General features: G+C 35.0%; 2 protein-coding genes across 2 annotated transcripts; both read left to right on the top strand.

Annotated features, from left to right (window-relative positions):
* Positions 1-17821: 17821 nt before the first annotated feature.
* LOC137630665 (uncharacterized) lies at positions 17822-18966 on the top strand. Its single transcript, XM_068362283.1, has 2 exons — positions 17822-18422; positions 18542-18966. The coding sequence occupies exons 1-2, from the start codon at positions 17822-17824 to the stop codon at positions 18964-18966; spliced, it is 1026 nt and encodes a 341-aa protein (XP_068218384.1).
* Positions 18967-19133: 167 nt separating this feature from the next.
* On the top strand, positions 19134-21188 carry LOC137630659 (uncharacterized). The gene has a single exon (XM_068362271.1). It carries the CDS (start codon positions 19134-19136, stop codon positions 21186-21188), a length of 2055 nt encoding a protein of 684 aa, XP_068218372.1.
* Positions 21189-72089: the final 50901 nt, after the last annotated feature.

The following is a 72089-nucleotide window of genomic DNA, read 5'->3' as shown; positions in this document are numbered from 1 at the left end:
TCAGTAGAACTTCAAAAGTTCAAAGTTGGAGCAAATGCTTTTTTGTTGACCAGACGGACATGAGTCTTTTTATAGTTTATATATGACATTTTTGTTGTTGACGTTGTTCATAGTTTATATATGATATATCTCTTTTGACATTACTTTTTTTTTTCTTTAGAATGATTTATTGTTAATTTGTTCTCTTCAGTTATTTATTTCCTTATTTCCTTTCCTTACTGGGCTATTTTTCCCTATTGGAGCCCCTGGGCTTATAGCATCTTGCTTTTTCAATTAGGGTTGTAGCTTGGATAGTAATAATAATAATAATAATACCAACATGCAATATGCCAACATCGTACACGAACGATGTTTACTGTTTCGGCCGCCTCGTTCAGGAGTATTTATTAAAGAAATTTGGTGAGTTTTTAGAAGACTGAGGTATTTGAATTCGTGGCCGATATAAATGCAAGACCTTCAATGATGGACTTCCATTTTCATTTTGATCAATTAGCGAACAAGTTGCAGTGGCTAAACAGAAATCAGTAAGTGCTCAAAACAAGCAATGCTTGGATAAGGAGAGAGAGAGAGAGAGAGAGAGAGAGAGAGAGAGAGAGAGAGAGAGAGAGAGAGAGAGAGAGAGAGAATCTTTTCTAACAAATAAAAGTTCAAATTTAATCGTGCACACTAAACTAAAGTCCATCTGATTAGCCTCCCTGTTCACACCATGATTGGTCTACATACTGGCGAAAGGTAGCTTCCCCCGTCGGCCTCTGTTCTAAATCGAAAATATTAATGGGAGATCCTCACTTATATGTCTCAGTACTCAGTAATGATTAAAATTTCCGTCTACAAAACGAAATAAAATGAGAAAATCTATTCAACACAAAACGCCAAATTTGACTCAAATGTTTCCCAGAAAGTTTCGTTCAAAATTCTATTCGTTTGATCACTTAACTCTGAGATGATACTCTCGGAAATCATTAGTGGAGAGAGAGAGAGAGAGAGAGAGAGAGAGAGAGAGAGAGAGAGAGAAATTCTCGAAGCAACTGCCTTTGTACATTTGAGAAATCAGATGTAGTTCACAGGAACAATAAGCGTAAAAAACTTCACAAATTATCTAAATGTTGCAAGTAAGAAAGTCTCAGAGATTTTACGGTTTCCGTTGCCTGAAGAGGATGGATTGGAAAGCAATAATTATTTGGTCCTGTTGGCGAAAGAATTTTCGTATCGAATTTTAACTTGTTTCTCCCACCGTCTCGTCCGGTTACACATAATATCCATGATAATATTATGCGTTGTGGCAACCAATTGCATTATAGACTTCTCTCTCTCTCTCTCTCTCTCTCTCTCTCTCTCTCTATTAGCAACACTAAACTAAAGAGAGAGAGAGAGAGAGAGAGAGAGAGACCTTTTATCTCTTATACGAAGTGTGCATTTCCTTCCATGCAAGAAGGGCGTATGTGACATTGGGAGGATTTCCTTCTCTATTCCCTTGTATTTAAGGTCGATGATAATTCATGAGTGGCTGAGATTTACTGCATATCAATAGGTCTATTTTTATTTTAGAACCGATTTGAAAATTGGCATTTTGTAATAAATGGGAAAATGTTATCAATATTATTATGAAAATTATCAATAAATGACACATTATGAACAAAATAAAAATGCTTATTTCTCAGACAACGAAAAATTCGAGTGACAGATGAGCAGCGTTGCCAAATTTCCTCCTGACACCATCATTTCCCTTACTAATATTGAGACTGGATTTGAAATTTACATTTGGCACAATTTAGGCTAATAAAAATCTACTCTTTAGCATTACAGAGAATAATGAAATATAATTATCTCTCTCTCTCTCTCTCTCTCTCTCTCTCTCTCTCTCTCTCTCTCTCTCTCTCTCTCGTATCAATATATATATATATATATATATATATACATATATATATATATATATATATATATATATATATATCGTATCAACAGCTGATATCTATTCAAATAAGAGTTACACATAATTCATTGTATAATACTGTTTCTCCCCCCAACGTCATTGAGAGCATCGAGGCCTATACACACAGAAAACAATATATTCAGATATTGGGTCCAGAAATTTTTTGCATAACATAAGATACACATTCTCAGTTAGAATTTATTATATATAATAATAAACAAAATCCCCCATAATTTATACAACATTTTAGTGTTAATCCAGTTACCTTAAACGTTGCTTATTGTATTGATATATATCTTTTTAACGGAAGAATTTTCGCAGAGAGAGAGAGAGAGAGAGAGAGAGAGAGAGAGAGAGAGAGAGAGAGAGAGAGAGAGAGAGATTTAAAACCAAAGAAGCACATGAACAAACCATTATTATTATTATTATTATTATTATTATTATTTCCTAAGCTGTAACTCTAGTTCAAAAAGCAGGATGCTATAAGCCCAAGGGCTCCAACGGGGAAAATAACTCAGTGAGGAAAGGAAACAAGGAAAAATAGAAAACTTTGAGAACAATAACATTAAAATAAATATTTCCAAAATAAAGTATAAAAACTGTAACATAACAAGAGGAAGAGAAACAAGATAGAATAGTGTGCCCTAGTGTACCCTCAAGCAAGAAAACCCTGACTCAAGACAGTGGAAGACCATGGTACAGAGGCTATGGCACTACCCAAGACTAGAGAACAATAAAATGGGAAACAGTGTGTTTCATCAGAGCCATTTTGTATCAGTAATTCTGTTGATCTCAGTTTCATTAGACCTACGTCCATCTTTCTCCAACAATCTTCAACATACTTAGACCTAAAATTTTTCCTCCAGCAAATTTCTCCAACATTCTATCAGTTCTCTCACAATCTGCCTCCAACAGTCAATCTCCACCAATCTTTCGTCAGTCTCGCCCAGTCCTCCTCCAACACTACCACAATTTACATCACAATTTCAAAACTAGATCTGCCACAGTCTTCCTCCAACGCATATTCTTCAATTCTCTCTCTCTCTCTCTCTCTCTCTCTCTCTCTCTCTCTCTCTCACACACACACACACACACACACACACAGGTGGTCTGGCAAATTCAAACTTCATATTGCAAACAGTTAACTTGACCACAAAAACGAGAAGTTTTGATTATCACAATATGAGAAACAAAAACTGACATTAGATGTTCCCCTCTGTCTAAATATGCACGACATCCCCACATTCTGTTTATGCACGATGCCCAACAGTTTTTATATGCACGATTTCCCCACAGATTGTGTGTGCACGACAACCATACATTCGGTTCATGCACGACATCCCCACGGATTATGTGTGCACGACACCCCTACATTCGGTTCATGCACGACACCCCCACGGATTATGTGTGCACGACACCCCTACATTCGGTTCATGCACGACACCCCCACGGATTGTGTGAGCACGACATTCTATTCATGTTAAAGAGTTCGTTCCTCAACTTGGTAACAGCTGGAATAAAACTCCTTGAGTGCTATGTGATAGTTTGTGGATGAGAGAGAGAGAGAGAGAGAGAGAGAGAGAGAGAGAGAGAGAGAGAGAGAGAGAGAGCTGGCAGGCAACTGGGCTAACCACTTGATCAAGTTCAGACGAAGAATATTTAGATAAAAGAGGTAGTGAACAGAGGCGTAACTTAACGGGAGGGGGGGGGGGGAGAGGGGGGCACGCTTCTTGGGCGCCGACTTCAAGAGGTGCCAAAATGGTTGATGATGATGTGCATATATGATCAGTCTCTGGGTATTGTCCTGTTGCTTGCCTCTGCCATTCATGAGTGCCCTTTAAACCATAGGTCACTCAGTTTACGAGTTGAGTGCGCTTACCACTACGTCACGAGGTCTAAAAAGAGAAACAGATGTTGATTAAACAAATTTGATAAAGAGAGAGAGAGAGAGAGAGAGAGAGAGAGAGAGAGAGAGAGAGAGAGAGAGAGACCGGAAGCAACTTGTATGCATATCACATTGTTAAGATCACGCGAACGATGGTCTTCAGTAAACCAAAAGTAGTTTTTAAGCTTAAACCTTTTATCATTCTATTTTCGAACTTCAAATGCAGAATAAACGAACAATAATAACGAGGAATAATTAAATAAATGTAAGAAAAACTTTGCAAATCATTTAAATGGCGTAGAGTGTTAAGCGGGGTTTACACGGCCGAGCAGCTCGTCGAGCCCGGTTGTCGAACCTACTTGTAGAACGGCTCGAAGAGCTTTCAGACAGTACATCGAGCCTCAGTGTGCCTCGTGCTAAAACAACGTCAACATGTCTCTCGACCAGGACGATTTGATAGCCATTGCTTTAGCAGTGGCACTAAGAAGGAAAACAAAAAAAGATCAAAAGAGAGAAATTTTCATACACCAACTTGCTTGTTTCTTTAAAATTAGAGCCTGATGACTGGCGCAATTATTTGCGTATGGATGAAGACACGTACATTGATCTACCGAATCGTGTCAGCCCTTTCATTACTATGAGGAAGGCCATAACTCCACATGAAAGACTGAGTTTTCGCTATTTCTTTGTTTCTGGCTACTTTATTGGAATAGTCTTTTGATTTAACTTTCCATAAAGCTGGATGAGCTCGATATGCATGTATGAAATCAAGTACGACTTCCTTCTCATTCTTGCTTTCATTAAAGGCAGCAATTATTCATTTCTTTGATGATGTTTCCTCTAGCAGGTTTGAATAACAACTGAGGTTCGATGCTCGACACCCGTTCACACGTTCACACCGTTCGTCAAACAATGTAGCTCCGCCCACAAAAGTCAAGATGAGCCTGACTTTCATCGAGCCGTTCGACGAGCGCGCTCGACAACCAAATAGCCCGTTTACACGCTCGAACATCAATTCAAACACAGGGTTGTCGAGCCAGGCTCGACGAGCTGCTCGCCCGTGTAAACCCCGCTTTACAGGTTGCATGAGAACATAGGCCTAGTTAGTGGTGTTTGAGTGAACAATAACTTATTTTGTTCCTCCAGTTTCACTGTTCCATTTAATTTGACGGAAAAGTCAAATTGAAATATAATATCGATGATAATAAATGAAAGTAGCAAAAGTGTAAAAAATGACAAAACATTTTATTGTGTATCCAGTTACCTGGTGTAAGCTGTTCTCACCCTTACGATGTCAAAAATAAAGATGATTTCAGTGTTCTTTTACAATGGTATACGTCCTTTTAACGGAAGAATTTTCGTATTGTTTTAATCACATGTACTGTATATATGAAGAGAGAGAGAGAGAGAGAGAGAGAGAGAGAGAGAGAGAGAGAGAGAGAGAGAGAGAGAGAGATTTAACACAGAAACACATGGCGAAAACGTCAAAAGAAGTTCTCGTCTCCGAGTCCAATCGTTCAATTTGATTTGACTTTGGCTTCGTTTTTAAAATTTATATTTAAATCTGTAAATCATAATTGTATTTTAGTAACTTGTGCTTTATTTGAGTTTATGACTAAGTGACTTGATTTGCACAGGCCTATTACATGCCTATAACAGTAAAAGGTTTACAATGATAACTACTTCTCGATTGGGATAAAGTGAATGAATTTTGATACACAAAACTAGGCCTACGAAATTGTCTTTTCATGTAAATTTCCTCTATTAATTGAATACTTTGGGATAATTACCCGAGAAGATAGTTATTTCTCTTGCAGTACGTCTAGTGAAGTGACAGGATGGCTGTTGGGAGGGAAGGGATACAACCGACTGGCTGGGACATAGGTTTTTTGCTCGACCTTGACCTTGACCTTTGACCTTAACATGTATTAAATGGCGTGGATGTTCATACACTGAAATATGAACTAAGTTTGAATTCTCTTTGACAATCTGTTCAAACTTATAGCCGATTGCGTGAATCGGACATTTCGCTTGACCTTGACCTTCCAAAATTTAATCATTTCCATCTTTTTACATGAAGGTCAATCCCTGTAAGTTTCATTACTCTACGATTACAATTGCGGCCAGGAAACTGTTCACAAACAAACCAACAAAAAACATGCAAATTACAAACATAAACAGGGGGTAAAACATAAACAGGGGGTTAGACATAAACTCCTTCCAACTTCGTTGGCGGAGGCAACTAACAATGCTTTCAAATTAATTGTCTTTCCTGAAGCGTTTTTAATCGTGATATTCCCAAAGTTATGATGTGGAATGGACAGGTGAGAAAAGGCTAGGTAGTAATTGGGCCTCTGTGAGTGTGCACGAGTCAGGAGGTGAGGCTAGATACTTATTCTCTATCCCAGCCCCCAGGGCGAGGATAGTTAGTTTGGAACATGTACATGCAAGAGAGAGAGAGAGAGAGAGAGAGAGAAAGATTCCTTTACTAACAAATAAAAGTTCAAGTTTAGTCGTCCACACTAAACTGAAGTCCATCTGATTAGCCTCCCTGCTCACACTATGATTGGTCTACATACTGAAGAAAGGTAGCTTCCCCCGTCGGCCTCCGCTCTAAATAGAAAATATTAGTAATGAAATAGGGAGATCCTCACTCATATGTCTCAGTAAGGATTAAAACTTGTCTACAAAACGAAATAATATGAGAAAATCTAATCACATCGAAACACCCAATTTAAACAAAGTATTTCCCAGAACATTTCGTTCAAAATTCTATTCGTTTGATCATGAAACTTTGAAGACACTGAAATCAATTGTGGAGAGAGAGAGAGAGAGAGAGAGAGAGAGAGAGAGAGAGAGGAGTAGCGTCTCTCTATGGGAACTTGCTCGTTTCCTTCAATGCCAAATGGGCGTATGTGACAGTGGAAGGATTTCCTCCTCTATTCCCTTGTCTTTAAGGAGTGACAGTGGAAGGATTTCCTCCTCTATTCCCTTGTCTTTAAGGTCGACGATAACTCTTGAGTAGCTTCGATTCACTGCATATCGAAAGGTGGTTTCTCTTCTAATCAGGAATATATTTGAAACTATCATTTTGTTTAGAGAAAATAATATCTGTAATGAAACTAAAAAACAAAAAATACATTTTGAACAAAAATTAAATTTAATATTTCAAACGTCGGATGATTATGATGAGCGGCGTTGCCACTTTTCCTCCTGACAATATAATTTCCCTCTCTAACACTGATACTGCTCTTGGCCTTCCACTTACATTTGACAGCAAGCGAGGCTCTTCCAAGAATATGGTTTCCCATTATAGGGAATATAGTATATATAGAATCGAACACATTCTCTCTCTCTCTCTCTCTCTCTCTCTCTCTCTCTCTCTCTCTCTCTCTCTCTCTCTTTTAAATCAAATAAATACAGTTATATGTAAAATGACATCGTGTAACTCTCATTATAAATATCTTTCCCTTTCTTAAATCAAAATGAAATAAGCCTATATATAACATGTGTTAACATTTCTTTATTGTAATCATATGATATCATAGTGGCAAAGTCGTCTTCTTTACATTTGGAGAAGAATTTTGCTATCCAATCAGCAGAAGCTGTTTCTTCTGTGTATAAGACATGATCAGCAAGGCTCATGGTCACCCATACTAGACTAAAGTCTAGTACTAAAGTCTCCCACCATCACTAATCCACACAGGCCAGCGGGTGATGAAAACTGGCCAAACCCAAGATATGAATAAGGACATGTCTGAGGTCTTTGTCCTGTACTGGATTAGAAACGGCTGCATTTGATGTTGTTATTATTATTATTATTATTATTATTATTATTATTATTATTATTATTAGCCAGATTACAGCCATAGTTTGAAAATCAAGATGCTATAAGCCCAAGGGTTCCAACTGGGAAAAATAGCCAAGTGAAGAAAGAAAATAAGGAGATAAATAAATGACATAAGAAATAATTATTATTATTTTTATTATTATTATTATTAAATGCTAAGCTACAACCCTAGTTGGAAAAGCAGGCTGCTATAAGGCCAGTAGCCCCAACAGGGAAAAATAGCCCAGTGAGGAAAGGAAATAAGGAGATAAATAAATGACATAAGAAATAATTATTATTATTTTTATTATTATTATTAAATGCTAAGCTACAACCCTAGTTGGAAAAGCAGGCTGCTATAAGGCCAGTAGCCCCAACAGGGAAAAATAGCCCAGTGAGGAAAGTAAATAAGGAGATAAATAAATGACATAAGTAATTATTATTTTTATTATTATTATTAAATGCTGAGCTACAACCCTAGTTGGAAAAGCAGGCTGCTATAAGGCCAGTAGCCCCAACAGGGAAAATAGCCCGGTGAGGAAAGGAAACAACGAAAAATAAAATATTTTAAGGATAGTAACAAAATTAGAATAAATATTTCCTATATAAACAATAAAAACTTTAAAAAATCAAGAGGAAGAGAAACTAGATAAAATAGTGTGCCCAAGTGTATCCCCAAGCAAGAGAACTCTAACCCAAGACAGTGGAAGACCATGGTACAGAGGCTATGACACTACCCAACAGTAGAGAACAATTGTTTGATTTTTGGAGTGTTCTTTAAAAAAAAAAAAAAAGGAAAAAAAAAAACAGTAACAACCACCAAGCAGATATTTCATAAATCAACTTTTAAAAGAATTATGTTCATCAGAGAAACATTTTCTACCAAATTTCTCCCCCAAAAATAGACAAATTTTTTACAATGAAAATTGGCAAAACACCAGATGTGACTCAAGTTATGTCCGAGGCCTTAGTCCTGCAGTGGACTGAATTTGTTGTTGTTGCTGTAGCCATTATATATATATATATATATATATATATATATATATATATATATATATATATATATATATATATATATATCCACTAATGGACAATTATCATATCTTGCAACTTAGCGCCAAAACCTCTAATTCATTCCAAAGGGCGAAGCAATATGAAACTATCGCTCAATTCAGAGGAAAATCACTCATTTCATTGACCGAAATAGTGGGGAAATATCGCTCAACTCCGAGGAAGACCATAGAGGCCCCAGATCGATTTGATTTGAGAGAAAATCAAACCGAAATCACTTGGGATTTTTCATTCATAATAATAATAATAATAATAATAATAATAATAATAATAATAATAATAATAACTAGTTACTTGATTATAATGTCACTCCAAGGACTGCACATTTCTTAGTTAAGAGGAATAATGAGTCACATATGAATGGAAGGTGTTCAACACCCTGTTTGAACCTGAAATTGTGTGTGTATGTGTGTGTTTGTACACATGGGTCTAACCTACATATTCATTAGGTTTCCCTTTCCTGTTCAAATAATTTCGTTCAGTTGAGCGTAATAAACAGGACCACGCAGATAAAAGTTCTCAATCAATACATCGAAGTTGAACAAATAAAACTGACATTTTAAAAACTTAAAGAAGATTTTCCGGACAGCATTAGAAATTCGAAATGGCCTACACACACAAACACACACACACACACACACACAAACACACACACCAAAAACGTTGGCCTACACTTAATATCTACATAATGAATCCAAGATTATGCAATATGTGTAATGTATCATAATTGGTATCACAATAAAACAGGACATTCACACGTTCAAAAAATAAGTACAAATTGAACGCTGAAATTGAAACGCCATCAACCGTCATCGGTTCAAGGCACTCTCGTCCAACTCCGATCCCCGTCCCACTCCACTCCCTACCGAAGAATGACACACCACAACCCCTACAGAGACACCCCCTCACCCCCCCACCACCTCAACGATACACGCTTGGCCATGCAACTTCCCGCCAACTTCCTAAACTATATTTGGTCCCTCCAACTTTTTCTCTATTGTTAATCTATGTTTATTAGTATTTGCTTCATATATATATATATATATATATATATATATATATATATATATATATATATATATATATATATATATATATATATATATATAGACTCCCTAGAGGTAATCATCGAAACGTACCTGGTTGGAATGTTTTAGTTAAAGACCTCTATACGCACTCTCGGGAAATGTTCCTTCTTTGGAGGAACGATGGTAGCCAGAGAGAAGGTCCCCTTGCTCTACATAGTCCCAGAGCTCGGGGGGTTTTATTTATGTTTTTGAGTGCAAAAGGTCTGTTAGTTGTTTATATAGTAGAATTTTCTCAGGAATTCAAAATATATATTTCTTACAAACACAGCGGTAGCCGTTTTTTCAGAAATGCACATTGAATATGGGTACCCCTTCTGAAAATTAACTTTCTCTATGATGCCTCCCAGTGTCATACATTTCACATTAAATGTTCATTTCCCAAATGTTAATGTATAAAGTGCCTCCAAATGATTATATTTTGGTAACGATACCTCTCTATGATTCATTTGATGTGACTAATGTAGGATTATTTTGGTGTTTTTTTAAATTTCAGATTATCAAAGATGTCACGGAAATTTATTGTGAATAAGTGGCGTTTTGTAATTTTCTCTTTTTCGGATTTTCTAGCAATGAAAAGCCAATATATTGTTGTACATGCAATTGAAATAACTTATTCTTTCTAATGTCTCAAAGTATGTTTATTTTGAACAATAACATATCATAGCTTTCAATTGTTTGTAATGCAAACTAGATGTGTACACAAACAAATAATTGCGTTTTGAATTATACCAAGAAGTGGATGATAATTTAAACTACAACATAGCATTACTTTTGGTGTTGCAATGAAATTGTTAAATATGCAAAGGTCATGGCCCATGGGCATAGAAGTATCTAAATATTTTAATGCTATCATGCTGGCAGCAAACTGTTCTCTATGTATCCTAATCAAATCATTCATTTCATAAAGACACAAAGTTTACTGTCCATCATCAAAGTCAGATTCATCACTAGTCAAACTGAGTTTGATTATCAGTCACATCTATGTTGATGTCATCTTCTGTATCATGACTAAGAAGACATACCACACTGTGGAAGGTGGTTTCCATTAAACCAGTCAATAACAAATGAGTTGCCGACCAGTTTCTATCCGTGTCCCTCGGCTCGAGTTGTGCACGGTTGAGGACGTTTGGCATTTTTCCACATGGCAGCAACATAGTTGGTTCTGTGGATTTTATTGAGCAGGGCTTTCTGACATAGTGGCATTCTGCTAGGATTAATTCCTTGATTTTTTTTCTAAAGAATTTTCATTCCTCTTTGGTGCATATTTCTGTTAGACAAGAGCAAATCTAGCATCATTGATGCTGTTGAGTTTGGGCAAACCATACAATGCACAAGTGAACATTTCAATAGCAGCCAAACCTTCAGGAGTGACTACAGCATTAACCCCAAGGTTTGCAAAAGCTTCCTTAAAACTTCCATGCTTCATAATCAACTTCAAGGCTTCCAACTTTCCTTTGCTCATAAATGATGATGTGTAGTCTGAACCAGTGAAGGCATGCAATGCTGGTAAAGCATTAATCAGGGCTCGATCCATATGATCCACCAGCTGTGAGATGTTAATGTGTCTCTTTGTGTTGTTACTGCTAAGGCCAGCGTCCATCCAAATAGTGAAACTGCTGTCATTCGTATGATTTGCAATGTGATACAGGAGCAAAATAAACACATCTGTGTCTGAACTTCTGATGACTACTGAAGAACATCTGTTCTTTTCGAGGATGTGATGTAGATGGTACATAATCCGTGTATCAGCTTCTTCAAGGAGACATCTAAGCTGTGGGATCTCTTCTCTGTGGACTTTTCTGTCCCTGGCATTGAAGGAGTAGCAGGATTTGTCAGGAGTGAGATAGACTATGTAACCAGCCAAGATATCTATATCTGTGTGTTCAGTCCAATCTGACAGGAGGAACTGAAAAAATACTGTCTTGAAAGCTGATGACCGCAAAGCCTTCTGCCAGTCTTTTGGACACTTCTGCTTTGGCCCTGCTATGGTGTATGTTGCATCATCATTTCCACGTCTTGAGTGTTCCACATCTTTAATAAAAGGAGTGATGTAGGTGTCACAAACCAAATCTATTCGATGAGACGGCATCTGGCACAACCGACAGATGATTAGCTGAGCCAATTCCCCAAATGTTGGTGGTAAATCCTGCAATATTTACAACGAGAACATGGCGTCGATGATGATAATGTCCGTTTCATTAGCTGGGGTTTGCTGTCTACCATGCCTTCAATCTTGTGAAGGAGCTTGGCCTTATCTGTTTGGTTGATGCTTCCGTCAACATGTGCCAATGATAGGGGTACGGGTGTGAGAGGGTAGGTAAAAACTAGCTCTAGGTCAACATCCTGTGTGGTACTAAGATAGAGAAGACGTCCAAACAAATCTATGGTGCCCTTCAATTCAATAATCTTCATATCATTACTGATTTTACTCTTTAGAGCTGTGGATGCAAAGTTTTTGATTTTGCGTCATGGTGTTTGTTGTTCAAATCTTGTAGGATCCCCATAGCAGCCATTTGCAAACTCGTCACACCAAGCTTGACCAGTCTTAGTGCAATTTACCAAGTCATTCTTGATGTCCTCTGGTACACTTTTCCCAGTTGTCAGGCAATATATATTTGGGTCATTAGCAAGGTTGAATGGGTTAACACGGGCCTCTATGTTGTTCACAAGAGCCTGCAAATCATCATTGTCCCTTTTAACCCGATAAGACTTAAGTTCCTTTGCTGTGTCATCGGTGGACTTTAAACCTGCTTTCAAGAACAATGCTCCTACAATGGCACTCCTTGCTGCGCGGGTGATCATTTGTCGTTTTCTTGCTCCCTCTGCTGTGGTGAATGCAGTAATACCAGTCTGACGAGATGTTTTGTCAATGTATTGTTTTACTCAATGAAAGCAGTCTTGTGGGCTTGTGATTTTTCGGATGCATGATTGAATGTCACCAGTTCTCTCTGGGCAGGTTGCAGGTAAGATTTTCTGCAGGAGTGGTGATATTTGACCTCTTTAGAGATGAGGTCAATACCAGCAATTTTTGCTAAAAGCTGTCCATCACACAGTGTCTGTGCTGCATCTTGGATACTTTGGGCATTCACAACGGTTTCACAGTTGCCTAGTCTTTCTTTTGGCTTTTTTTTTCCCAGCTGACTTTTCACTGCAGTTAGAGAATAAGCATAGTTTTGGGAAAATCCCTGTGCTAGATGCTGGGTTATGTTCAATGCTGGATCATAAGGTTTTTTCAGATGTATTTGCCTTTGCATGTAAATTGTCTGGTATGGTCTGACGAACAGCAGTGAAACTTTTATAACATTGAGAGTGATACCCATCTGTATCACCATAATAGTCAGGAAGCTTAACTGAAAAGTATTTTGAATCTTTGAATAATTTTCGCCGTGCACCATCAGCATGTTTGACTTTCTCCCATGAATCTGGATCAAATGTCTTTCCATCCATGCATTTTCCAGTGATATGGAGAATACAAGAGATCTTATTTGCCATTTTTTACACTACACTAATAACCTGAAAGCACAAATAATATTTATGCGACACCACCGTAACTACCTACGATTAACTTACTTAACTACCATTAATAAAGCCATCCAACAGCTCCAGATTCAGGTAAACCTAGTAAAGCAGATTTGAAATATACATTACAAGAAAATAGGATGAATTTGCAGATAAACCCAGATAGAAATCAAGGATTGAGGAAAAGAAACTGTGGTTTATAAGAAATGTGTAAAGTTATCCAAATATCAACATAATTAACAATGCGATTGTATGCCCATTCATTAATGCATTGTTCATCTTAACTACATCATGATAAATCTCAAAATGTTTTTAAAAAACATGGTGGATGAGAAATATAGGCTACAACAGTACCCAAAACATATTGAGCATTTCTTTTGTATATAATCTGAAAAAAGAGAGAAAATTACAGAATTCACTTGTTAGCGACAACTTTTGGTGACATCAAGGCTTATCTGAAAGAACAAAAATCAAAACAATCTAACATTATTCACCCCAAATGAAGCATAATAAGGTATTCTTAACATAAAATAACTATTTGGAGACATTATATACATTTAAATTAGGGAAATGCGCATTTAAATTAATATGTATGGAATTGCAAGGCGCCTTGGAGATTGCTCTTTTTCACAAGGGGTACCCATCTTTAACGTCAGTTTCTAAAAAAACGGCTACCACTGTGTTTGTAAGAAATAGATTTTTTAATTCCTGAGAGAATTCTACTATATAAACAACTAACAGACCTTTTGCACTCAAAAACATAAATAAAACCCTCCGAGCTCTGGGACTAACAGATGAGGCAAGCGAGAGCACAGTTCAAACTGGCTTTTCGTCAATGTCGTAGCAATGAAAATCAGCTACGACCCGACGAATTATCCAGAAAATTGACCACCCATGACTTCTCCCATCTCTGGAAAGATATTAATTCACTAAACCCAAAGTCAAACAAATTATCCCAAAGAGTAGGGGATGCAGTTGGTGAAGAATCCATTACAAGAATATGGGGGGATCACTTTAGTACCATCCTAAATTGTCTTAATGACCAAGATACCCGAAATGAAGTGGATACTCTCATCAATGTCAATAGGGATTTTCAATATAGTGACTGTATCTCCCCGAGTGACGTGTGCGAGGCTATCAAGAAATTACCTGGTAACAAGGCACCCGGCTGCGATGGCCGTCCTGCCGGGGCTTTCAAATTCTGCTACCCTATAATTTATATCCTATTTTCTGCACTATTTAATGCCTGTAAAATACACCAATTTCTCCCCGATACCCTTCTACTTGTCCACTTAATACCTCTCATAAAACCAAACTGAAGGATGCCAGTGACCCAGGAAACTACCGCCCCATCGCCATCACAACAATTTCATCGAAAATATTTGAATCTCTTCTATTCTGTCGCCGTGCACCCTTTCTCCACACCGTAGACAATCAATTTGGTTTTAAGACTAACCACTCGACTGACACCTGTATATATATTTTAAAGGAGATATTGAATTTCTATATATCCTCGGCCTCCCCCGTCTACTTAGGTTTTGTAGACGTACGGAAGGCATTTGACAGAGTAAACTATCTGAAACTCTTTTTGAAACTACGCAAAAGGCGAACTCCTCTATATCTCATCGGCATATTATACTGTTGGTTCTCAACACAACAGTTCTGTGTCAAATGGGGCAATGTCCTTTCACCTGCCATTCGGTTCATCTAACGGTCTCAGGCAAGGAGGCATCCTCTCACAATATTTATTTAATGTTTACACAGACGATTTGAATATCAGACTGAATTCACTTCCCATTGGTTGTACGGTTAATGGCTTTACCATAAATAACCTTTGCTACGCTGACGATATGGTCCTCATCTCCCCCTCTGCCCAAGGCCTACAACGTCTTATTGACACCTGCAACACATACGCTAGTGGACATGACATAATCTATAACGAATCGAAGACACAGTGCATGTCTGTCCTTCCTAGAGCGCTCCGTTTCGTAGAAGATCCACATATTTTCCTCCAAACCCATCAGCTAGCATTTGTCAATGATTTTCCTTACCTAGGTCACATCATTACGAAAGATTTAAAGGACACATCTGACATTGAAAACAGGCGACGTAAATTGTGTTGCCTAGGGAACATGGTAAGAGAAGATTTGCCTTCTGCCGCCAAGATATTAAAAAACCGTTTCAAACCTACTGCTATAACGTGTACGGCTGCTCGCTATGAGCAAACGATACGTGTGAAAGGATGACACGTATCACAGTCATTCACAATGATATCCTGAGAGTACTATCATTATCCAAGCAATTTTTGTTCCAACATAATTATCATAGTGATCTCTCTCTCTCTCTCTCTCTCTCTCTCTCTCTCTCTCTCTCTCTCTCTATTTGCTGATATGCATGTTATCATCATTATTAAGCGTTAATTCTATTGTGATTTTATTACCCAGACCTTAGAACTCTGTGGTCAACCTGCTAATTGATGTTTGTAATATATCACTGATATTATTGCATATCTCATCTTTTTTTTTACCGATGTCAAAAGTGTAAGATCACTGTACCCATATTGTAACTCTGTATATGGCTTTTGCTGAAATATAGATTATTATTATTATTATTATTATTATTATTATTATTATTATCCAGTTCCCTGGAGCAAACTGTTCTCGCCCTTACGATGTCAGACAGTAAGGGTGATTATTTCCGTTGCCTTTTTACAATTGTATACGTCTTTTTACGGATGAATCTCTCTCTCTCTCTCTCTCTCTCTCTCTCTCTCTCTCTCTCTCTCTCTCTCTCTCTCTCTCTCTCTCTCTCAAATATTAATATTATGTTGTGCAATATTAGTCATTCATTTTAGTCATGCCTTTAGTAATTTTCTGTTAACCGTTTTCTTTTAGTAGTTTTCTAAGTTGGCGTTCCAAAATTATTTCGCTCACAGTCTCTTGTATTTATTTCTATATATTTTGATGATTTGATCCTTAATTAATTGCTAAATAATATACAGAAATTATAAGACATTATTCTTAGTTTATTTGAGATCAGTGAACGTTATTTTCTCTGATGATTTTAAATGTTATTGTTTGTAAAGTTTGTGGTTTTCGGAGAGGAAATTAAAGAGAAGAAGGAGCCGCGTCTGATTCAACCCTTGAAAGTTACTGACTATACCTTTAGTGATTCTAGTAATGTCCCCATAGTGGTCATTTGGTGCCCAGACCCGGGATTAGAACAATTAGTACCCGGTAAGAACTATCAGTAACTCTTTAGAAACTACACCCAGTGATATAGTTAGAATGGAGCAGTTACATAGGGCAAAGGCAGCGGCTGAGGGCTGGGTGACTAGAGTTAGTAATAGAATAGAGGACCTACTAGTCCAAGACCCACCTCCTACCTCAAGCGATTTAGTAGAAGCTCTAGAAGAGATGGATAAAAGACTCTTTAAACTAGAAGAAGTGCAGGATAAATTAGAAATATTACTCGAACCCGAGGAATTAGAAAATTACTAGGAACAAGCAGATCGTGCACGGCTTAAGGCTAGGCAGACTAGGCTGAGATGTGCAAATAGGCTTAAAGATATTTCGGCAGCAGGTATCAGTGATGACGACCGTGGAAGTTCTGCAAGTACAGCATCCATTCATGCAAGGCTGCCAAAACTAGAATTACCAAGATTTGATGGCGAAATAACCCAATGGCAGAGTTTCTGGGACCAGTTTTCGTCCCACATAGACAACACAGAGTTACCAGTCATTAGTAAGTTGACCTACTTGCTATCCCTGTTAGACGGTCCTGCCAAGGATGTGGTGCAAGGCGTGCCACACACCAGTGCCAGCTATAGAACAGTTGTCGACTTACTCAAGGAAAGATTTGGCAAGTCTGTGTGCATTATTCATGCTCATGTCCAAGCTCTTCTTTCCCTTCAAGTACCTGTCAACCAAGGTAAGAGCTACTCAAAACAACTTTGGAGACTTCGGGATGAAGTCATAAAGCGTACAAGAAGCTTAGATACCCTTGGAGTAACAGGCAAGAAGTGTGAGGTTCTCCTAACCCTTATAATTGTGTCTCGGCTTCCAATGGAGTTGAGGCTACAATGGTCAAGAGAGTGTAGTGGCCATGAAAGTGATCTTGAATGGTTGTTAGAGTAGCTTAAACGGGAAATAGAAGTACTAGAAAGAAGTGAGATGTACAGAAAAAATATCACAGCTTCTGGGCCTCATGGTAGAAATGAGGAAAGAAAGAATATTAATAGTAAAGATGGCAGAGATAATTTGTATACAACCTCTGCCTTACATGCGGTTTCTCAAAGTGAAGGTTCAAATTGTGTTTTTTGTACGTAGCTAAACCATAAATCTGAAAGGTGTCACAAGTTTTTAGCATTGGATGGGCAGCGGAGGTATGACAAGAAAAGAGAATTAGGTGTTTGTTTTAAATGTTTGAATAAGGGCCATATTTCTAAAAATTGTAAAGTAAGGGGTACTAAGTGTCAAGGTGGCCATAATGTAGTAATGTGTGGCATTAAGGTGAATATGGCCCCCCAAACAAATGTAGAAAATGGTGATCACGTGGCACCTCCCTCAGCTAGTATGTTGTCAGGCCACTATAGTAATAAGACTATATTACAAACGGCTAAGGTAAAGGTAATGAATAATAAGGGAGGTTTTGTCACCGCTAAATTGTTGTTCGATAGTGGTTGTGATCGCTCTTATGTTAGTAGCAAGTTTACAGAAATTTGTAAACCTGAATGGGTTACTAGGAATGAAGCCCCTTACAGTAGCTTTGGTGGGCATAGCTCTGGTAAGGATATAGAAAGTAATGTTTACAAGTTAAATGTCTTGGATAATAAAGGTAAAATTATTCCCATTTTTGCTGAAGGTATTCCAAAGATATGTAACCCCTTAGTTAGACCAGTAGTTCCAACCCACATCTTAGATGCTTTTAGTCATTTAGATTTAGCAGATGACTTTGATGATAGTTCTCTTTTAGAAATAGATATTCTTATAGGTCTGGATTACTACTGGAGCCTCATGAATCCTAAAGATGCTGTACAGGTGGGGAAAACTGTTGCCATGAGTTCAGTGTTTGGTTGGGTTTTATCGGGAAATGTTGGCAAGGGGTGCCATTTTACTAAGGTTGTAAGTACATCTTCATTATCAGACTTTGTGTCCTCATCTCCCCAGCTCTTAAGTATATCAGGGGTATCCGATGCTGATGTCATATTTTTTTAGAAACTATTGGTATTACTAGTAAGGAATGTAAAGAAGATATCAAGGAAAGTGTAGTTCAAGAGTTTGAAGATAAAATAGATTTTGTAAATGGCAGGTATGAAGTTCAGTTACCTTGGAAAAATAACAGCATTAAGGATTCACTGATGAGTAATGTAAATCAAGCAATGAAGAGATTAAATAAGCTTTTGGTTAGATTTGAGAAAGATGGAGAATTAAAGGATGCGTATATGAAGGTTTTTGATGAATATGAGTCCTTGGGGATAATTGAGGAAATTCCCTCCGAGGGCTTGGTGTCACAGGGACCCATTTATTACATGCCTCATATACCTGTCGTTAAATTAAATAGCAGCACTACAAAGATACGTCCAGTTTTTGATGCTTCTGCTAAGGGGCTAATGGAATCTCGCTTAATGATTGCATGTTGACAGGTCCTTCTCTAAACCCAGATTTAGTAGAGATATTGATTAGATTTAGACGTTGGCCGTACGTGATCTCTGCTGATGTTGTTAAGGCCTTTTTACAAATTAATGTTCACAGTCAGGACAAAAATGTCCATAGATTTTTGATGCCAGGTAAAGATGGAGTAAGGCATATGAGATTCAATAGAGTTGTTTTTGGCAACACCTCAAGCCCCTTTCTACTAAATGTTGTTGTTAAACACCATTTAAGCAATTACTCAGAATGTGAAGCTGTTCAAGATTTAAAAAGAGATATGTACGTAGATAATTGGTTTAGCGGAGCTGATAATGTAGAAGAAGTAGCAACTAAATTTAAGACTGCATATGATATTATGGCTGATGCTAATATGTCCCTTGAAAAGGTTTCTTCCAATAGTGTAGTAATTGCTTCTAAATTTAAGGACAAAATGCAAATCTTGAGTGATGATGAAATTAATATGGTGCTAGGTCTTAAATGGTCAAATTATGATGATAAATTTTCTTATTTTGGTCTTCATCTGGGTCCTGATTTTGAAATTTCATATACAAAGAGAACTGTCTTGAGTTTGATAGCTAAGGTGTTTGATCCTTGTGGGTTTATCAGCCCCTTTATAATGTATGCAAAGATAATATTCCAGGATATATGGAAGTTGGGTATTTCTTGGGATGACAAGTTGCCAGATGAATTAGAGAGAAAACTCAAGAAATGGAGTGATAGTACTAGATACTTTAGTTCCCTAGCTATAAGGAGATGTTATTTTACAAATGTACCTTGGAAGAGTATTGAACACATTGAAATACATGGATTTGGAGATGCCTCTGAGAAGGGATTTGGTGCATGTGTATACTTAAGGGTTTGTCTTGGAAATGATTGTCAATCTTCACTTGTCATGTTCAAAGCCAGAGTAGCACCACTTAAGAAACTTACCCTTCCTACATTGGAATTAATGGGAGCCTTATTGTGTGCTAGATTGGTAAGATTTGTCGAAAGGGCTCTGGATTTTAAGATCAAACCTGGGATTGTATGTTGGACAGATTCCACTATAACTTTAGGATGGATAAGGAGTGATTCAGTGACAAGGGATGTGTTTGTTAACAACAGAGTTAGAGAAATTCAGCACTTGACACCTCCCAGTCACTGGCATCACTATAGTGGATCAAATAATCCCGCTGACTTGATGACTAGAGGGTTATTAGCAGAAAAGCTTATTGGAAATAACCTTTGGTTTAGGGGTCCTTCTAATCTGTCGGATCCTACATTTAGTATTCAGGACGGTGATAACTCCATTATTGTTAATGAGACTGTAAATTATGAATCTGAAGACCATCTAGTATGCTTAAGTGTCCAGACTGCAACTCCCATGTTTGATGTTGAAAAATACAATAATCTTAATAAGTCAATAAGAATTGTTGGGTATGTTCAAAGGTTTATGAGCAATTGTAAAGCAAAAGGTTCAGGGGTTGCTGTGAATACTGGTGGTTTTACTACTGAAGAATTAGATAAGGCTAAAGCAAGGTTGATTTATGTAGTGCAAAGAGAAGCTTTCCCCAGTGAAATCCAAGCTTTGTCTGATAAAAGGTTGATTCCTAAAAATTCTAAATTAAGAAAACTGGATCCATTTATTGATGATAAAGGTATTGTGAGGATAAAGGGTAGACTTCAGTTTTCTGACTTGAGTTATGAGTCAAAACACCCAATCATTCTTCCTAAAGGACATATCTCCAAGCTTTTAGTACAGTTCCAACATAAGTTTCTAAAATATGCTGGTGTAAACAGCATTGTTTCATCATTAAGATCTAGTTTTCATGTAAATGGTGTAAGAAGAATGGCTAAGACTGTTGTACGGGAGTGTCTAGATTGTTGCCGGCACGATAGCCGTCCTTGTAGTCAACCTGCTGCCCCATTGCCTGATTTAAGGGTTACTCCAGCAACCCCCTTTGCAGTTACAGGTATAGATTTTGCAGGGCCAGTATTTAGTGCTGATTATCCAGGAAAGAAATTATATATGTTGCTTTTTACTTGTGCTATAGTTAGAGCAGTGCATCTGGAACTCACGGAGTCCCTGTCATTGTTTGATTTTATGCAGGTTTTACGGAAATTTGCTGCTCGTCGAGGTATTACGAGCGTAATTTATTCCGATAATGCCAATACCTTTGTCGCAGCCTCCTCGGAAGTGCAGAAGGTATTTGGACACTTAGCACCTAAATAGAGGTTTAACGTACCAAGATCACCATGGTGGGGAGGTTGGTTTGAAAGACTTGTGGGGTCACTTAAAGTAGCCTTGAAAAAGACTTTGGGAATTAGATATGTAAGTAAGAATGAGTTAGAGACTACTCTTGTAGAAATTGAGGCAGGCATAAACTCTCGACCTCTGACCTTTGTGAGTGATGAGCCAGACTTTGAACATTATATTACCCCTTCTCATTTTATTCTTGGTAGGAATATAACTTCTAAACCCCCTGTTGACATTGAACCATATGTTGTAACTCCAGATGATCTACGTGATAGAGAAGAAATTGTAAATAAAAGGTTGGAACAGTTTTGGAGTGTGTGGAGGAAAGATTACATAGCAAATCTACCCCCTGTAGTTAAGGGGTTTAACCAAAAATGTAGATTGAATGTTGGTAGCACTGTGCTTGTTAAAGAAGATTATATGCCCAGATTACAGTGGCCTATTGGAGTTATTGTAAATGTATACCCTGGAAGGGATGGGCTGATTCGCAATGTTGATGTAAAAACTAGGAAGGGTATTGTTAACAGATCAATACAAAGACTTCATGATTTGGAGATCAATGCTCACTTGAACCCTGGTTTAAAGAATCTTTCTGTGGAAGTCCCTGAACATGTAAATGATAATTCTGAAATGAATATTGATGTAATAGATGATAAGACAGCTGAACAGAATCCTAATGGAAATACTGTTGTTGATGGTAACATGTATTCTAAGAAGGGTCGCCAAATTAAAAGACCTCACAAATTAGATTTGTAAAAGACTTGTTTGAAGAATTTGAGTTGTATTGTGACTTCAGTTGATGGTACAGTATGTTATAACTTACAGGCTTGTTATTGTTCCTATGTTAGGATGGGTTGTCCAAATAAATATCCAGACACCCACTCATGTCCTTAGTGTGAAACTTGTTAAGATAAGTGCCTTCGCCCTTATGGTGGGGAGAATGTCAAATATTAATATCATGTTGTGCAAAATTAGTCATCATTTTAGTCATGCCTTTAGTAATTTTCTGTTAACCGTTTTCTTTTAGTAGTTTTCTAAGTTGGCGTTCCAAAATTATTTCGCTCACAGTCTCTTGTATTTATTTCTATATATTTTGATGATTTGATCCTTAATTAATTGCTAAATAATATACAGAAATTATAAGACATTATTCTTAGTTTATTTGAGATCAGTGAACGTTATTTTCTCTGATGATTTTAAATGTTATTGTTTGTAAAGTTTGTGGTTTTCGGAGAGGAAATTAAAGAGAAGAAGAAGGAGCGCGTCTGATTCAACCCTTGAAAGTTACTGTCTATACCTTTAGTGATTCTAGTAATGTTTCCATAGTGGTCACTCTCTCTCATAGATATATATAAGAGAGAGAGAGAGAGAGAGGACATACGAAACGTCATAAGAGAGAGAGAGAGAGAGAGAGAGAGAGAGAGAGAGAGAGAGAGACGTCATTAGCCTTCTCTCCTCAAAGTCCAAATGTTCAATTTGACTTATAAACATCGGCTTCGTTTTCTAGATTTGGATTTAAAGTTGTTAATCTTAACTTTATATTAGAAATTTCTTGTTTAATTTGGTGGTTTACAAAGTAACTTGATTTACATATGCCTTTTGTATTCTTAAAACCGTAAGAACTTTCTTAGCATTATTATTGATTTTTTAAGTAATAGATCTCAAAGAGCTGTTGTTGATGGGCACCATAGTGATTATAGGAATGTGATATCCGGTGTTCCACAGGGTAGTGTTCTTGGCCCATTACTTTTTATACTATATACACATGACATGTGGTTTGGCCTAGAAAACAAGCTTGTTGCATATGCAGATGATGCTACTCTCTTTGCATCAATTCCATCCCCTGAATGTAGATCTAGGGTTGGTGAATCCCTTAATAGAGATTTAGCTAGAATTAGTGCATGGTGCAAATTATGGGGTATGAAGTTGAATCCTAACAAAACTCAAAGTATGATTGTAAGTAGGTCAAGGACGGTGGTTCCTCAACATCCGGATCTCAGTATTGATAATGTTTCTTTAAATATGTATGACTCTTTCAAAATTTTAGGTGTGATTCTCGACAGTAAATTTACTTTTGAGAAACATATAAGGTCTGTGTCTTCTTCAATTTCACAAAAAATAGGCTTATTGAGAAAGTCTTTCAAGATTTTCGGTGATCAATCTATTCTGAAGAAGTGTTTTAATTCTTTCATTCTACCTTGTTTTGAGTATTGTTCTCCTGTCTGGTCTTCAGCTGCTGATTCTCATCTTAATTTATTGGACAGAAACTTACGGTCTATTAAATTTCTTATTCCTGATCTAGATATTAATCTCTGGCACCGTCGTTCAATTAGTTCATTATGCATGTTGCTTAAGATTTTTCACAACTCTGACCATCCTTTACATTCAGATCTCCCTGGACAATTCTATGCTGTTCGTAATACTAGGCAGGCAGTTAATTCTAATAGCCAGGCCTTCTCCATCACGAGGCTCAATACTACGCAGTACTCTAGAAGTTTTATTCCAGCTGTGACCAAGTTGTGGAATGATCTTCCTAATCGGGTGGTTGAATCAGTAGAACTTCAAAAGTTCAAAGTTGGAGCAAATGCTTTTTTGTTGACCAGGCGGACATAGTCTTTTTATAGTTTATTTATGACATATTTGTTTTTGATGTTGTTGATAGTTTATTATATGTATGTCTGTTTTGACGTTGTTTCTTATTTTAGAATGATTTATTGTTAATTTGTTCTCTTCATTTATTTATTTCCTTTCCTCATTGGGCTGTTTTTCCCTGTTGGAGCCCCTGGGCTTATAGCATCTTGCTTTTCCAACTAGGGTTGTAGCTTGGATAGTAATAATAATAATAATAATAATATTAATGCAAAGATTAAGTTAAAATTAAAGACATTCGAACACCAAATACGTCTTGTTCGCGATTAGACTAAAGTGAATGAATTTGATGTGTAAAACTAGGCCCACTCCATTGTTTTCTATGTAGGTTTTCTCTATTGTTTGAATAATTTTGGCTTAATTACCTGAGAAGTTAATTATCTTTTCTTGCAGTTAGTCTAGTGAAATGGGATAGGAAAGAGAGAGGGCTGTTGGGATGGGAGAGTACTAACATCTAAGGTCCGTTGCAAGGAGCATCTTGGTTTGGTAAATGTGTGTGCGTGCATGCGTGTGTTTGTGCAAGCATAATACCTTGAACATTCAGATTTCTAGGCGTTACTAAATCGATTTGAAAATTTGCATTCTATAAAGTAGGAGAAATAATACAGATAATATTATGAAAATAACAATAAATGACATTATAAACAAAATAAAACTAATTGATATTTCAAAAAATAAATGATTCGAGTGACAGATGAGGAGTGTTGCCAAATTTCCTCCTAACTACATTATTTCCCTTACAAATATTGAGACTGGATTAGACGTTCCCTTTATATTTGGCAGCAAGGGAGAATAACCAAAAAACTACGCTTTAGCATTATAGGGAATCTCTCTCTCTCTCTCTCACACACACGCACACACATTTGATATCTGTTCTTCTTATTCCTTTAGTTTTTTATTACCAATATCCATTGTCTATGAGTATACATGAAACGTAATTGAGTGTGTGTGTGCAGGGGTATAGAGACCGAAGTCTAAGCAGAGAGAGAGAGAGGTGGTATCCGTAGCCTTCAGGATCCAGACTAGGCCTATGACTTTTTTTGCATATCTCTAATACAGATGTCTAAATTGAAAAGGGAATAAGTGAATATGAATAGACAATGCTTTGATTTATCTTTCCTGAATACATCTATTAAGTTGTCGCCAATGAGAAAGTGCTTAGCTGCGAGTGGCTGAGTGTTTAGGTGCAAGAGAGTAAGTGCTTAGGTGAGAGTGGCTGAGTGTTTAGGTGCGAGGGAGAAAATGCTTAGGCGAGAGGCGCTGAGAGTTTAGGGGCAAGAGATGAAGTGCTTAGGCACGAGTGAGCAAGTGCTTAGGTGCGATTGATCAAGTGCTTAGGTGTGAGAAAGAAAGTGATTAGGCACAGGAGAGCAAGTGCTTAGGTGCGAAAGAGGAAATGCTTAGGTGCGAGTGAAAATTTGCTTAGGTGCGAGGGAGTATGTGCTCTGGTGCGAAAGTGCAACTGCTTAGGTGCGAGTAAAAAAGTGCTTAGGCGCGAGAGAGACAGTGCTTAGGTGCAAGAGAGCAAGTGCTTAGGTGCAAAAGAGGAAGTGCTTAGGTGCGAGTGAAAAAGTGCTTAGGTGCGAGAGAGTATGTGCTTAGGTGCAAGCAAGCATATGCTTAGGCACGAGAGTGCAACTGCTTAGGTGAGAGTGAAAAAGTGCTTAAGCGCGAGTGAGGAAGTGCTTAGGTGCAAGAGAGCAAGTGATTAGGCACAAGAGGTCAAGTGCTTAGATGCAAGAGACCAAGTGTTTAGGCGTGAGAGAGCAAGTGCTTAGGTGCAAGAGATCAAGTATTTAGGTGCGCGAGAAAAGTGCTTATGTGCAAGAGAGGCACCAGTAAGAAAGTAGTGGCCAGGTCTCTTTTCTAATCCTATCCCTGCCACCCCCTATACCTCAACATCCCCCCCCCAGTGCCCTTGTAGGAGCGGGGGATGGGGATGAAGCTCCCATCAGAAAACAGGTTATGGCAAATCACGTCTTATAGGTCTACACATGAAGACGAATTTCCAGGCTTTCCAATATAGCCCCTCATGAATGGCAGAGGCAAGGGACAGTAACAATGCCCTAGAAATTTAGAAGCTGACCATATATACATATGATCAGAGCCCAAGCCCCCTTTCCACCCAAGCTAGGACCAGAGAGGGCAAGGCAATGGCTGCTGGTCACTCAGCAGGTAGACCTATAGGCTTCCCCAAACACCCCCATCCGTAGTTCACAAGGATGGTGAGGTTGCAGACACTACAAGAAACTATCAAACTTGAGCGGAACTCAAACCCTAGTCCAGCATATCACAAGGCAGGGACGTTTCCAAAAGGCTATTACAATCCTGAATAGTAACATCAGTAACATTAGTAACATTACCTCACATATATATATATATATATATATATATATATATATATATATATATATATATATATATATATATATATATATATATATATATCTGTAAATTTTGCACATTTAAACGTGTTTTTTTTTCTATTTCAAATAAGCTATATATATTAATACATTGAAGTCTGGATTCTCTTAACAACCTCGGGATCAGAGCCCCAGGCGAAATCACTCAACGACAATAGTACCTGACCGGCCAGGTTCTGAACCCTGGTCCAGGATACTTGTATGACATTGACCAGCCGGTCAGATGCTATTGTCTTTGAATGACTAGAAACGACTGCATTGATTAATTAAATTCATAAATCCAGTTCAAATTGCCTGTTCTTATTTTGTATTTGAGAGAGAGAGAGAGAGAGAGAGAGAGAGAGAGAGAGAGAGAGAGAGAGAGAGAGAGAGAAATGAAAAGGTGGCAAATGATTACGGTGCCATCTTCACTTTATTTCAAAAGCACTCGGACTAGGGAGCCTCTCTTATGTTCTTCATCTGATTTGATCTATATTCTGATATTATTTCGCCCAAAGGATTACATAGTTTTCTTCAGAATTGAGCGATAGTTTCATATAGCTTCGCCCTTTGGAATGAGTTAGAGGCCAAGGTATGTTGAAGAATGTTGGAGACTGTGTGAGTGAGTGTTAGAGAAAGACTGAACATTTATGGTTCTGAACGAAACATTGTGAGAAACAACTCATGGTTCAGCCAGCATTTCCCCCTGGGGTAAAATTTTTCCATTTATTTTCGTCTCCTTCAGAAATTTGGAGCAAATGCTCACGAAGGTACAGTAGATCCACAGAGGAATATTTCTATTAATAATTAGCCACATCTACAGCAGACTTCAAGACAGGAGGGCGTGATACAAACAACCTCCTTCTCCTAGTGGTGTCCGTGAACAGCCCAGGCCAGGAGAAACCAGGTGACAGAAAGACGCTGTGGGGGAAGATGGAGAGGTAGACTTCGTTTGGCCTTTTCAGATATGAAGTTGGATGGCTTTATACCAGCATGAAAATCTCTCTCTCTCTCTCTCTCTCTCTCTCTCTCTCTCTCTCTCTCTCTCTCTCTCTCTCTCTCTCTCTCTCTCATGAAATATTTGCATTAAGAATCATATTATGATGTAGGCGTTAATTACAGATTTTGCCAAATTTGAAACATGACAGTCTCATGCATGAAGCCGAGCCTCCTCCTCTATAGGCCTAATGCTGAAATGTGTCCCTTATGTGAATATTTATTTGTTGATTCTGTTACCTAATGATTTATAAGTATTTTCTATGAAAGAAAGAAAGAAAAAATATAATGTTAAAACCAATTATTTACTCAAATGATTCAAAATCAATTATTAAATAGGAACATCCTAGTTTGAACCGAAATGCTGTTGGATATAAGTATCGGAAATAGAAATGATCACATCAGTTATTTTATTATTCTGTCATTATTTTCATTCACGTAAAACACTCTCTCTCTCTCTCTCTCTCTCTCTCTCTCTCTCTCTCTCTCTCTCTCTCTTAATCATAAAACAAATCTCCTTTTAGTAGGAATCAGTTGAAGAAGAGGAGACATCCCTTAGTCATAAAGGAAGATTTTCTAGCATATAAGATGAAGTCTCATTAACAACTGTCTAGCAATCTGCCGGACTGGGGTTCGAGACCCTATCAACCTGTATAGTTTCTTGTGGTGTCTGCAACCCCACCATCCTTCCGAGCTAAGGCTGGGAGTGTTTGAGGGAACCTATAGGTCTACCTGCTGAGTCATCGTGAGCCATTGCCTGGCCCTCCCTGATCCTAGCTTGGGTGGAGAGCGGGCTTGGGCACTGATCATATGTGTATATGATCAGTCTCTAGGGCATTGACACTGTCTCCTGCCACTGTCATTCATGAGCAACCTTTAAAAGACAAGAGAAAAATAAGGCTTTCATGATCCTGGCATCGTATTAGACAGCTAATTATAGTAAAATACGACCATTCTCTTAAAGAGAGTATACCCTAGTCTCTCTCTCTCTCTCTCTCTCTCTCTCTCTCTCTCTCTCTCATATCCACAGTCCTTATACCCCTCCTGCCAAATGTAAATGTCAAATCCAGTATCAATATTAGTAAGGGAAATAATGAAGGTAGGGTGAAATTTGGCAACGCTGCTCATCTGTCACTCGAATCCTTCGATTTATGAAACGTCATAAATATTTCTATCTTGTTTATAATGATTCATTTATTGCTTACTTTGTTACAATATTTTTATCATTTTCCCCGTTTTTATAAAATGTCAATTTCCAAATACATGTTCTTATATTATAGATCTGTTGAGGTCTAGAAAAGATCATAAGATGCAGCATAAGGAATCCGCCGTGTTCAAGGTGTTAGCCTTGCACAAACACACGCACGCACACACATTTACAATAAAAAATAAGCTATTCCTTCCAACGCAAAGCCTTTGAAGCTGATTAGGAGACATTATTCTCCCCTGCAACCCCCTTAATCCCTCCCCTCCCCCTTCCCCCTTCCCCCTGGCCCCATACTCCCTCCAGCTACCTATCCATGTCCCTAATAACCGCTATTTCCTCCCATCCGTTCCGTCCTATCCTTCCCCTCCCTCACTTATCCCACCCAGTCACTTCACTTGAACTGCATGAGAAACGATTATCTTCTCGGGCAACTATGCCTAAAGTACTCAAATAATAGAGGAAATGACATAGAAAGCAATGGCGTAGGCCTAGTTTCACGTATCAAATCCATTCACTTTATCTGAATCGCACAATAGACTCATTTCATGTTCGAATGTCTTTAATTCTAACTTCGACTCTGCATAAATAGTTATCATTGTGAACCTTTTACTGTTTTAAGAATAGAATAGCCATATCTCAATCAAGTAACTTAGTCATAAAAAACAGTAAAGCACAAGTTAGTAAAATGAAATTATGATTTACAGATTTAAATATAAATTTTACAAACGAAGCCAAAGTCAAATCAAATCGAACGATTGGACTCAGACGAGAAATTCTTTTGACTTTTTCGCCGTGTTTTTTTTTTCTCTCTCTCTCTCTCTCTCTCTCTCTCTCTCTCTCTCTCTCTCTCTCTCTCTCTCTCTCTCTCTCTCTCTTCATTTATACAGTACATGTGATTGAAACAATAAGAAAATTCTTCCGTCAGAAAGATATATATCATTACTTTAAGGACAAAGGAAATAATGACCCTTACTGCCTGACGTCGTAAGGGTGAGAACAGAGTGTTCAAGGTAACTGGAAAAACACTAAAATGTTGTGTAATTATTTAACTATTTGGTGGATTTTGTTTCTTATTATATATAATAAATTCCAACTGAGAATGTGTATCTTATGTTATGCAAAATATATCTGGACCCAATATCAGAATATATCGTTTTCTGTGTGCATAGGCCTCGATGCTCTCTATGACGTCCGGCTTATGTGTAGGTGGTTTTGTTTCAATAGACAACAGCCGGCGATACGATATAGCCTATATATATATATATATATATATATATATATATATATATATATATATATATATATATATAGCAGCAGTAGGGGACTCAGCATTATGAAGCTTCATCTGTGGTGGAAATGTGGGAGGTTGGGCTGTGGCACCCTAGCAGTACCAGCTGAACTCGGCTGAGTCCCTGGTTAGGCTGGAGGAACGTAGGGAGTAGAGGGCCCCTTTTTTTGTTTTGTTTCTTGTTGATGTCGGCTACCCCCCAAAATTGGGGGAAGTGCCTTTGGTATATGGATGGGATATTGATACGAGAGAGAGAGAGAGAGAGAGAGAGAGAGAGAGAGAGAGAGAGAGAGAGAGAGAGAGAGAGAGTTATATTCCATTATTCTCTGCAATGCTAAAGCGTAAATTTTTATTAGCCTCGCTTGTGCCAAATGTAAATGTCTAATCCAGTATCAATATTAGTAAGGGAAATAATAGTCTCAGGAGGAAATTTGGCAGCGCTGCTTAGCTGTCACTCGAATTATTCTTTGTCTGAAATATAAGCATTTTCATTTTGTTTATGATGCGTCATTTACAAATAATTTTCATAATATTATCGATAACATTTTCACATTTATTTCAAAATGCCAATTTTCAAATAGTTTCTAAAAAAAAAAAAAAACTATCGATATGCAGTGAATCAAAGCTACTCATGAGTTACTATCGACCTTAAAGACAAGGAAATAGAGAAGGAAATCCTTCCACTGTCACATAAGCCCTTCTGGCCTTGAAGGAAACGTGCAAGTTCCCATAGATGAAGCCTCTCTCTCTCTCTCTCTCTCTCTCTCTCTCTCTCTCTCTCTCTCTCTCTCTCTCTCTCTCTATGGGTAAAATCAAGACTGAAATATATTTGATACATTAATCGTTTCCTCTACATCGTAATAAATAATGTCAGAGAAAATTATGAAAACATTATAATAATGAAATTTAAAACTCGTTAAGGAATAATAATAAAAATAATAAAAATAATAATAATAATAAAAATAATAATTATTATTATTATCATTATCATTATTATTATTATTATTACCTATGCTACAACCCTAGATGGAAAAGCAGAATGCTTAGAGTCCAAGGGTTCCAACAAGGAAAAATAGCCCAGTGAGGAAAGGAAATAAGGAAATAAATAAGTAAACTACAAGAGAAGTAACGAACAATTAAAACAAAATATATTAACAACAGTAACAACATTGAAATAAATCTTTCATAAAAATTTCAAAAAAGATCAGAAGGAAGAGAAATAAGATAGAATGATGTGCCCAAGTGTACCCTCAAGCAAGAGAACTCTATCCCAAGACAGAGGAAGGCACGGAAGAGAGGCTATGACATTATCCAAGACAAGAGAACATTGGTTTGATTTTGGAGTGCCCTTCTCCTAGAAGAGCTGCTTACCATACCTGAAGAGTCTCTTCTACCCTTACCTTACCAAATGGAAAGGTGCCGCTGAACAACTACAGTGGGATAGTTAACCCTTTAAGCAAAGAACTATTTGGTAATCTCAATTGTCAAGTATATGAGGACAGAGAAAAATGTGGAAATAGGTCAGTCTATTCGGTATATGTGTAGGCAAAGGAAAAATTAGCCGTAGCTAGAGAGAAGGATCCAATGTAGTACTGTCTGGACAGTCAAAGGACCCAATATCTATATAGCTGTAGTATCTCAACTGGTAGATGGTGCCTTGGCCAACCTTCTACCTTCCATTGGACTAAAAAAAAAAAAAAAAAAAAAAAAGGCATCCCCTTTACAAGATTACATTTTGAGACGTTATTGAACTCCTCCAATAACTGTTGCAAATGTTTCAACAAAAGTGTTAAAATAACAACAATAAATATATTATCATTATCATTAGAAGCTAAGCTACAACCCTACTTGGAAAAGCAAGATGCTATAAGCCCAAGGGTTCCAACAGGGAAAAATAGCCTAGTACGGAAAGGAAACAAAGAAATGAATACATTACAAGAGAAGTAATGCAATAAAAAAAAAAAAAAATCTCCAAACAAATACCAACACCAAATTAGATCTTTCATATATAAACTATAAAAACTTTTAAAAATAAAGAAGAAAAAGACAAAAAAGATAGAACAGCGTGCCCGAGTGTACCCTCAAGCAAGAGAACACTAATCCAAGACAGTGGAAGGCCATGGTACAAAGGCTATGTCACTACCCAAGGCAAGGAAATAATGGCTTGATTTTGGGGTGTTCTTCTAGAAGAACTGCTTACTATACATAGCTAAAGAGTCTCTTCTACCCTTACCCTTAAGAGGAAAGTAGCCACTGGACACTGACAATGCAGTAGATAACTCCTTGAGTGAGGAATTGTTTGGTAATCTCAGTGTTGCCAGGTGTATGATGACAGAGGAGACTGTGGAAGGAATATGCCAAACTATTCGGTTTATGTGTAGGCAAAGACAGAATGAGCCGTAACCAGAGAGAGAGAGAGAGAGAGAGAGAGAGAGAGAGATCCAATGTAGTACAGTCTGGCCAGTCAAAGGACCCAATAACTTTCTAGCGGTAGTATCTCAACGGGTGGCTGGTGCCCTAGCCAACCTACTAGCTGCAAATAATAATAATAATAATAATAATAATACCGGAAGAGATGCATATATTAATGAGAAAGAGAAAGATTTCATCTTCTTAAATGTAATATGACATTGCACGATTATTAATCATTGCATCCAAACCTCGTGTCCAATAAGGATTATTGGAAATAAACAGTCCTAAATACACAGACTTTGATCAAAATGAACATCTTTATCATCAATTAGCACGATATAGTATTACATACGCATGGATGCAAAGGTCATCACAAAAACATTTATAGTTTGATGGAAGCAGATTTCTTGCAATTCTGGTTCTAACACTCAATTCAATAAAACAAAAAACACTTCAATCCATTTGATAAGCTATGAACTTTATGATTTTTTTCCGGAATCCCTTCTTCATTCATTTCGACAGGAATGAACCTATAGATTTTTTTTTTTTATTAAGTTTGTGAATTCCTTACATTAAGTTTATCCTAGTGATATTCTTTTTTCAACGTTAGTTTTAACTTGACCATATCGAAGATAATATTGCAATATAAAACATAATAAACCGCATAGACGACAAATGAAATGATGTTTTGATAATAAAATGTACCCACAGGAGACAGGGACTCGATGCAGCAATTAAATATGTTAATAATCTGGTTAATATATGAATGGATATTCATATTTCCACATGAATTATGATGGCAACTAAGTAGGAGTACCTTTCATAAATAGTTAATCACGAATTATACCCCCCAACAAACATATATAACAAATTGCAATTGGGAATGATCACATAAAATTTAGGAAAAGCATAAACATACACATACACACACAAACACACACACATATATACCTACATATATATATATATATATATATATATATATATATATATATATGTGTGTGTGTGTGTGTGTGTGTGTGTGTGTGTGTGTGTGTATTTATGTACACGTGTACGCGTTTCGTAAAAAATGAAAGCTAAATATTTAGACAGATATGCACACACGTACACAAACAGATTTAACCCTTCCCACCCAATCCCCTTTCCAAACTACCTCTCAGGGTATCCCCTCTCACCAGGGTATAACTACTTCTCTCCCCCGTAATCGAGGGACGGGGAGAGACCGAATAGTCATATATACTGTATAAAGCCGGACAATTACTCTATTATATTGGGGATATATATATACATACATATATATATATATATATATATATATATATATATATATATATATATATATTGTAATTTTTATATATATATATATGTATATATATATATATTGTAATTTATATATATACACATATATATATATATATATATATATATATATATATATATTGTATATATATATATATATATATATATATATATATATTGTATATATATATATATATATATATATATATTGTATATATATATATATATATATATATATATATATATATATTGTATATATATATATATATATATATATATTGTAAAACAAGCATTCTTAATCCTAAAACGAAGCTATCTAGTTTTGTAAAACTTTGGAATGTTTTTAAATGCTGAAAAGAAATGTAGTAAACCAGTTCAGCATAAAATGTTATCTTATATTCGCAAAATATATTTATGACAAAGAAAATTTTATTGACTTTTTCTCTCTTGTAGTAACCTATTCTATAAAGTTGAGTAAAAATAACGAATAATCAAAGCAAGTTAAGAAAAAATATATAGTCTTTTTCTGGTAACTGGTTTCCATGTTTGAAAAATTCCAGTAAATAAAATAATCGTGATAATTCTATAAAACAGGGATTAAACATTGTCTTTGCATAGAAACTCCACGATGGTTTTAAATTAATATTTCCGTCACAATTAATTCTTTACTACTCAAGTCTGGGTGTTTATGCTTGGATCAATGAGTTTCTGAAATATTTAGCTAGTTTACTTATGAATATATCCGGAAAATTTATCATATATATATATATATATATATATATATATATATATATATATACATATATATATATATATATATATATGTGTGTGTGTGTGTGTGTGTGTGTGTGTGTGGAAAGGATGTATATGTATACTGATTAGATATAATTAAGCAAGCTGAACTTTTTTCCGATCAGTTTTCATCACAATTCATAATTCAAATAAGATTTGACAGACAAACAACAATTATTCTAATTATAAATATCTTTAAAACACCCCTTCACATTTCTATTACTTCCATTTCAAAGTTTTCCATATTCATCGTGTAATACACAAGAAAGGGTCAAAGTATATTTACCATATTGTTTAAATGACAAATACATTATCAATAAAACCTTATAAAAGATTAGCATGATATGTTGGCTCTAAAATAGAACGCTTATGTTTCTTCATTACCTACAATTTAAATAATTCTGTTCACGAACTACATCAAATTCAGATTTTAAATCCCAATTATGGATTTCAAGACTTTGAACCATGAAATTTAATCATCAACTTGACTTGAGAAAAGGTTTCCTTTATAGGAGCGTTGGACTTATGATAATTGATTGAATAGTTCAATAGCTCTGAATGACAGTTGCTTGCAATGGCAACAACAGCTGTTTAACAAAGCATGACTGACATAATGCTTTTAAAGCCCCAAATGTTACAAAACACTATTGGCCATGAATGGACAAACGATTAGTAGAGCTTTGTTTATGTGGCCCGTTACATGGGCTGGGAGGCCTTTTGGCGGTAAGGTGCAACTGGGTGAAGTTCCTTGTAGCAGCTGCATCACTAAGTTTCTGTTCCATGTTGGGCACAGCAAAGTGGAAATATAGATTCGAGAACAGGGGTAGAGTATACAGCTGAAAAGTGGGTTCAGCTGCTGAACCTCTTCAATAATGACAAAAATGTACCACATCGGGTACTTTGACGGCACTCCCCCTTCAAGGACGCATGGATCATGGATACCAAAGATTTAACTGAAAGCCAAAAAGCTCTTGGTAATGATGCTCATCTTATGACTATAAAATAAACCCGTGTCATTTATTCTGGTTTCAAGTTTTGTTCATCTTTTTTTTTTTTTATTGTTACACGATTCTCTCTTTCTCGTCTTCCAGGATATTTAATCGCATTATGAAATAATGCTGTAAGTTACTAAGATGATCAACGTTCACTCCACATTAACCAGTAGGTTTTGTACGGCAATGACAATGGAAAATTAAATATTTTCCACACCAACTTTTGCAACTAGAGAAGAGAAGGATCTAGTTTTACAGACACGCGTAAACAAATATGGTATTCCTAAAAACTCCCAGATCAACCATTTATACCCAAGTTGACCAATAAAAGGGCAGCAAATTTCCTTGAGGAGAAAGAGTTCATCTATATTTTACTGTTATTGAGCTATAAAACCTGGACAATAAAAGGAAATTCCTCTGGTATGGAGGTCAATGGTAGGGGAAGGAAAATGCGCAACTTTAGACAAAGAAAATCTTAAGGATTTTTGGATTTGTTTGTCGAATCGTTTAGTGAGATGAGATTTAGAATATGATCTCAAAATATCTACCATAGAAAATAACGCCCTGAGTATTGATCGTATCTTATTTCTTCTTTGGATTTATGAATGGATGGATTCATGTTAGGTCCAGTGCTATGGATGAGGAAGCCATTCAACGCAAAAGTGTCACTCTGTGAAAGTCCCTCGGTTGCAACTTCCAAGAAAAGTTAAGAGGTTGGGTAAGTAAAATGGAAGAAAGGAAGTGGTAAAGGTGATATATATGGGGCTCAAAAAAATGGGTGAAGCTAGGACCAGAAGGTACACTGCAAAGGCCTCAAATAATGCCTACAATGAACCTCACATTGCTAAACTATTAAGTTCTCTTTACTTGAATTTCATTGTTTTACAAAATTTAGACATGTACATCATTTTCTGACCAGGGCTGACATGGTAAGATTCACAACTTTTCATATTTATCTAGATTTAATTGAGTTGATGAATTTGAACTATATAAACCGGTGTTGAGTTATGAGAGACCATTCAACACACACGTGCAACTGGAGGAAAACCATATAGCCACATATAAAGTCAAAGTTGAGAGGTTTGAAAGCAATATATTTGCACCCATTTACTAAGACTCTTTACACAATTGATATAAAAATATTACGGTTGAAATAATATGAAACAATAAGTTGATGAAACAATCATAAACATTTAATCAATTTAATGGAGGTCATAAGGAAATCATTAATAATCAAATAACCTCACTAATCACAAACACTGGACTATTCAATCTAAGACAAGCAGAAAAATGTTCACACACTCAATAAGAAGTAAAGAAAGAAATAACAACAAACTCAACCGTTGAATATTCAATGGTACCAGCAGCATCGTAAAAATTTCCATAAAACTCTGTCTAGACATTATTTTTATAATAATCTCTATCTGTATTTAACTACTGTCAAATTATACAATTCCTTTGCTTGCCGACAATCCTCCATTTTCTCTAAGAATCCAAATAGCCGAAAGACACCGAGCCCTATTTTAGCCCTATTTTTACCCATTATCTATAATTTTTATATTTTTTCCACTGTCCAAACTCCGTATGTATGACGCAAACGAAAACTCACACCTCCCGATTCTTTTAATTCCCTCTATATTTACCATCAAAACCTGCGTCAATAAAGGAGAATGGGATCCGTAAATTTGGTCCTGAAAGTTATTGGAAAGCAATGGTGAAAACTGGAGTCCAAAGAATCTGTTTAGCCAACTAGTCTTTACTGATTAAAAAACATTTACAATATCAGTTTAAAGACTAAACATTACGGAAAAGAAAGAAAAATAAAAATCCTATCTGCGGTGATGACATAATTCTTCCTCGACAATCTCTCAAAAATAAAGAATAAAATTCCATCTCTCGCTTTTCTAATTAGTGCTCATTAACTTTAGTATTCACAACTCAAACCTTTCCCGGAGAGGAAATTAAGGAACACATTAAAGATTCGCATTAATAAGAAATGGCGACCCATTTCGTAATGAATCACTGAATCATTAAAAATCCGAGGAAGGAAAGACAATGCGCCGAACTTCCAAACTTGTACATGGACGTTTCTGTTACTTTGTTCATGTATTTATTTAATTAAAATGTAATTGAAAGATTTTTTTTATTTTTTTTTTAAGATTTCTTAACCAAATAGCTTTGCATCTTTAAACATACAAACACGATTGTAAATTAAAGTTCTTACAGGAATATAATTTTATTTTAACTCATTTATTTTACACTATATTTTTAACGGATTTTTTAAAAATTTCACCATGAAATTTAAAAACATCTATTCCAAACTCGTATTAATACAGACAGTAATAAGACGCAATTTTAACCCATTTCACAAGCACATGCTTGACATATACGGTAGATATAATTTCGCAGATTAGGCATTCGCTTTGCAATTCAATAAATACAGTATATATATAATTAATATATATATTATATATATATATATATATATATATATATATATATATATATATATATATATATATATAATATCATCATCTCCTCATACGCCTATTAACGCAAAGGGCCTCGGTTAGATTTCGCCATCATCTCTATCTTGAGCTTTTAATTCAATACTTCTCCACTCATCATCTCCCACTTCACACTTCATAGTTCTCAGCCATGTAGGTCTGGGTCTTCCAACTCTTCTAGTGCATTGTAGAGCCCAGTTAAACGTTTGGTGAACTAATCTGTCCTGCGGAGTGCCAAGAGCATGCCCAAACCATCTCCATCTACCCCTCATCATGATCTCATCCATATATGGCAATCGAGTAATCTCTCTTATTATATTTTCATTTCTAATCCTGTCATTCCATTTAACTCCCAATATTTTTGAGGGCTTTGTTCTCAAATCTACAAAATCTGTTGGAGATCATTTCATTGTCATAACACGACTCGTGTCCATACAATAACACCAATCTCACTAAACTGATATAAAGCCTTATTTTTATATGTAACTTTAGGCGATTTGATTTCCAAATTTTACTTAACCTAGCCATTATCTGGTTTGCTTTTTTCAATCTTTCACTAAACTTTAATTCTAAAGACCCTGTATTTGAGATCATAGTTCCTAAATACTTGAATGATTCTACTGCATTAATCCTTTCTCCTTCCAATGATATTTCATCTTCCATTTCATAGGCTACTCCGCTCTCATCATCTCTGTCTTTCTTCTATTCATCTTGAGCCCAACCTCGTAGGATATTTCAAACACTCTGGTAAGCAGGCATTGCAAATCCTATGGTGTTCTGCTAATAAGGACAGCATCATCAGCATACTCTAATTCTGTTAATTTTTATTACCAATCCAGTCCAAACCTTCTCCACCATCTCCAACTGTTCTACGCATTACAAAATCCACGAGGAGGATAAACAAAATAGGTGACATCATATTCCCTTGGAGTACTCCGCTGTTCACTGGAAATTCATTTGATAAGACTCCACTAACATTGTCCTTGCACTTTCTATGTTCATGAACAGACTTAATCATATTTACATATTTAAGAGAAATTTCATAATAACGTAGGAGTCTCCACAAAATTAGCCGGCGCACACTATCAAAGGCTTTCTCATAGTCCACAAACGCCATCAAAAGTGGATTTCTATATTTTATGCATTGCTACATGAAAATTTGGTCAGTTCAACTTCTACCTTTTCTAAATCCTGCTTGTTCATCTCTCGGCTTTTCATCAATCTCTCTCTCTAGTCTCTTTAGAATGAGTATGCTATATATTTTTCCATGACAACTGACGTAAGTGTGATGCCTCTGTAATTATTGCAATCAGTCAGGTCTCCCTTTTTTGCCATTTTCCACAACATATACACACACACACACACACACACACACACATATATATATATATATATATATATATATATAAATATACATATACATATATATATATATACATACATACATATACATATATACAGTATATATTACACACATATATACACATATATATATATATACATATACACACACACACACACATATATATATATATATATATATATATATATATATATATATATATATATATATATATATATATATCTGATGTTAGAACACTTGGAGATATCTAAACGGGTAGTATAGCAACCCTAAAACTACACAAAGATAGTGAGAAAATTCCAATTGAAAAGGGAGTTTTAGAAGGGGATATTCAGCAACTGACCATACCTATTTAATTAACCAGCTTATGGAAAAACCAACAGAATATAAAAAACCACTGTATGGCATTTATAGACTATATGAAAGCTTCCGATTCTGTCTAAACTTAAACAGCAATGAAAGCCCTTCAAAAACAAGGAATAGATTAATCTTATTTTAGAACACTTGGAGATATCTATATAAGTACAGCCATCCTAAAACTACACAATAGAGTGAGAAAATTCCGATGTAAAGAGGAGTTAAACAGGGATATCCCAAATCTCCCAAATTATTCACATCGTACCTATAAGTAGTCTTCAAGAATTTAGATTGGGAAAAGGTAGGAATCAAAATTAATGGGGAATACCGTAACAACTTGACATCTGCAGATGACGTAGTTCAATTCAGTGAATAATGCGATGAATTGCAAAAGATGATAGATCTGAATAGAGAAAGTAGAAATTTAGGACTGAAAATAAATATGAGTAAAACTACCATAGTTTTCAATGAAAATGTTGAGAGACATCAAATAGGGGTTAAGGGTAAACCCACAGAGCCAAACAGTAAATATTTTCCCACGACATGAGACCGAAATTAAAGGAAGGATAAAACCTGAATAAAGTATATGATTACTTCAAACCATAGTTGTCATCCGATCCTGCTGAGAAAGGAAGAAACAAACTATCACGGAGCTATTACTTTATATATAGACTCACCTTTGTTAAAGACAAGAAATACCCGACCTGTCCATATCCTACAAAACTAATAATCAAGATATGATATAGGGGAACTGTTAAATGAGTCACATTCCTGGAAATGAAATAGAAGACGAATTTACTTGATGCGGTTGGGATTTCAATTCAAACACCTACCGTGAATGACAACATTATTAATGAGCTTATTTTCCCAAGTGAACATCATACTTGTATAAAATGTGCTACTTTGAGTTATCGTAGACGTTTTCGACTCTAAGAAAAGAAAAGGTTTCATAAACGATGGACCCAGAAAAGCATTCTTTTCAATCAAGTGAGAGAATATGAATTCTTTTAAAAATGTGACTTGCTTACATACAAACTGCAATAACATTGTATGTAATAATTTTGTTCCATGTTATTACGTTACAAGAGTCATGTTTATCGCCAATGATCTCACAAGTCTTATAATTTCATACAAAATCCGCCTCAGGATAAAAGGGAAATACAAAAATTGCTTTTACACGAAGAAGTCGGAGGCAAAAGAAGTCTCAATAAACTGAAAATACTCCATACAGCTGTTTATCATTTGTAATCTTGCAAGGAATATTTATCAATTAATTTTTCAGTGTCGCATTTAGTAGAAAAACAACAATTCTCTATTATAAAGTTTAAAACCAATCATTCACAGATGAAAACTTTATAATTACATACAAATTAAGTAAAGTAGGATTAACCTATGTTATTTTTCTTAAAATTGAATTGGATAAGTATCCTTTCACTACATACAGAAAAAAAATATAAAGAAATTAAAGTGATTCTTATTCTGCATACCTAGGGGTAAAAACAGTCTGCATGTCATAATCAATCTGCAATGTGATATCTAATTACGATTTCTGCATTATTAATGAAGTCTTATTCATCCACGAAAAAAAAAACTATTGAAAGTACTTCATGAGCATCAATAATAATAATAATAATAATAATAATAATAATAATAATAATAATAATAATAATAATAACAAGAATTAAAATTGCTATCATTAAAAAACCACAATCAATTGACGAATAAAATCAAATTTTACTGACAAGAAAAATAAAAGAAGAAGAATTGGCTGCAGGCAGGTTCCAAGAATATTGGACCCTCTGAAATGCGTGACGAATGACCTCGCTCAGTCACCCATGGATCTAACGACTCCAAAAGACGAGGAAGGAGAAAGGGCTCTTTTGCGCCATCTGTCATCGTTCAAAAAGAAAAAGGCTTTAAAAAATTACCTTTTTGGCATACTTTAGCATTGACATTACCCAAAACAAATATAAATGTACTCTTATGTTTTTATAAATATCTCCAGATCTTCGTAAAAAGGTATATATATATATATATATATATATATATATATATATATATATATATATATATATATATATATATGTGTGTGTGTGTGTGTGTGTACGTATACTGTATACTCACACATACACACACATATATATAATGTATATATATACATACATATATGCATACAGTAGTGTACGTAACCAGTCAAAAATGACAAGGCGCATACAAATTCAACCCTACCCACGCCCTCCCTACATCCAAATTACAACACACTAGTTTGGGCAATTTGCAGGATTTTCGTGTTCTCAGAGTGGTTACCGCTCAACGTGACAGGAAAGAAATATATATGTATATATATTTATATATAACCAGACACTTGCTCTTTATTATATGAGGGAGATGTGTGTGTCATTCTACTAGTTTAACACACAAGACATACGCTGTATATGACTTCAAGACATGTAAAGATACAAAATCAATAAACGCCATCATGCCTTTAGTTAATACACACGGTATTTAAAGCCGATAAAATAATGCAAAACTTTCAGACATTCTTTCAAACGTTTTTAATAAATATCGTACATAAATGTTAATAAAATACTGGAAAGTGCAATAAAGTGTAGCTTTTCATTTTTACGAAATCCCTCCGTATCCAAAAGATATCTACAATAATACATAAGCTCTAGAACTCCCAGTTTTAACTTTAGTCATTCTTTTAAAAAATCTGTTTAGATGGAAATATAAATTGGTGTTTACTGAAAAAAGAGGAATACCATCTTGTGTCAATAAATGAACAGGTTTGTTCATGTTCTTTACATTTTGGGGATCAGACGGAAAGCATTTTCTCAGTTTTAAAACTAGTATCAAGTTACATACTTTAAAAACAGGCACAATCTCGTATTCTAGTTTTCAAGACACAAAAGTCTTAAATTTTTATTGTTTTAATTCACAAAGCGCACAGTCTTGTAAATTTAGTTTTCCAAACCTCAAATATTCTCGGGGTTTCTAACCTGATACGCCACTTAACCTAATATTACTGCTAGTCACGTATTCAATTGGTTTTAAAATCCATAATTCTTATAAACATGTCCCTCGTTTTCTCGATTCTAAAACAAGTAGGTCACAATTGTGTTCAAGGTTCGTAACCACACAATTCGCATACTTTAACTGCTTCAAAATCTCAAGTCAAGAACAATGAAGTTAAAAGACACGCGCGTTACGGAATCGCCAATTAAACGAGGCGGGAAAGAGGAAAGTTGGGAACGACTAGACCACAACGCCAAAGGATTGATTGATTGAAACTTTAAAAAAAAAAAAAACTAAGCAGAAAAAAACAAGAAAACCGACACTATGTAAAAAAAAAAAATGAAAATTGCTGCTTCCCAGAATGCTACGAAGGGGAAGAAGTGAAAATAAATATAACTAGAAATTGGAGGATTATCTTTGGATCCCGACTGACCAAAGGGGGAAAATCAGTCAAAGGCTTCCCACCACCGGGCAGGTAAAGGGATGAAATAGGGCGTGAAATAAATCGCCACTCGCGGATGTGAGAAACTCGGACCTTGAAGGCTTTTCATAGGAACCTTACGTAATCATGGCTATAAAAAAAATATACAACGACAAGAATTTTACATTCTAACAGTGAAATAAAAACCTTTACGATTCTAGTATATGAATATTGAAATATAAATAAATATTTGGACAAATAACAAATAATAAAGCAGATATTTCATATGTAGTCAAAATTAATACTTATGTTTAAAGAATATCAATAAAAAATAACTTATTAATCCTTTATTATATACATGAGATCTATAAAATATTTCATACTCCTACAAATGTATACTTGAAATAATGATTTTTTTTTTTAAGTTTTCCACTTTCCTCGTACAAATTAAGCAAATTAACCCCAAATTTAATATATTTTTTTTAAAGTTGCCATTTACTTCATATATTTTTTTCAAAGTTGCACTTCACCTCATATTTTTTCGAAGTCGCCATTTACCTGATATTTTTTTCGAAATTGACATTTACCTGATATTTTTTTCGAAGTTGACATTTACCTCATATACTTTTTTTAAGGTTACCATTTTCCTTATAAAACATTTATAAGCTGCCATTGGCTCAGATAAACAAAGCAAATTCACCAAAACCCTTTCTTGTTAAAAAGCAGAATAGGATTATTATTATGGTATCGAGTAACGCAAGAGCAATGAAAACAAAAAATTAAGATAACTAAGTTTAAATCATACGGCTAATAACACACCAAAACATTACATGAAAATAACTTAGGTTCTAAAATTTGGCATCAGAAAACTCAATAAATCATTGACTGACTTGTGTAAAATATGACCCTAATGTTTATGATTTAACACATTCTTTCTTTTCGGAATAAGAATTTCAGGTTTTATCAACAAACATTGATTTTTTTTCTTTTTTCAAGCAGGATAAGTCATACCTTCATCTGTTGTATAGGTTTTCCTTTTGCAATCAAGGGTGGAAAAATCTTTGTCCCATTTCCACAAGAAAAGCATGGACAAAAATAAAATAAGTTTTCCGTTAACAATCAATAATGACAGAATCTTATTCACTAAGAAATTATACCCGAAATTCTAAAATGATGAAAAAAAAAATAAGATTCTTTGTTTGGACACAAGAAAAACTTTAAGTGAAATCATCAATGGCAAACGCTATTCCATCAAGCCATGTTTATGTTCTCCAACTACATTATCCAACTGCACGACCAACGCCATCTCAGGGTCAATATCCTAATTCAACTGGCAAACTCCCTGACGCGTAGACTTCCAACAGCCGAATTTGGAATGCATATTCCTTAACACCAGGTAAACTGCGTCGACAAAAAAAAAAAAAAAAAAATAATAATAATAATAATCAGATGGGAAAAGCGTATGAAACAGATAATGCAAAAAAGAAACTTTAAGTAATATAAATAAAACAGAAAGGATAGAAAAAAAGGAAACACGGGGTACTAGGAAAGAAAGTAAAAACATATACAAAAACTTCGAGAGATAACATATAGGTTATAATCATAGCAAAAATACGAGTGAAGGGGAAGAGGAGAAAAGAAAAAGAATGAAAGCGCAGAAAATAAACTACACCCCAAACTGATAGACAATAGATAAAATTCACTTGAAGAAATGTGCGCTTATATTAGTGTTGCTCATGATAGTAATATTGTCATTGCACGACATATCATAGGTCATAAAACTGGTGAGTCTTGGTAAAATAAAATTAGATAATTAAATACATGATCGTATTCATGTACAAATTTCATGTTTTCCATCCATTGAGTACAAGATGGTTATGAAAGAAATACGAGCATGTAAACAAATAGTGAAAAAACTTTTGACACTATGAGACTATAAAAATTATTCTCAAGCTTCTCATGATATAATCAATTTATACTAACAAGTTTGATTAAATTCAACATCTGATTAATACCGGGATCATTTAATAATGATACCAAAAATATAGAACTCTTAATTGATGGAATGGCACAGGTCGCCACTTATCAAAAACTAAGACTCCTATCATCCTTCGCACTTAACCAACCAGCCAATTCTCTTCCTAATTTCAGAAAACGCAGCAGCGAATATACATTTTAACAAAGACTTTGACATAATGGTTGTACGGATGATGACTCCAATAATAACTGGTCGCTAATTACTTGAGAGAGAGAGAGAGAGAGAGAGAGAGAGAGAGAGAGAGAGAGAGAGAGAGAGAGAGAGAGAGAGAGAGAGAGAGAGAGAGAGAGAGAGGGGGGGTAACAAACTTGTGGGAGTGATGCGTCATTAACGTCCAATTTTTCTTCCATTCAGTCTCTCCCACCGCCTCCATTCCCCACATCATCGACGGATAAGCTTCGACTGACAGCCAGGTTCATATTTAATTTCTAAGGTTAAAAAGGCAAAATGGGTAAAGACATATGGCCAGAGAGAGAGAGAGAGAGAGAGAGAGAGAGAGAGAGATCTTGTGGGAGTGACAAGCCATTAACGTCCTATTTTTCTTCTATTCTTCCATTCAGTCTCTCCTACCGCCTCCATTCCCCACATCATCGACGGATAAGTTTCGACTGACAGCCAGGTACATATTTAATTTCTTAGGTCAAAAAGGCAAAATGGTTAAAGATATGCGACCAGAATGTTCCTCCGTCACCTTGAATACCACGAGAGAGAGAGAGAGAGAGAGAGAGAGAGAGAGAGAGAGAGAGAGAGAGAGAGAGAGAGAGAGATTTTTATATATACACGTGACCTCTAAAAACTGCAAAACGTTTAGTGGTTTATGAATAAAAAATGCCATCTTGCAAAATAAATTAGGCGAAAGCTGATGGCATACATTAAAGTAAATAGCAAAATAGGATATTAAAGAAATAAGTAAATAAGTAAAATAAGAGTTTTCTGAGTAAGGACATTTTCGGCAGCATCCAGTACCTCCAAATGATTCCATCTGTCAAGTCATAAAGACGGCGATACATTCTCAGCAACCACGCAAGCGAAGGAAACTACTTTCATCTCTATAATAACCTTGAATAGATTTACTAAACGTTGAGGAAATAACATTTCGGTCGTTACTTTAAGAGTGAGGATATAGGCTAAATGTTTATGTCTACTGGACAATACCCTTATGGAATTATTCATGCAATGCTTGATACGAATGGCAGGAGTCGAAAACAATTTAAGCTCATACAGCAGTAATGGTAAACTTATAAAAAAAAATCAGGTAAGTTAAACAACTACTTATAATACCTTACATGACAGTATATGCCATAAAAATAAAAATCATATCCTATTTGAAGCAGAAAACCAAACAAGAATTTACGACTTTTCATAATATTGTCGATCATCATTAATACTTTTGCCCTGATTTTTCATACTTTCTGCATAGAAACAGAAATGCCAGAAGTCAAGGCGACGATACATAAGATAAGTAAGGGAAGAAATCATGAAGTCAAAATGCCATGAAGGCTAAAGTAGTCATCTTTTCTTTTCTAAAGACAGCAATCCTTAAAAAGAAAATCTGTTTCGATAAATTGTTAAAGAAAAGACAAAGTGGCCTCGGATTTTAGGGGGAAATGTTAGGTTAAAGAAATGATTATTGGAGTTCTAAAATAAACCAAAATAACCATCTAACTTTCCCGGAATAGTTGTTCAACTTACTAAGAGAGGAAAGTTGAGAGAAGAGAAGAAAGAACTGAATAAAATTAGAGATGATTGAAAATGAACAAATTATTGTTATAGCAAAATTGAATGACCCTGTGAAATATCATAGCTCTCCCCTCATCATTGTAAACCTTCAGATGCATGGAGATTATTATTACAATTATTATTACTGTTTAAGCTACAACCCTAGTTGGAAAACCATGATGATATAACCTCAATGGCTCCAACAGGGAAACTATCCCAGTGAGAAAAAGAAACAAGGAAACATAGAATAGTGTGCCTGTGTTTAACCACTGGTTTCTCATGCATAAGCTTTTTTTTTTCCTTTTTTTTTAAGAATAACAATATAGACACCGGCCAATACACTCCAAGCCAAACCTTGCACTAGCATAATAACAACTATTGAGGAAAAGAAGAAATTTCATTTAGTACCATTCAGTCACTTGCGGTCACTATAAACTACAACAATACGTTTACGATAATTACCTAACACTATCACTTTAAATTTCTTCAAGAAGATTCCAGCAGTTGATATTTTCTTTACACACACACAGAAGCATCAATTTAAAGTAAGAAATTGAGAACATGGAATCCATTTCTGCAATAAACTCTACTTATATCATAATGAATCTTCAAAGAGAGCCATACTAACATGTACCAGAATATTTAGTAAAATAACGGAAGGAGAGGCGAGAAAACCCAGACCAAAATCATATCCTCTAAGTTGGACGTAATAATGAATATCGTTGTTTCTTACTTTTAGGAATACAGATACCGATAATAAATCAGAAGTAATTTGAATGAGGAAATGCATATCAACAGATTTTCAAAGCCTTTATGAAAGAAAACACGCGGTGATACTCAGAATGAATGAATGACAAGCAGCTCAAAGAATTAGAGTAGGTAAATCTTCCCTAAGTAAATTCAGATACTATCATTGGGAGGAAAAAAAAAAAATTCCCAGGATGAATTTTATAGTCAAGCCGGTCCCAGGGCGATAAAAAGGGGGAAGGATTGAGTGTGAAGTGTGTATTATTCATTTCCTTCCTCGCAAAATGCCAAGTGTTACAGTAATTCTAATGATCTTTAGTGATCTCGAGTAAGAGGAACATGTTCGCAAATGAGGTTCGAACACAAAGAGAGCAAGAACTAATCATCTAGTAAATTTTCTTTCCTGTTGAAACCACTTATCGCTTTTCGCTTAGTCAGTTGAAGCAATCGAAATTAAGCAATAAATGCATGAGATTTATCATATTCCAACATATTGAAGCTAGAAATAGGGCTACTTGACGCTAGATACATTTCGTTGCAACTGTATCAACGGCGGATGAATAAATTTTAATTTTATCAACAAATCATAATTTATCAATTAAATTTCCAAGCAGTGTCACCTTTCATCATTTTATAAGAAAACAGTATTTTCGTTATTCTATCAAACAAAAATAATACCATCTTGCACGATTTACGGAGCAGTGCTCGTACAGTCATAGGTCATGAAATATTGCATGTGTCACACTCCAATCTTATTGCTAAAAATGCTCAACATCGGAAAACCTCAGAAAGCAACAGGGTCTTAAATAATAGATTCTCTGTTCTTGATCAGGTCTTATCAATGATTGTGTATTCTATATTTTGTAGATTGGCCAGCATAACTCACTGACTTGAAAGTACAGTACTCAAAACTCTTACATATCAAATAATGCCACCTGACAAGGATACTTATGGTTCACACTATTCCCGGTTGCTCAGATTTCTTTCTTTTACTTTTCATCGCTTACTCTAACTCTCATATCTATTCAATTCCACTTTCCTTCTACTTCGTCAGTCATTTTCAGAAAACATCATTCTGACAAACCCTCGTGACTCTAGATTTCTAATTAAACTAATCAATGATAATTATCGGCTAACGACAAGAGAATTTCTAGCTATCTGGATTTCCGTAGATATTTTCAGCAAAATTGACTGAAAACTCTATATCAAGTGTCGTATAAAACTAGTCTAAATTACACATAACGATTTATTATAAAGAAAACAATAGAACACGGCCCAACAATATTCACACTGTTTCTACACACCAACTCTCAATGAAATTTCAAAATAGATTAATGATTTGAAAGAAAAAACAATTTGAAGGCCCAATCGGATCTTTCACAACTCTAATGAACTCTTTTTAGGGGTTTTAGGGGTTAATTATGTCATAAAATCCCTGCGTTAGGAAAATAGCCCAAATTTTAATTGGCAAACTATTATTATTATTATTATTATTATTATTATTATTATTATCATTATTATCAATTGCTAAGCTACAACCCTATTTTGAAAAGAAAGATGATATAAGCCCTAGGGCTCCAAAAGGGAAAATAACCCAGTAAGGAAAGGAAATAAAGAAACCACAAGAGAAGTAATTAACAAACAAAATAAAATAATTCAAGAACAGTAACAACATTAAAACAAGTCTTTCATATATAAACTATAAAATCTTTAAAAAAACAAGAGGAAGAGAAATAAGATAGAATAGTGTGCCCGAGTGTACCCTCAAGCAAGAGAACTCTACCCCAAGACAGTGAAAAACCATGGTACAGAGGGTATTGCACTATTCAAGACCAGAGAACAATGGTTTGATTTTGGAGTGTCCTTCTCCTAGAAGAGCTGTTTACCATAGCTAAAGTCTCTCTTCTACCCTTACCAAAAGGAAAGCAGCCACTGAACAATTACATTGTAGTAGATAACTCCTTCAGCGAAGAAGAATTGTTTGGTAATCTCAGTGTTGTCAGGTATGAGGACAGAGGAGAATGTGGAAAGAATAGGCCAGACTATTCGGTGTATGTGTAGGCAAAAGGAAAACGAGCTGTAACCAGAAAGAAGGATTCAATGTAGCACTGTCTGGCTAGTCAAAGGATCCAATAACTCTCTAGCGGTAATATCTCAACGGAACTATATCTAGCATAAAAAGTAAAGGGTCCTGAATGTTACCTTGAGGAACACCAAAGATTACATTCCTGATTGTTGGGCACCATCCCCATCAATAAAATTTATATTTAATTTAATAGTTATGTTGCCCATAATAAAATATATTTTAAATACAATTTTTAAAATCTAGATAATAATATTACGATGTGATACACCAACTTCTATCTTTTCAGAATCTTGGTATATTTGTACGAAACCTCACATTGTATAACGGGAATCCAACACTAAAGACCATTGAAAATCTAACTGCAAACTCGGGAACATATGATTGTTTTTAGCATATGCATTCACACATTCAAAAACTTCCAATAATATGGGAATTATAGAAAATTGGGTAGTAATCATCAGATTAGAACTACCACAGCCTCGATAACTCAATGGACAACAGACAACTTAGAAGTTATGAAATCAGGCGTCTTCGCCAAATAACAACAATACTGACTAAATTCTTAATCAAAAGAACGGGATTATCTTTATAAAACTATGACCAATTTCAGAGGCAAAACATCACTGAAAATACCCTTCACATTTGCTTCCGATTCTATATGTAATCTTGAAAGAGTATGACACTCTAGACACAAGCTGTTCAATCTCATTTACTATCAAAACGAAAGCATGGTCAGAAGTCAAATCTGAAGAACCAACCTTGTATGTTATGACACCGTGGAATCAGTTATTTACTGATTCCACGGTGAAGGCAATTGCCAGACTAGTGTGTTGCGTAATTTTCAATTTGCTTTACTCACAAGCTGATTCAGATGAAAAGTCAAAAGTTTTTAAGCTATGCAATCAGTAGAGGAAACAGAATTGTCTATCAATATGTTGAACATTGAAATCACAAACAAACAAAAAGCAGACCTTTCTACCATCTGCCTGTAGCTTAGCCATGAAGATAAGAAGACAGGTCAAAACTGTATCATATAAGTGCAATTATGATGAATAAAATATGAATAAATATAAAATTTGTAATAAAACCTCATGACTTGAATCTCATACCGTAATAAGTTTTATAGGAAGCAGGAAATAAGGAGAAACTTATGTCAAATAAAGAAAAGACTGTTAGAATTATAAAAAAAATTAATGAATTAACCTCAACATCATCCATAATAACACGCGAAAAAAGAAATGTAAACAACGTTTTCACTTATTGTTTTTAGTTTTATTGACTTCAATGTGAAGGAAGAGTAGCCTATCAGTAGGATATTTCATAATCATCTAAAAATTCATTTCATATAATGAATCACAATTCAAAATTAAAATCGTATTATCTAGAATTACCTTCCTTGCTTATACTCACAATGTATGGATTGATTGAGTTTGGGTTTTCTGGCATCCTAACATCAAAGGTCATCGATGCCGATATCATTCGTTATAAATAAATCATAAAAGGAAATACAATTTTATATCAGTGAGAATATCAAGTAAGTTTCTCAACAAGATCTTGGATGGAATACCATCACATTTTTGTGACTTCTTTCAAATAAAATATTCTATGAAAGTCTCAAAAATCATCTCACTTACCATATTTTACTGTTTTTTTTTATACTTCCTAACCTAAATAAATCCAATCACATCTCACAGAATTATCTTTATTATTATACTTTCTCTTTAACGCAGTCTCTTCGAGTTTGGATGTGTGATTTCAAGGTTGAGTTCTGGTGCAAAGTTTGTTCGCGTGTTAATTCATTTATGGCTTTAATGAAAGGGATGGATGCATCCTCAAATGGAACTTCTACTCGGATGACACGTCAATGAGCACAAGGTTTTCAATGGGTTCTGGTTGGTATCACCTTAAAAGAAAGCAAACATTGATGTCAGATTCGTAGAGACTGGGTATTAGAAGAGAGAGAGAGAGAGAGAGAGAGAGAGAGAGAGAGAGAGAGAGAGAGAGAGAGAGAGAGAGAGAGAGAGAGAGAGAGGGAGAGAGTAGTAATTTTATGGATATTTCCCTCGAAAAACTAGAGGGGCACTCATTAAATCGCAGACCTCCGACCTTTTGCTCGACCTTGATCTTGACCTTAACATGTATTAATTGGCGCGGATTTTCATAAACTCAAATATCAACCAAGTTTGAAGTCTCTGTGACATCTATGTCCAAACTTATGGCTGATTACGTGAATTGGACATTTTGCTTGACCGTGACTTTAACCTTAAAAAAATAAATAATTTCCAGATTTTTACTAAACAGTTAATCCCTGCAAGTTTCATTACTTTACGATTAAAATTGTGGCAGGAAGCTGTTCACAAACAAAAACAAACAGTGGTTAAAACATAATCTCCTAACTTCGTTGGCAGAGGCGACAATTCTTTATTGACTACCAAAAAAAAAACACATTTAATTTTTCACCTTCATTGCTTAGTATTGAAAATCTATCCATAACTCCATTTCATTAACTCATAACTTTCATTTTTATTCGTTAGGCTGTTCGCATTGAGTGTGGGTTAGGTCAAGACTGACGACGCTGGATTGCATGATTCAGTGACTATTTAATGATACCATTGCATTCTTAAACCTTTAAAGAAATACATATTCTATAAGATTATGTTCCTTCATCTATTTATAGGAGACGGAGGTACACATGCATAACCTCCTGAATTATAGTTAACTAATACATCTTCGATCATCATAATCTTCTCCTACTCCTAGTGACGGAAAGGGCCTCGGTTAGATTTCGCCAGTCGTCTCTATCTTGACCTTTTAAATCAATACTTCTCCATTCATTATTTCCTACTTTAAGCTTCATAGTCCTCAGCCGTGTAGGTCTGGGTCTTCCAAGTCTTCTAGGACCTTGTGGAGCCCAGTTAAAAGTTTGGTGAACTATTCTCTCTTGGGGAGTGCGAAGAGCATGCCCAAACCATCTTCATCTACCCCTCATCATGATCTCATCCACATATGGTACTCGAGTCATCTCTTTTGTAGTTTCATTTCTAATCCTGTCCAGCCCTTTCATCCAAAATATTCTTCTGGTGGCTTTGTTCTCAAAATCTACAAAATCCGTTAGATACTTTTTCATTGTCATACCACGACTCATGTCCATACAGTAACACCGATCTCACAAAACTGACATAAAGCCTGATTTTTACATGTAATTTCAGGCGATTTGATTTCCAAATTTTACTTAACCTCGCCACTGTCTGATTTCAATTTTTTCAAGTTTTCATTAAATTCCAATTTCAAAGGCCCTGTCTTAGAGATCATAGATCCTAAATATTTAAATGATTCTAACTCATTAATCCTTTCTATTTCCAATATTTCATCTTCCATTGTATATTCCGTTATCATGTCTTTCTTTTATTTATCTTCAGCCCAACCTCCTGTGATATTTTCATGCATTCTAGGAAGCTAGCATTGCAAATCCTGAGGTGTTCTGCTAATAAGGACAGCATAATCAGCATACTCTTGCACAACTAATATCCTATTACCAATCCTGTCCAATCCTTCTACGCCATCCCCAACTGTTCTATGCATTAAAAAATCCATGAGGAGGATAAACAACATACGTGACAACACATTCCCCTTAAGTACTCCACTGTTCATTGGAAATTCATTTGATAGGACTCCACTAACATCAACTTTGCACTTGCTATGCTCATATATAGATTTTATCAAATTTATATATCTAAGAGGAACTCCATAATAACGCAGGACTCTCCACAACATTGTCCGGAGCGCACTATCAAATGCCTTTTCATAGTCCACAAATACCCTCAAACATTGTTGTACAACATGTCTTGAAATGAAAATTTGGTCAGTGCAAACTTCTACCTTTTCTAAATCCTGCTTGTTCATCCCCCGGCTTTTCATCAGTCTTTCTCTCGTCTCTTTAGAATAGGCATACTATATATTTTCATGACAACTGACGTAAGTGTGATGTCTCTGTAATTATTGCAATCAGCTCTCTCTCTCTCTCTCTCTCTCTCTCTCTCTCTCTCTCTCTCTCTCTCTCTCTCTCTCTCTCTCTCTCTCTCTTTTTTTTTTTTTTGGGGGGGGGGCATATTCACCCACACTCCCCACTACTATTCATCAGGTTTTACCTCTGGACGCCACATTCTACAAAATAATCTTATAAGTATTCTGTGAGTCACTTCACTTTCAGCCATTATCATCTCGGCAGTTATTCCATCGTATCTATCTTTCAATCTCTATCATTAAAAAAAGTATGGCTTAGACTTCAAACACATTGAATTCATTCATGGGGATCACAAGGTCTTCCTCACCTTCAGATTTATCAATCAAATTATTCCCGTCATATCTCCTTTTCATGACCTCACTAAAGTGTTCCAGCCAACGTTCTTCGTCTTCTGTTATTACAGATCCATCTCTCTTTTTGATGGGTATATGCTCCTTCTTTGCCCCATAGAGATTTCATTTATAAATCTATGAGCAATTCTTACACCAGAGCCACTACCTGAATTCATAGCTTTGTCAGCCTCGTCTGCTTTCCTGTCATTCCTGGCTTTTCTTTTGACCTCACAATCAATACTGGTATACTTAGCATGCTCTACCTTGTAATTTTCATTGCTTCCTCGAAAACTTTCAACAATCAATTTCTGTCTTTTGTCTCATTTATAGTATCCTAAGTATCATTTGATATCCATGACTTTATCTTTGTAAATGCATGCCCCAAAGCTCCACTACCAACGGACTGATATATTTTCTTAATATCACACCATTCTTTATTAATTGTCTGCTCTTATTCTCTTAAAGTATCTAAGACTCTAAATCGATTCCTACATTCAACTGCAAATGTTTTCTGTGCTCATCTTTTAGAAACTTAGTTGTATCAACCATTTATTTTATCTACATTTCTGTTGAATGCTTCCAGTTTTAATTTGTGTGGAAATGAGGAGCTGGTAATCTCTACCAATATCTGCAACTTTATAGCTTCTTACATGTCTCAGTTCCCCTTCTCTTTTTATTACTGGCTATGTGATCTATTTGATTTTGGTAATTGCCACATGGTGAAGTCCATGTATATTTGTGAATGCCAATGACAAGACTGTTTGTCGATTAAAAACTTATAAGCAGTGCTCCATTTTCATTTGCAACTTCACCAAGACCCTCAACACCCATCACATTCTCTATACCTTGATTATTCCTTCCAACTTTAGCATAGAGGTCACCAACCATAATTTTCGTATCTCTCTATGGGATCTTATTGATTTCACTCTGAAGATCGTCATAGTATTCATCTTTCCTTTCTTTAAGGGAATCTTTTGTTGGTGCATGGCAATTTATAACACCCATATTGCACTGCTTTAATTTAAACTTAACAAGTAACCATCTACTATTTACAGCTCTCCACTCAGTAAGTGTCTTTTCTGCTCTTGGTGTCAGCATCATTCCTATCCTTCTCTTACAACTCTATCAGTTCTTCTTGCAACGTGTTTCACTTAATGCCAAGATATCCAAACTATAATTCAAAAATTCATTCTCCACTTGCTGTAACTCTGCTGTAACTTTTCAATCTGATTCATGGTTCTAACATTCCCATTACTAATTTTCCTTTTTTCTTTAGTATTTATAAACCGGCAGATTCTTAGCAACCCTTTATGCCCGGGACTAGGGGCCGGGGCCATTCTGACATTTTTTATGACCATACACTATTCAGAATCCTGAGAGGATTCATTGTCTAGATTCATCAAAGGCTAGCCAGTTCCATGTGATGTGCAGTGCCTATCTAACTAATGCAAGTCACCCCTGCTGGTCTATCCTAATTCCAGTAGATCATCTCCCAGGCTCAGGAGTAGAAGCTGAAAAGACATCTTGTCTATCGCCTTAAACCCAATCCGTCAGTCTGCTGCCAGTGACTTTGTATGAAAAGATTTTATAAAAAATTTATTATTTTGTATATCAAAGTAGTTCGTTTAACTTCAGTACCATACTAAACAAATTCTAAAGGGAACATGGGAGTTTAAAGAGCTGCGCAATATCTAGATGGCTCTGCTGGCTTCTTTACATATTTCAGTTCTTCGTCATCATCCTTGATATTTGTGGAAGGAGGACGGCCTTTGCATTTCGCCCTTCTTGGAGGGAAAAGAAATGTTCACCTCCACCCGTCCCGAAGAAGGGAGGGCAGTTCAAGCTCAGGTTCCGACCTGGAGCCACTAAATTAAATTGGAGAATAACTTGACAACTGGAATCTTCCTAGGACAATGATTTGACATTTAACTATGTAACATTTTCTTGCAGACTCACCTATGTCTGCCTCTTCCGACGTCGTCTTTGAAGCCTATGTCATCGTTACTTCAATGGAGTCAATGGTGGAACTTTTATTGCCCAGTAAGTTTCCTGCGATCTGTGACGTATGGTAATGCTTAGGTTAAGGGATTTATAATCATTTCTTAATTATTACCACTCTTTCAGAACCTGCAAATTTTCTATGGATTCTTATTGTATAATATATTTTTGCTATCCTTGAATGTATGTGATATTTGGGGAACTTGGTATAACCATTGGTGTAATTGCTCTTTTTATTTTCAGGCGGTTATTAACTGTCGAGGACAATGGTGTACTGCAAGAAGACACAGACTTAATTTCTTTCATGAATTTGATTTAGGTATTTCAAATTAATTTCAGTAATGTTTGTCATTGATTTACACAACTGTTTTAAATGAGGATGGTCTTGAATTTTTGAAAGTTTACTGGACTTAATAATGATAGTCCATTGTTTTCTGAATCTATATGTTTTCAAAAATTCCCAGAGTGAAGGTCTTTCCATCACAAGTAGTTATTAATTATGATTAGCGACTAGGAACAGAACTTCAGCCATCGGAGTTGTATATATGACATTTCGTAATCTAAAGTTTCATATGAATAAATAATTTTAATGAATTTGTATTTTCCTTAACTGTGAAAAAAATATTCAAGGTTACGAGCAACTCTTGTGTTATGCTCTTGGTTTTTCTTTGAGAGACTTCGAGACTTAAAAGGGGCCATTTCCTCCACACCCAAGTTCTCGTTATTCTACCAAGTTGCTCATCCACTTATATAACTGTTGGCGAACATGCATTGCTAAAATATACCGCCTAGCAACGTACAATAATATATAACACTAATTGAAGGACAATAATAGCGATGCTGATGATGATGTGTGTATGTGGATGTTGAATAGAAGGTAAGAAACCTTGGGACACGTAAGTTTTCATATGGCTGGGTCTCGTGAAAAGAATGGACAAAAGTAAGTTGATGATAACTGTATAATTCTAAAGCAAGCTTTAGGAGAGCAGAGAAGTGTCCAAGAATGAGCTGGATAGATGACTGGAAAGAAGGCGCGAGAGTGTGAGCAAGATATAAGCTGGAGGATCTTGGTGTGAAGCGGATAACCTTGTTGTGTAACTATAAATCGACAAATATTATGGAAGATTTCGGCGAAGAGAAATCACCCAAAATTCAAAATTTTTCGGTTGACTATCTGTTTCTATCTATGGGAATTATGGTGACACAAATTCCACAGAAGCACGCATTTCATCGACTTGTTCTGCTATTTATATCAATCTGAAGAGAAATATCTATTTCTACATACCAAAATCCTCATAAATCAAGATATGTTTTCATTTCATTTACTATCGCCCTTATCAAACCTAAAACAGTATGAAAAAAGCAGGACGCATTACCTTAAGTTTTTAATTACACACGGACAAAATAACTTTTCAGAATCATGTTCTCTCTCTCTCTCTCTCTCTCTCTCTCTCTCTCTCTCTCTCTCTCTCTCTCTCTCTCTCTCTCTCTTACTTGTGAGCTTGGAATTCACATTTACATCTTACAAATCACATCTTACGTCCAGTAACAATTTTGCCCTTACTTCAAAAACCTGCCTTTCTTAAGAAAACCGATATAGTTCCCAGCGCCTCAGATGCCAGGATGCCAGAAAACCTTAAATCAATCAATCAATCACAGCGGCTATAGTATTGAAGCGAGATACTTTTTTGTTCAACGACACGCTCAGCTGAAATCAATGACTTCAGTTGAGAATTTCCTCTCGTTCTTTACTCGAGACAACAAATATACAACAATATCATTCATATTCAGTACGACGAGACACGATGGGTTTTCATAACGCTCGACAGACCCAAATCATTAAATTGTGTTTTCTTATACTAAAACGTAACTTATCAGTAAAAGTAAGCTGATATTATTTCAGTCACAGACATGAAAGTCCACTGGTATGTAAATTCAATTCTATTAATGCCATAAATAACATTTGAAGGCAACTCAAACTATGAAACCTATTAATCAAATCATAAATCTCTATTTAAATTATAGTGAAGGTTATTACAGAGCTGCTGGTATATTTTAGAACATGAACTAGGAAAAAGCAATTAGGGTTTGAAGGTTGCTCACGAAGGGCAGAGGCAAGGAAAGTATTTAGTCAGTAAAGTTAATACCTAAAGTTCATTTTTACCATCATTTGTATTCCTCTATTTCCGTACATTTTGGTCTTTTTATTGGTTCACATATAAACCTCTCCATCCTCTTGGTATATTTGTTATTCTATTTGCTTTTATTGTCATCCTTCTTTCCTTTTCTATACTTCCTTCTCCGTATTTTCCCACTTATTCCTCTGGAAACATTTGCGCCATTCTCCTTTCACCGCTTTTCGGAGTGGAAATAATGAGTGTCCTCATGACACCTTTCTGCAGATTACACTTCTAGTCTGTCGTTGTAATAAAAATGAGAATATCATTGCAGACTTTCTTCCTCAGTCTGCTTGTTATGATACATATAAGAATTCCGTTCTTGACTTTTGTTTAGATCTTAAAGTAATAGGGAGGCCCTGTACATAATTTTATTTGCATATACTTATACTGTTCTGAAGTAAGATACAGAGTATACCTTGAAAATAGATACTGTAAACACATTCAACTATTTTTAGACACACATAACCACTGTAATTATACCACTTCCTATATCCCAAAGGACGTGATGAGCTTCGTGTGTAACAGAGACGTAGGAACAAAGCAATCATATCATTAAGAAAGACGACCAACCCTTTGTGTCATATTCAATTTAATTGTTTGTGTTAATACAATTTACTTCAAGGTGTCAAGAATATATTTTTCGCATCCTTGATTCTGCTAAGATTCTCTCTCTCTCTCTCTCTCTCTCTCTCTCTCTCTCTCTCTCTCTCTCTCTCTCTCTCTCTCTCTCTCTCTCTCTCTACCTTTTATCAATTTATTAGCAAAGGAAACGGTCAATTGTTCACAATTTTTCACACACATATATATATATATATATATATATATATATATATATATATATATATATTTATATATATATATATTATATATATATATACACATTATATATATACATTATATATATACACATATATATATATATATATATATATATATATATATATATATATATATATATATATATATGCATATATATATACTGCATGTGCGTATGAGTTTATGTGTGCGTATTAGACAGATAATTCACTATATGATTTCCTTGGAAACGAATGAAAATGACCATACCAGGACTTCTCATTTTAAGAAACTAGTATAACGATAGAAATACGCAGTGTTCCTATCTTCGACCAGTTAGCTTATTGAGAGAGAGAGAGAGAGAGAGAGAGAGAGAGAGAGAGAGAGAGAGAGAGAGAGAGAGAGAGAGAGAGAGAGAGAGAGAGAGAGAACGTTCTTTCAACATTCTGGGGGTAGAGAATAATCCTCTTTTGCCAGGCGAGATGTTTGATATTTCGCTTATCAGATTTTCAAAAGGGTTTAATTGAGATTATGTAGCTACGCATTGCCTTGCTCTTAATATCTCTGTACCGCACGTGTTTCATCACGCACGTGCACTATCGTATCACTCGCTCTTCCCTGGGCTGTTAATAGACCATCCTGTGTTTTCCTGGTAGCACAAGCTTCATCATATTGATATATTTGTGCCGTTCTTCCTCGGAAGTCGCTGTATATAAAGTCGATGGTTATCTAATAAAGTTTAGTTACATTCCCCTCGCCTCTCAGTTACAACTTAACTGCCCGATGGCATATGTCGTTATATTAGGTGTGGGATTGAAAAGAGGCAGTCTGTCAAGTGAAGGTAAGGGAACACAATTCTTAAGACATATCCTATCGTTGTTGTTATATTGTTATAAACAGAAGTTGAGCAAAAAAAAATATGTGGGTACACTCTTCGTTTCATGACAGCCTGATAACTGAAGTTATGATGAATACTCTTGATAAAATTATTACGAGGGTACACGCGTAACTGACCTTTGAATTATATTTTAGAAGAAAAAAATATATAGATTAAAATTTTGAGAAAACACTGTATCATTACTCTATGGAAGAAAGGAATTTAGGTTTTGAGTTATAAACATTCACTTTGCAAGTTCTTTAAAAAGAATCAGTCTACGTTTCTACAAAAATATACATCCTAGAAGCCCATACTAACTGTGACAAAATATCAGAAAAATAGGAATAAAAGACCTAATCACTATATATATCTATCTATCTATCTATCTATCTATCTATATATATATATATATATATATATATATATATATATATATAGATATATATATATGTATGTATGTATATACATATATAATACATTATATTATATATATAAATATATACATAATATATATATATATATATATATATATATATATATATATATATATATACACACATATATAATACATACATAATATATATATATATATATATATATATATATATATATAAATATATATATATATATATATATATATATATATAAATATATATATATATATATATATATATATATATATATATATTCATGTGCCTTCTCAAAAAAATCCGTGACACATTTGTGGCATGCAAACTATAATACTTGCCTGGAAATTCAATGTTTAAGAAAGACAACAAATTGCTGAATGAATAACAAAAGAAAGCAAGGAGATACGCAGGACTGATCAATAAAGAAAAAAAATAATAACTAAATAACTCTTCATATGCAACACCCATGATAAAATAATTCAAACTTGAATAATTGCGTGATTGATCAATAAGGAATTCACAAGTTTAATCAATAGGGAAATCAGAGAAGCAATCACTGGATTAATAAATATGAAGATTTGTGAAATATTCCCGATATAAAGTAATATAGAAATTCATGAAACAATTACCCGAAAAACATACACCAGAGTAACAAATGAGAAAATTTGTGAGAATCATTATAATACCAAATAACGATATCAATAAAATTCACCTGACTAATTAATAAGAAAATTAGTGAAACAATCACCACATTTTGTATATCGATATCAGTGAAAATCACAGGATTGACAAATACTCAGCAGGTCCATAAATAAGGAAGTAAATGAAACCATCACCAGCTCAATAAAGAATGAAATCAGTGAAACTCCAGATCAACGGATTTACAAATACAGTTGAAAATCTCACTGGAATAATCATATTGAACCAACAGAAATTGATTGACTATCAAACCATTCAATGTAACAACAGAAAACTCAAAAGACTAACCGTACAACCAATAAACCAATGAAATGGTCAACTACACAATCAAACGATCAGCCGATGGAAAAATCACATTTAGAGGAAATATTCTGTGAAATATGATCCTGATATGATGTTGACATTTGGGACAGACGTATTCCAATTAAAATGATCGACACTATTGCAATAACCTCTTTGAATACATTGCCCTTTGATAAAATGAATAGCCAGGTTTTTATGTTGTCTATTTGTTCTGAAAAAACTATAAAATGCATTATTTGTTAGATATTTATGAAGACTGAACTAGTGTATCTACGGGGTTACGTGACTTTACAGAAAATGTACTAACTATTTTAACTTATACTGTCAAAAAGGTTGTTAGGCCACCCGAATAATAGCCTTCAGTAACATACAAAAGAGAAAGTTGGATTGTCAAAATCTTTTCTCGTTCAGCGTTTACTTCCCCTACATATATCATATAACCCTTTATTAATTCGTCCAATTTGTCTTATTTACATAAATATATAAAACAACATAAATCTATATACATAATACATATTATAGATATATATATACATACATACATATATATACATATATATATATATATAAATTATGTATATACATACATATATATACATATATATATATATAAATATATACACATATATATATATAAATATATACATATATATACATATATAAACATATACATACATACTGTATACATATATGTGTTATTTGTATATTTTTCCACAATTTCTAATATACACAAGCGCGCGCGTGCACACACATACACACTCACTATATATATATATATATATATATATATATATATATATATATATATATATATATATATGATTATATATATATATATATATATATATATATATATATATATATATATATATACTGTATATATATAACATATGTGTGAGTCTGTGTACAGTTTTACAAATATTTGTATCCCATTAGTGGAATTATTGTTATTTTCTAAATAATTGTAATTTTTCTTCCAAGCATCGATTAACTTTGACCCAATTGAAGACAGACCATCGAATTTGTACAAGTAATAGGTCCTTCATAAAAAAAAAAAAAAAAAAAAAATTAATCAAAAAGTCTCCCACGTGCAAATTTTCCATTCGTAATTCTCTAAATACGATATTCATGTAATGCATTACGCTTGCTTTCATATATCTATTGAAAAATAATTTGTTTGTGGAAAAATATATACGCGTTAGATATCTTTAATATTATTCCATGTGAGTAAAATAAATGCAGAATGCAATCAGCGTTCGCACCAAAAACAGAATCCGAAGTCAAATGCAATCAAAAGCGATAAGGCTGAATCAGAACCTTTCACCTATTTAATTTTATCCACCCCAATGACAGTTGCAGAGTAAAAACTATATCTACATGGCATCGACTCGCCTTTGGTGATGAGCAATTTTCTCCTAATAGGGTTCATCACTCATTTTGCGCCTGTTTTTATATCATTCTCTCATTTCTATATTTCTATTAACGAATCATTTATAAAAACGAAATGGCTATACTGTATATGCGTTGGGTTTCAATTCCGTTTCGATTTCCCCGGTTCATCTAAACAGGTTTTCGTTTCGTGTCACGCACGTGAAAATTCTCTTCTTACCAGCTTAAATTTTTCTTTGATAAATTTTACAGCTCTGGAACATTTAGAGGCAAGTAAAGAGAGCAAACTGTATATTTTCTTCCTATATCAATCTGTACAAGTACTGCCTGCAGAGGTGTACGCATAGACAAAGATATTTGAGGAACATCTCGACGAACGTATATGAGACTTCCGCCATTTCTCCCTACTCGGTGATCATAGTGTCCTATAGCTAATATATTCGTGCGGACAAGGGGTATTAGCAACATGCTTGCTCTCCTGTAGGCATGCAATTATGAGGGAATGGTCGTGATTTAACTTCTTCATATTTGGCCCTTAAATCCTAACAATTCCATTGCAATATGGAGGAAAAACTATGCTTTATTTTTTTGGAAGAACTTTTGGATGAAGTCTTCCCATTAGCAATTTTTGATCTAACACTATTTCCAGGTGGGTTTATTGGAGAAGGTCTTGGTAAATTGGGTTTTGTGTTTGTTATTTTCTTTTTGTCCTTTTGATCTAATTGTTGAGGGGGATGGTGGACCTCAACTTGAATTTCTGATTTATTTAAATTGTCTTCTGGCTGATCAAAATCATCAACAGACAAAAGACCATATTTTTTGATGTCATAACTCTATTTCTTATGGAAGAGGGTAAGAGAGATGAAGGTCTCTCTCTTTTCCGATTAATAGTTTGTGAGCTACCAGGTTTTTGTACCTTCCCCACTATAGGTGCACCTGATAACTTGGTTTATGGTAGAATCTCCATTAAATCAGGAAAGGACATGGCCTGGGAAAGGTTAGTACTATCCTTTGTAATGGGGGATGAAGGTTGGATAGTGGTGGGCAATGTCTTTTTGTTGATACACAATGGTAAATCTTTAGGAGATATTCTTGTCTTATTGTCCAACACTTTAACATTAGATGGTGAGTTTCTTTTTCGAGAACTACCTACAGTACTAGGTGGGTTAGATGATTTCCGAGGAACGTTTTCTCCTGTTTTTAATGTCTTTGCATAGGTAGCAGATTTATTTAATAATCTCTTGGCATGCCCTACGCTTACATGTTCAATAATTGATTTATTGAGTGCAGCTTCTTCTAACTTATAAAACTGGCAGCTCCTATCATTAGGATTAAGATTAAAGTTGCAGTTCAAGCACCTTGCCTCAAGTGTACATTCTCCATGGTATAGATTGGAACAAGTATTACAAATTCTATCTTTCTTGCAAGCATTGGAAGGATGCCCAAATTTAAAGCAATTAAAACATTGCAGTGGCTTCTGCTTAAAAGGTCGAACTCTAATCCTTTCATTTTCTACGTCTATGTGGAAAGGTAGATAATCATTGATGTTCCAGATACTTTATGTACTTTCCACACTGATAGTGGACACATAGCCAATATCTCCACTTCCATAAATTCATATAGATCCCTATTATGAACCACTCCCCTTCCATAGATAAAGTTTAGATGGGGGTTTGATGTCCAATTATATATCATAATTTTCTGTCTTTAAATTGGACAATATAACAGATTGTGTGTAAAACTTGTTATTTAACAAGTACCTTTTCTTAACGAATCGAGATATATCTCCAGGTGCAATCGTTCCTAACTTCCTCTAAAGTAATTTGCAGTTCTTAAAATAATTTTCTGTACCTCCTGTAAATTGAGCAAGACGACACATTGGTGGTTTTGGCTTTTTTTTTTTTTTTGGATGGTATAACTACTCCTATGTCTTTATCAATCCAGTCTACTGGTCTGTAGACCTCCAGATCTGTAGGTACCCCATCACACACCGCACTTTAATAATCATATTACCTACTTTAATATTCATAATGTTACGGCTTGCATTGAATGCTTTCTCATGACAATTAAATGATAACCAAGAATCCCAATTATCATCTTGAAGTTTCATTCTAATTTCTTTTATTAATCCGTAGCATTCAAATATTTTATGTAGCACATCATAATTACCTTCTAATGGGATTTGGGTGACATGCAGAATTTTCACTTTTCCTGTGTCGCTGGATACTTTGATAGCGAAGTATAGTCATTTGTTAAGAGTCAGGAAATGATGTAAATAATGAGTGGGGAGATATATCTGCTTATTTTAGTGTAGATGAGACTGAAATGTTGAAAAAGAAGAGTGATGAAGAATGTTGGACTTATTTAAAGAATCTAAATAATTTCTCTGATCAATGTGTATTTAGAACATTGCCTCTCTTGCAAAAGTAATTCTTACTTTACCGCATTCAAATGCAGAGAAGGATTTTTTCAATAGTGGTAGATTCCAAGACCAAGAAACGTAACAGAATGAGGCCAGAACTCTTGGACACAATTTTGTATGTCAATTGAAATTTAAAAGTTAGAGATAAATCCTGTCTAGATTTCTCTAAAGAAATTGATGAAACCCATCTTTCTTGTCATGTCATAATCAAGCAATCTATGACTTCAAATAAATCTTACAGCAAAATTTTCTCGAGTTTTGTTTTTATGTAATCCCGTTTAGGTTGTTAGTAAATAATATTTGAGTAGAAGTTCTGTTTTAATAAGTTTGACTAGTCTTATTATAATGATTACTCATTTATTTACACTAGGGACAACATAGAGACATCATCTTGTTAATGAATCCGCATGGACATTTCAAGCAATAATGGACGTTTTAGTTGGAAACACTGGTCTGAAGTAAGAACAGCCAGAGACCAAAGGCATGCCACAGGGACCTGGAGTTCATGCCTTTGGTGTACAGTAGTACCATCCTATAAGAGAAGGTTTAAAAATTATCAACGTCGCCATGACAGCATAATGATTTAGGCAGATTTGAATTACCTTGAATATCTTATGAATACATTTAAGTACAACTGCTAACTTTAACAAAATAAACATTTGGACTACTAAACGTAAAATCCTAGATTTATTTTGTTTTCAAGTCTTATCATTCTCACCAAATGAATTCTTAAAACACCAAATATTCCTGATTGCTTTAAACCTGATCTGTCATTATCATCAATCCTTTCAGCTTACGTATTCTCTATTAAAATTGTTTCAACATCTATAAAAAAAATTTCAAATTAGAAATTTGTCTGGGTAAAATGATTTCGCTCTAAGCCTGACGAGCGTTAAATAAATAACATCAAGTCATTTTGACCATGACAGGTCCATTTGCGAAAGTAATTTGGATTATATCCTCCTCCAGAGTAGGCCTAAGGAGCAAAGTCTCTGGAAATTAAGACGGGTACCTCTGGAATCCTCTTAATGGGTCTTTTCCAGCCTTTAATTCCGTTTCTCCTTATATTTGTCTATGTATTTCGTACATGATTCTCTTATCATGTATTTCATTAATTAGAAATGGTCTGGTATCGAAAATCTGAAAAATTCATTTAGTTAGTTTTACATGATATAATTCAAAAAGTTCTTTTCTGAAGGAATAAATAGAATACATACTAAATCACGCCCAAACGAATTAAAAAATGTTGAGGTTCATGAAATACGTTTAGCAAACCGTACTTTTATGGGGCAAGAAAATATCAAATTACATTAAAAAAAAATCTATGTACAGTAGTATCAATTACGTCTTCATTTGGAGCTAGATGAGAGAAGGAAATGTGACAGGCTATTACGTCAACTATTGCATTAAACCGAAGAATACAGTAACGTGTCCTGGATATTGATAATATCCATAAGGGATTGGCCAAAAGATTTTAGGTAAATGATGCAATTTGTTTAGTATAAGACTCGGTGATAAATTAGTTCTAGGAATATTAAGATTAGAGAAAAATCAATTCCCCTTGGTGTTACTAAAAATAAATTTCCCGCACTATAGAATAGAAAAGGTTCGTCTCTTGGAATTAAGTCAACAAAAATAACAATTTCATATGAAATGTTATAATTAGATAGGAAATACTTAGGGTGTTTTCATATTCTTGTGTTATTTAAAAAAATGAGAGGTGAACTCTGTATCTTATTTTGTTTTAAAACACACACACACACACACACATATATATATATATATATATATATACATATATATATACATCTATATATGTGGATATATATTATATACATACATATATATGTATATATATAATATATTATATATATATATTATATACACAATTATATATATTATAAATATTATATATAAGACATTTATAATATATATATATATATATATATATATATATATATATATATATATATATATATATATATATACATATATGTACTGTATGTGTCATTTTTCTCCTAACTGCGTACACTTGATATCACCATGGCATTTTTTTTATTTTGATACATATTCAAAATCTGGATTAGATTGGATCATAGCTTTATGGCCCGGCACTGGGAACGGTGTGGTGAATCACAAGTATTCAAGTTGTTAAAAATCTACAAATATCAATAATACTTTTAAAATCACATTCGCTTGTAACTGAATGCCATTTATCCATTAAGGATGCTAGATTATTAAAAAATAAAACTATATTACATTTCATCAAAAAGCTCGATTTCATGTACCACCTAACAAGAGTATCTCAAGTATCAGCGACGGATTTACAATCGAGATGGGACTTCTGACGCTGATTTACACATTTCAAGCAGCACACCAGATTGTGCTCAGCCGACAGTGATCTATTACAATGAGCACACACTGCTGCACTGCTACCGTTTAGAATATACGGTATTCATATGTGAGAAGGGAATTATTACTCCCCAGACTAGCGAGACTGCGTCCATATATTCCTTAGAGACAAATAGGAAACATTGCGGGGGAAACCATAGGACACATTCGAATACAAATCTCTTAATAAGTATGGGGACTGTATGTTATAATGTTGAGAAACATGTTTACAATAAGAGTCGACTTGGTGAAACTGTCCACACCGTGCTCCCAGAATTGGTAGACATGTAAAGTCAAGCATCTGACGTTTTTTTTTTTTTTTTTTTTTTCCTTTGAGGTTCTTGTACAGCATATGGACTGAACACTTCCCTCAGCAAAGTGTGACTGTGTTAACACTCAATCAGCTCTATTGGACTGTTCGTTGGTGGGAGGTTTGCTAATAAACCACCTCGTCCAAACCAGGACTGCTAACATGTCGTCCAACAAATCCGTACCAACATGTCTATTATTTTTGCTCAGTAGCTGTCGTCAACAATCAGAATGGGAACCTCGATAATTTCTTTATTGTTCTTCTGTCACCTGCTGTACTTGACAATCAAAAGCCTACGACACACCTTCCCTGGTACATGAAGCAACATTTGTCCCTTATAATTCCTACAAGTGACATTTATCATGACACAGCAGGTAGCTGTTTTAACCTGGAAGTTACGGACGAAGAGCTTCTAATTGCATCATTTTAGATTAAACTCTTAAAACGTTTGCAGTGACTGTCTTCAAGGACTTAAAGAACCCTAGGCAAGAAGAGAGAAATTTTTGAAGAATAATAATCTTACTGTACCTTCTACAACTGCTGCTATCAACAAGCTAAGAGCTCCAAAGGATGAATAAATTATTTTAGCCATTGAATTGGAGGTCCCCTGAAGTTGGTAATCTGTCAGGTCTTCAAAGAAGATTGGTTTAACTAATGCTTCTCTAAAGAATTATTCATTTCGAAATTTCAACTTCGTTTTAAAGGTCTTATATCAGAAATGTTTCTTGTTCTTGGCCAAATCTATTCAAATAGTTCAATCTTAAATCTTTTCATACAAGATTCTAATTTCCACTCTGAACCTTTTAACCAGTCATATTTTAATCTTAAAAACTAATTAGTTTCTTAATTTCTTCTAGCATTATTAAGTCTGATCTTAGAGCTTCATATGGTCAGCATTCTTTAAAAGTGTCCTACGGACTTCCATACCAGAGAAAATATCCTGTAAATATCAATTAAAGGATTTCCCCCATAGCTTTTTTTTTTTATCAATTTAAAGTCTAGAGTTTTCTCTAGACCAGAAATGTCACTTATGAACTGCAGGCCAGATGTGGCCCTGGAGATGACTAGATTTTTCAACTATATTTGTTATAACCGAGAAAAATTCAACTTAACTGTTACAGTGAAATAAAATGTATTTTGGGCAAACTAATATGACCTACAAACATTTTTTTAAACCTTTAGTCTTGCCAATAATTAATTACCAAATCTTTGGTGGCCCTCGAGGCCATAGTAAAGTGCATAATTGGCTCTCAAAAGGAATTGAGTTTGACATTCCTGCTCTAGACTGCTGTTAATGAGTATTATCATCTATGAATTTATGTAACTGTTTCGAACAAGTTATCAGTACGTGTGACTGCTGGGTTATTACCTTTCTGTTTCTCTAACTTCTAAAACCTATTATTTGCATTATCTAAAATTCTTGGAACTGTAACTTCAAACCATTTAATTATTCTTCTGCTTTCGTAACTCATCCCATTTAGATTTTATTTATAGTTTGTTTTAAAGTTTAAATGGATCTGCTTTCATTTTGAGATTAGCTTATTTCTGTAATATTACTTTTATCAATTCTATTCGATAATTTTTACTAGGCCTAACTAATGTCTATTAGCTCTAAAGTCTTAAAGAACATATTGATTGAAAGGTTGAAGGAAAGAGCAGCTAAAAAACTATAAACCTATTAAAAAGGGGATTAAGGGATCTCCAATGAATAGATAAATGTCGTGGCGTTAATGAAGTATGAAGAAAGGTAAAGTACAGAAATTTATTAGTTTAAATTAAAATAGTTAAGATATACTGTAGATATATTGAATGTTAGTATTTTTTTTAGAGTGAATAAGCTTTATTATTTAAATGGGACTCCATATGAACTATGGGAAAGCAAATGCAGATGTTACCAGGAGAGGATTTTAAGATGAAAAGTTCAGGGACAAGTTTCAAGGAATGTGTATCTATAAATGACTTGGTTAATTTGTTCTTGCATAATGAAAGTTCTAGTGCTTGATGTATGAAGTGCTTATAATGAGACTAAAGGGGATAGTTTTTAGTTATTTTAGAAAGGCAATCTATAGGAAAGCATACCTCTTTATAGGTAGTAGGTTGGCAATGGCACCAGCCACCCGTTGAGATACTACTGCTAGAGAGTTATGGGGTCTTTTGACTGGCCAGACAATAGTACATTGGATCCTTCTTTCTGGTTACGGTTCATTTTCCCTTTGGCTAACACGTACACTGAATAGTCTGGCCTATTCCTTACACATCCTTTTCTGTCCTCATACAACTGACAACGCAGATTACCAAACAATTCTTCTTACTGCACTGTAATTGTTCAGAGGCCACTTTTTTCTTAGTAAGGGTAGACGAGACTCTTTAGCTATGGTAAGCAGCTCTTCTAGGAGAAGGACACTCCAAAATCAAACCATTGTGCTCTTATCTTGGATAGTGCCATAGCCTCTGTACCATGGTCTTCCACTGTCTTGGGTTTGAGTTCTCTTGCTTGAGGGTACACTCGGGCACACTATCTTATTTCTCTTCCTCTTATTTTGTTAAAGTTTTTATAGTTTATATAGGAGATATTTATTTTAATCTCGTTGGTCTCCTTAGAATATTCTATTTTTCTTTGTTTCCTTTCCTCACTGAGCTATTTTCCCTGTTGGAGGCCCTGGGCTTATAGCATCCTGCTTTTCCAATTAGGGTTGTAGCTTAGCAAGTAATAATAATAATAATAATAATAATAATAATAATATGTTCCTCAACGACTTAACAACTTGATACCCAACTTATCAGTTTTAATGTTCCAAACTGTTTTGTCACTTGTGTGGACACAGCTTTATATTATTCCCTGGTTTTAAACACATTAAAAACGTGTTAATATAAGCCTTTCTGCTTTTATATTGCGTACCATTGGCCAGGAGGGGAAACAATCACCTCTCTTGTCATTTTCTTAATATAAATTAACTAATAAGACACTTCATATCAGAGTGAGGGACCCTTTCTCATCATATGATCAAGCTATCTCAATCTTGATTTCTGTCAATTTTCCACTTGCTAGGCGCCATCTTTCACTGAAATTCTCTCATTTTTAATATGATCTTACCAATACATTCCATTCATGAATATTGGTACTTTGAAAAGATACTGGGATTAAATACTAATTTTGCATTACGGATTCCTTCGACGGTAACACCATCTAAAAATAAATTTTTCTCTCTACCTCTCCCTCAGGGCCAATGTATGTACTGCACATAATTGTACAAGCCTTAAAAACATAAATTCTAGACAATAAATTGCTACCTTTATGATGACAACTTTTAACTTTTCAGTAAATATCATTGGAAAACATTCAGAACTCATGAATATCCTGGATAAGGATACATTTAAAAATGGACAACTCTTCACTGGTCCATTAAAAAGATAAAAAAGTCTTTATTGGAGTCCTTCAATATTTTCCTTTAAAAATCCTAAAATCAGCAGATACATAAAATAAACAAACTAATCAACATGGGGTGAAAACTATACAGTTTATTTGTATGTTGAGTTAGCAACACACCAAAAATAACAAAGCTCAACACCGGACTTAATCCAATCATTATAATGCAAATGCAATCTATTTATTACTCTCACCTCGTTTTTCTTTAGATATTAGAGGACTCTTCGAGAAATCTTTTCAAGGACCCAAATTCACCCTTCATCCAATCTCTTTTTGGACGTTCCCTCGTGTCATATGGCTTTCCTTTTCCATGCATTTATATGATATCCCGGGGACATGGGGGGGAGAGAGAGAGAGAGAGAGAGAGAGAGAGAGAGAGAGAGAGAGAGAGAGAGAGAGAGAGAGAGAGAATTAAGTTGAAAATTATGTAATTTTGCAAGTGTCTCAACACGCGAGCTGTCATCCATGTATAAATATATACATAAAACCTTCAAAGCCCCAAACCCCACCCCTCCTGTTGGGTATGTCAAAGATAAAAAAAAAAGACAAATAATAAGCAACTGTGATAAGAATTAAGATTTCGTCGGGAAGTCGTTGTAAAATGAGTTCATTTCTAACGTGTGATTGGCAGCTGGTATCAATTACCAAAAAAGAAATCTCTTTTCCTCATAATTTTCGCAATGACACAGACACTTAATTTCAGCAGTAGATTCATGTTCGAACGTGGGTTGAGAAATATAGTGTACATAAATTGAATTGACTGGTGGTAATCAAAACCTTTGTGAGTAAAATTAAATATTGAAAATCTTGACAATACATCTCTATGAATTGCTGAGATAGCTTGGAAAGCCATATAAATCTATACTGATTAATAAAATTCCTTTTTCCATCTGCATTGCGACTCTACACAATTCATCTCAGAAAATGTTGACCATGGAAATAAATATGTGGAAACAAAGTTTTTAGAAGCCTTACATTAAGGTTAATCATAACTACTTATGAATATTTGATAAGTACATTCTCTCTTACT

This window comes from Palaemon carinicauda, chromosome 3 (genome assembly GCF_036898095.1).
Source record: "Palaemon carinicauda isolate YSFRI2023 chromosome 3, ASM3689809v2, whole genome shotgun sequence".
NCBI classification, from domain to species: Eukaryota; Metazoa; Arthropoda; class Malacostraca; order Decapoda; family Palaemonidae; genus Palaemon; species Palaemon carinicauda.
This window is presented reverse-complemented; position numbering and strand designations above follow the sequence as displayed.

Coding starts and splice junctions, on each gene's coding strand:
- LOC137630665 (XM_068362283.1), top strand. CDS start 17,822: ATGTGTGGCATTAAGGTGAATATGGCCCCCCAAACAAATGTAGAAAAT. Junction 18,423..18,541: donor GGTTTTATCGGGAAATGTTG/GCAAGGGGTGCC, acceptor ATATTTTTTTAG/AAACTATTGGTATTACTAGT.
- LOC137630659 (XM_068362271.1), top strand. CDS start 19,134: ATGAGATTCAATAGAGTTGTTTTTGGCAACACCTCAAGCCCCTTTCTA.